Here is a 72,089-nt window from a genome sequence, read left to right on the forward strand (position 1 = left end):
TGGCTTTCACCTTCTGTCCGGGTCCCTCCTTTCCAGATCTGATCTCCTTCTAGCTTGACTTGGACCGCCGTTCAGGAAACTCTCAGGAGATACTCCAATTTGGCACATGATGGCCATCTGGGAATGTGGGAGCACGGCCAAAGACATGTTTCCATCTGCTGAATTCCTCAGTGAGTCAGAGCGGCTGGCTAAATGCACAGTGACAGAAAACGGGCATGTTTCTCTTAAAAGAGTGAAGTTAAGTGAGTTAAGACTTCCAAGAGTTCTCTGGTAGACAAGTAGGCTATCTCTGCCCTATTTGTTTATTTTATGGAGGTAGCCTAGTTGTTTACCAGTCTACCAACTAACTCCAAGCATAGGAGCTTTTACCGATCTTGTGAGAATTRTTTTATATTTAACCTTTATTTAACTAGGCAAGTCAGTTAAGAAAAAAATCGTATTTACAATGACGGCCTAAACTGTCCTAACTCGGACTGTCACACCCTGATCTGTTTCACCTGCCTTTGTGCTCGTCTCCACCCCCCTCCAAGTGTTGCCCATCTTCCCCATTATCCCCTGTATATTTATACCTGTTTTCTCTGTTTGTCTGTAGCCAGTTTGTTTCGTTCGTGAAACCTACCAGCGTTTGTTCCCCTGCTCCTGCCTGTTTATTGCTCTTGTTTTCTAGTCCTTCCCCATTTTGACCGTTCTGCCTGCCCTGACCCTCCCAAGGAGCCACCATTGGAAGGCACGAGGAGTTGCTTCGGGGTCTTATGGAAGGGTTCCAGACCTTGGCTGAACGTCACGACCAAGCATTAAACACATTGCTGGAGCAATTCCGTGGGTTGTCTACTATGCGACCTACCACGACGGTAACCTCCCAGCCCCTCAGTAACCTGGCTGTTAGCAGCGCCGTTACCCCGGGTTTCCTGGGAACCTCACTTACCTCCCCCGGAGCGCTTCGGCGAAGAGTCGGGCAGTGTTCACTCATTATCGAGCTGCAGCCCTCCTCCTTCCCCTCGGACCGCTCTAAGATAGCATACCTCATCAAGCTGATGTCTGAGAAGGCTCTGGCCTTGGCTATGGCAGTATGGGAGCAACAGTCGGCCGTATGCTCCAATCTGGAGGAGCTTGTGGTAAAGGTTTTTGATGCTCCATTGTCCAGGAGAGGCTGCCCGGAAGTTACTCCAGCTTCAGCAAGGCTCCCGCAGTGTGGCAGACTACGCAGTAGATTTGCGCATGTTGGCAGCGAGAGTGCCTGGAACCCGGGAGGGCACTGTTTGAAGTGTTATTGCACAGAGTTTTGGAGGAAGTAAAGGACGAGCTTGCTGCCCGGGAACTACCGACGGATCTCGACTTGCTCATCGCCTTGACCATTTGGATCGATGGGCGACTACCGGAATGATGGAAGGAGAGGAGAGGAGATTTCACTCGCCCGTTCAAGGATTCCACCTCGCCTCAAAAGTATCCCGGAAGTCCCCGACGGCTCCATTGCCAAGTGAACCTGAGGCTACCCGAGTTCCCCCGAGAGTCTCCGAAGGCTGCTGATTCTCCTCTTCCCGAGTCCATGCAACTAGGGAGAGCTAGGCTGTCCCAGACGAACCCTAGGGGGATCCAGATAACCAAATGTTTGTGCCTGACGTGGTACGTTCCGCGGTCCTGGAGTGGGCCCACTCCTTCAGGCTTGCCTGCCACCCGGGCTCCCGGCGGACCCTGGCTTTTGTGCGACAATGCTTTTGGTGGCCTACCATGGTTCCGGACGTCTCCGTATTTGTCACCGCTTGCACGGTCTGTGCACAGAACAAGACTCCTCAGCATGCTCTGGCTGGTCTCCTCCAACCTCTGTCTGTCTCTCACCATCCCTGATCTCTGAACTTTGTCACGGATCTCCCTCCGTCTGATGGCAACACTGCCATCCTGATTGTTGTGGATCGGTTTTCCAAAGCCGCCCACTACATTCCTCTCCCCAAGCTACCCTCTGCCAAGGAGACGGCCCAGCTCATGGTGCTGCACGTCTTCCGAATCCATGGACTGCCCATTGACATAGTATCTGCCAGGGGTCCTCAGTTCTCAGCCTGGTTCTGGAAGGTGTTCAGCACCCTCATTGGGTCGTCGCCCAGCCTGTCCTCTGGGTTCCACCCCCAGTCCAACAGCCAGCCAGCGAGCCAACCAGGACCTTGACACTACTCTGCGCTGCCTGGTCTCTGCAAACCCCACAACCTGGAGCCAGCAGCTTGTGTGGGTCGAATACGCCCGCAACACCCTTCCCTGCTCTGCCATGGGCCTATCACCGTTTGAGTGTTCTCTMGGGTATCAGCCCCCGCTCTTCCCTGAGCAGGAAGAAGAGGTCGGCATACCTTCTGGCCAGATGTTTGTCCGCTGCTGTCGTCGTACCTGGAGGAGAGCCCTGTCAGGTATCAACAACGAGCGGATCGCCACCGGACCCCGGCTCCCCGGTATCATCTTGGGCAGAAGGTATGGCTGTCCACCCGGGATCAGCCCCTCAGGGTGGAATCCCGCAAACTCTCCCCCCGGTTTATAGGCCCGTTTCCAATCTCCAAAATCCTTAGCCCCTCTGCTGTTCGTCTTCTGTTGCTCCAGACCCTTCCTATACATCCCACCTTTCATGTGTCCAGAGTTAAACCCATGTCTCACAGCCCTTTGTCTCATCGACAGCCAACCGGCATACACAGTGAGGCGTCTCCTGAGATTCAACCTCGGGGCAGGGGGTTCCAGTACCTGGTTGACTGGGAGGGTTATGGCCCGGAGGAGAGGTGCTGGGTCCCCACCAGGGACATATGCCTCATCACGGATTTCCAACGATGGCACCCTGGTATGCGCCCAGGTAAGACGCCAGGTGGCGCCACTAGAGGGAGAGGGGGGTACTGTCACACCCTGATCTGTTTCATATGCCTGCCCGTTTTCATTTCGTCGACACTGTCTGCATCTGGGTCATACCTGAAACGTGATACGGATGACGGTGGGTTAATTGAGCGCCGCCCTATGTTTACTCCCAATCACGGCTGGTTGCGAAACATCTTGGATTCGAACCAGGATGTCTGTAGTGCCTTAGACTGCTGCGCCACTCGGGAGCCTGACAATAATTGTCATAAACTATACCAATCAAAAAGCCACATCCTACAGATAAAAATGATATGTTCAGATACCTGGAGTGTTCCTTAGGTCGATAATTAAAAAATAGAGGTCAATAAAACCTCAAATAATTGATGGATTTATAAATAATCATTGGCATGTTGACACATGAGAGCTTTGGAAGTGGTTTCTGTAATGAGTTATTTAACCTCTTACAACTGACCCTTGTTATATTTAGGCCCGGTCTCCCCCATATTTGTGAATATTTTACATTTGGTTGAAACTTCTCTGTAAGGGTAAACTAATTAAGTAATTTAGAAAATACATATTGACTTGTATTTCCAAATCAAATCTTATTTGRRKCKTGCACCGGATACTACTGTGAAATGCTTACTGACATGATGACCACACCGCTCGTGTCGCATGCGCATTGCAAAATAAATTTACACATACATGTTATTCAATCATTGCACCCACACTGCTCATGCACGTCAAGGAGCCTCTATGTAGCTAGGCCCTAAATATCAGTTGGTAGTGGTAATGCACCTTAAAGTTGGCTGCCAACCGCCAAATAAGTCCAAAGAAGAAGAAGAAGCCTGAAGGAGGAGAGATTTCTAGAAACAAACTCGGTTTACTTTTTTATCTGTGGATTAATTGTCGGAGTAGAGGACCTTGTGCATTTCATGGAAAATAACAACCCAATGTCTATATCCCAGGACAAATTAGCTAGCAACGGCAAGCAAGCTAGCTAAATTCCCCAAAACAGTAAGCTAGCTAGCTACATTTTCATAAATTATTAATGCATTTCGACCTATCCCCAAATCAATATAGTTGGTTCAGAGTTTGTTTTGATATTTCAACATGCTTGTCCTGATCAGGTTCAACATGCGTGGGAGCGGGCTGGTCAGCATTACCAACAATGCAGTTTTAAGAAAACAGAGTTAAGAAAATATTTACTAAATAAACTGTGGTAAAATAAACAATAAAATAACAATAAGGAGGCTGTATACAGGTTAGTCGAGGTAATTTGTACATGTAGGTAGGGGTAAAGTGACTATGCATAGATAATAAACAGCGAGTAGCAGCAGTGTAAAAACAAAGGGGGGTCAATGCAAATAGTCCAGCGAAACCAGCGCAACCACTCTCTTTCTCCATAGGGCGCCAAACGCAATTTGAACAAATGTAGGCCAACAATTGCGCTTACATGAGTGCACCGTGGCGCACGCATATTTGTTTGTGCTACTAATGATTCTAATACATAAAGACTTCACGAACGACTTCTTATGAAATCATTGTGAGAATTTATTATATCTTCTGAACAAAGTTAGGACATACATTTCGTTTTCAGCCTGTGTTTGTGTTCACCTTTTGTTGTATAGGCGCTTTCATAGGCCTACCAAAGTAAATAGACAAACATTTACACAACAGAAAACATCAATAATGATGCTTCAGTCACCGGCGATAGCAGGTGTTAATATTTTTAGTAGCGTATTACAATAGCCTACTTATCCGAAACGAAATCAAAGTCACCAACACAATGTATTGAGGAAGTGAAGCGAGTGCACACCATAGAGATAGATAGACTACTCATCATGGATATATACAACTTAGCATGGGCATTGCCATTGAGGGCTTCCACCATTTTAAAGTAGTCAACTGGGTGGGGATTCCGATGATTTGGGAGCAATCATCAAATATAGGAAAGAAAATTGACTACTTTAAAATGGAGATGGGGCTGCCCATGCTGTCAACGAGGCTATAATGGCACAGATACACAGATGAGTCCTCTAGCTATATCTATGGTGCGCACTCGGTTCACTTCCTCAATACATTGTGTTGGTGACTCCGGGAATTGCTTTGATTTATTCCGTTTCGGATAAGTAGGCTATTGTAATAAGCTACTGAAAATATGAACACCTGCTATCGTCGGTGACTGAAGTATCAGTATTGATGTTTGGTAAGCCTTTGGTAAGCCTATGTGCATTTTACCTTTGAAATAACTACCCTTTAGGCCTATTAGGTGTCAAGTTCAGGTAGGCCTATTTAACCTATGCCTCATATTCATTGTTCAAGAGAACTGCTTATACAACGTGTGTTGCGAAGCTCTCTTGATAACTCAGCCTAGGGAGTATTGTTGAGCTGTCAAGCAACCTGTACACACTGTTGAACTTTTTGTTAAAGTTAACTGTAAATAAAACCTGAATTGTAAGGTTGTTATAATCTGATTTGCTCAAACCCTCCTACATAGACTGCCGGAACCAGTTATATCTTAACACATATGTCGTTTATGATACGCAATGTGCTATTCGACCTCTGAGACAAAGATATAAAATGAGATTCTTTGGTTGCAGAAACCATTGACAGAATGAATAGAGCGTGCATATATCTGTTGAAGCATTCATCTTTGACTTAAACAGTCTGATATTTGAGTGAACGTTAGTCAGTCAAGCCAAAAGCCCCCCCCCCCCCCCCCCCCCGCTCCCCACCAATGTCCTTGAGTTGCACCATTGGACCTTGAAAAGGACATTCCTCAGAGATTAGGTCAACATGACCCTCCACCCCGACACCAAAAAAAGCCCTGCAGTATCTAACCACAAGTGGACTAAAGGACTTCGCCTACGCATACGATCACAACCAACTAACCGGTGCCCCCGCACATTGACTCTGTGTGCCGGTACCCTCCTGTATATAGCCTCGCTATTGTTATTTTACTGCTGCTCTTAATTACTTGTTACTTTTATTTCTTATTTCTTATCCGTGTTTCTTGAAACTGCGTTGCTGGTTAGGGGCTCGTAAGTAAGCATTTCACTGTAAGTGGTTATTCGGCGCATGTGACTAAAACGTTTGATTTGACCCATTCCTTCACTCAGCCGCCGTCTCCTAAGCTAGTGACAATGAGCAAGTCACCCTACACCACCAACCACACCACCCCTCACACAGTCTCAACCCTCTGGAACACATCCATTACCACTGACCATCCACTATTCACTGACTGAACTGATTGTAACATCTTCTATTGCATGAAATACTGGAACTGAGGGAGCTGCTTCTTGACCCTGACTTTGTACCACAATAACATTTTCCCTCCCTCAGACTACAGATGCTGGGTGTCTCTCTGAGGCGTGTGCAGCTAGTTGCTGGTCATGAGAACTGTTGCTATGGAAAAAGATAGGGAGCCAATCCACAATGAGCGAATCCAACTTCACATACACAACTTCGTTCTTGGATTTGTATGTACTAGAAAAGGTGACACACTTAATAGCATCATATATATATATATATAATATATACACAACACTATATATATGTATATTATATATACACTATATAGTATATATACACTATAATATTACATACATCACATATATTACACTGCTCAAAAAAATAAAGGGAACACTAAACAACACAATGTAACTCCAAGTCAATCACACTTCTGTGAAATCAAACTGTCCACTTAGGAAGCACACACTGATTGACAATAAATTTCACATGCTGTTGTGCAAATGGAATAGACAAAAGGTGGAAATTATAGGCAATTAGCAAAACACCCCCAATAAAGGAGTGATTCTGCAGGTGGTGACCACAGACCATTCTCAGTTCCTATGCTTCCTGGCTGATGTTTTGGTCACTTTTGAATGCTGGCGGTGCTCTCACTCTAGTGTAGCATGAGACGGAGTCTACAACCCACACAAGTGGCTCAGGTAGTGCAGCTCATCCAGGATGGCACATCAATGCGAGCTGTGGCAAGAAGGTTTGCTGTGTCTGTCAGCGTAGTGTCCAGAGCATGGAGGCGCTACCAGGAGACAGGCCAGTACATCAGGAGACGTGGAGGAGGCCGTAGGAGGGCAACAACCCAGCAGCAGGACCGCTACCTCCGCCTTTGAGCAGGAGGAGCACTGCCAGAGCCCTGCAAAATGACCTCCAGCAGGCCACAAATGTGCATGTGTCTGCTCAACCGGTCAGAAACAGACTCCATGAGGGGTGGTATGAGGGCCCGACGTCCACAGGTGGGGGTTGTGCTTACAGCCCAACACCGTGCAGGACGTTTGGCATTTGCCAGAGAACACCAATATTGGCAAATTCGCCTTTGGCGCCCTGTGCTCTTCACAGATGAGAGCAGGTTCACACTGAGCACATGAGCACATGTAACAGACGTGACAGAGTCTGGAGACGCCGTGGAGAACGTTCTGCTGCCTGCACCATCCTCCAGCATGACCGGTTTGGCGGTGGGTCAGTCATGGTGTGGGTGGCATTTCTTTGTGGGCCACACAGCCCTCCATGTGCTCGCCAGAGGTAGCCTGACTGCCATTAGGTACCGAGATGAGATCCTCAGAGCCCTTGTGAGACCATATGCTGACACATGCACATTTGTGCGCTGCTGGAGGTCATTTGCAGGGCTCTGGTAGTGCTCCTCCTTGCACAAAGGCGGGGTAGCGGTCCTGCTGCTGGGTTGTTGCCCTCCTACGGCTCCTCACGCTCCTGATGTACTGGCCTGTCTCCGTAGCGCCTCCATGCTCTGGACACTACACTGACAGACACAGCAAACCTTCTTGCCACAGCTCGCATTGATGTGCCATCCTGGATGAGCTGCACTACCTGAGCCACTTGTGTGGGTTGTGGACTCCGTCTCATGCTACCACTAGAGTGAGAGCACGCCAGCATTCAAAAGTGACCAAAACATCAGCCAGGAAGCATAGGAACTGAGAAGTGGTCTGTGGTCACCACCTGCAGAATCACTCCTTTATTGGGGTGTCTGCTAATTGCCTATAATTTCCACCTTTTGTCTATTCCATTGCACAACAGCATGTGAAATTTATTGTCAATCAGTGTTGCTTCCTAAGTGAACAGTTTGATTTCACAGAAGTGTGATTGACTTGGAGTTACATTGTGTTTGTTTAAGTGTTTCCCTTTATTTTTTGAGCAGTGTTATATATAAATATATACAGTTGAAGTCGGAAGTTTACTTACCTTAGCCAAATACATTTAACCTCAGTTTTTTTACAATTCCTGACATTTAATCCTAGTAAAAATTCCCTGTCTTAAGTCAGTTAGGATCAACACTTTATTTTAAGAATGTGAAATGTCAGAATAATAGTAGAGAGAATTATTCTTTTCACACATTCCCAGTGGGTCAGAAGTTTACATACACTCAATTAGTATTTGGTAGCATTGCCTTTAAATTGTTTAACTTGGGTCAACATTTCAGGTTGCCTTCCATAAGCTTCCCACAATAATTTGGGTGAATTTTGGCCCATTCCTCCTGACAGAGCTGGTGTAACTGAGTCAGGTTTGTAGGCCTCCTTGCTAGCACACATTTTTTCAGTTCTGCGCCACAAATTTTCTATGGTATTGAGGTCAGGGCTTTGTGATGGCCACTCCAATACCTTGACTTTGTTGTCCTTAAGCCATTTTTCCACAACTTTGGAAGTATGCTTGGGGTCATTGTCCATTTGGAAGACCCATTTGCGACCAAGCTATAACTTCCTGACTGATGTCTTTAGATGTTGCTTCAATATATCCACATAATTTTCCTCCTCATGATGCCACCTATTTTGTGAAGTGCACCAGTCCCTCCTGCAGCAAAGCACCCCCACAACATGATGCTGCCACCCCCGTGCTTCACGATTGGGATGGTGTTCTTCGGCTTGCAACCTCCCCTTTTTCCTCCAACATAATGATGGTCATTATGGCCAAACAGTTCTATTTTTTGTTTCATCAGACCAAGAGACATTTCTCCAAAAGTATGATATTTTTCCCATGTGCAGTTGGAAACCATAGTCTGGCTTTTTTATGGCGGTTTTGGAGCAGTGGCTTCTTCCTTGCTGAGCGGCCTTTCAGGTTATGTCAACTCGTTTACTGTGGATATAGATACTTTTGTACCTGTTTCCTCCAGCATCTTCACAAGGTCCTTTCTGTTGTTCTGGGATTGATTTGCACTTTTCGCACCAAGGTACGTTCATCTCTAGGAGACAGAACGCATCTCTCCCTGTGAGGTATGATGGCTGCGTGGTCATGTGGTGTTTTTTACTTGCGTACTATTGTTTGTACAGATGAACATGGTACCTTCAGCATTTGGAAATTTCTCCCAAGGATGAACCAGACTTGTGGAGGTCTACAATTTTTTTTCTGAGGTCTTGGCTGATTTCTTTTGATTTTCCATGATGTCAAGCAAAGAGGCACTGATTGTGAAGGTAGGCCTTGAAATGCATCTACAGGTACACCTCCAATTGACTCAAATGATGTCAATTAGCCTATCAGAAGCTTCTAAGCCATAACATAATTTTGGGAATTTTCCAAGCTGTTTAATTAAAGGCACAGTCAACTTAGTGTATTTAAACTTCTGACCCACTGGAATGTGATAAGTGAATATTAAGTGAAATAATCTGTCTGTAAACAATTGTTGGAAAAATTACTTGTCATGCACAAAGTAGATGTCCTAACCGACTTGCCAAAACTATAGTTTGTTAACAAGAAATTTGTGGAGTGGTTGAAAAACAAGTTTTAATGACTCCAACTGTATATATATATGCTATAATTGCAGTGATAGGGAAGTGTATCTATTTACATTGACCCCCCCCCCCTGCCTGCCCTAACCTGTACCCCCGCACATTGACTCTCTACCATTACCCCCTCTACACAGCCTCGTTGTTGTTATGTCCATTTCTTGTGTTACTTTTTGATTCATTGTTTTTTTTTTTACTTTAGTTTATTTAGTAAACATTTTATGAACTCTATTTCTTGAACTGCATTGTTGGTTAAGGGCTTGTAATTAAGCATTTCACAGTAATGTCTACACCTATTGTATTTCGGCYCATGTGACAAATAAAATTTGATTTGAACATTAAACTAGAAATAGGATTGAATGGAATGAGTCACTAGTTAAAAGTTAAGTACAACTGTTGTCCAATAGATAGTGAGTTTGGTACTTTTATAAAGCTTTGGCAATGAAGACACGTATTCAATGGGAAATTATTTGCTTGTTGTATAGCCTATAGATCAATCTAGAAGAATAGGTTTAAGGGTGTGATGGTTATACTTTTGTTCTATATGAACATGCTGAGCAGGAAAGCAGGTTGACTTTCCAGTTTCTAAGACCCGCTGTCTGTCACACTGTGGTTGGTGCAGCCCCACAGGCATGAACAATGCATGTGTACATGCTTTCACAGCCTGCCCTACTTAGCACACTATATAACCATCACACTGCTCCTGATACAGTCATGTTCTCAGAAGTGATCATACAGATTTGCTCAACTAGTGCAAAGATGACTTGAACCATGTCATACTGACCCAAATGGTGCTTGCTAACTAGTCAAAGCCAGCCATTATGACACTAAAAAAGGGACCACCTTCACTTACTAAACTCAGGCCACTGCACATACTGGTATTACCATCAAAATAGAGTCAAACCCATGCTGCGCATAAGGACTTTTCTGTACTCATTAGACCGTGTTTGTGCGAGCAGTTAGCACTCCCACACGTCTTATTAACACGTCTAAAATCAGCAGCCGCCCCTCTGCACAGCTCCCTGAGAAGTTAACAGTCTGCATGGACAGGATGTTGTGGTTGTACTGGTAGCATGCACTTCACACCAAGAGGCGAGAATGGAGGCACCATGACGTAAAGGTAAGAAGAAAAGCAAAAGGCACCGCTATGAGGGTGTGCAGTTTCCACCCGGGCCCAGGCCAACTTTGACCAGTGCAGTGTAAATAGTGGCCGTGTCTAGATACTATGTAGCCACCATTAGTCTTGCTCAGTTCTTTAATCAACCTTCAGTTGAAGTTAAAGCAGGTACATTCATCTCGATTATGAATGAGAACTTCCAATTTTGAGATGGTCCCTGCGTCTAAGTTGATATAAAAGACGAACCGATCAACATTGAATTATTCCATTGTGCCATAAAAACGTTTTAGTGCCATTATAGTACAATACAATACAGGGTACCACAGGCTAACCGCAATGCAAGAATACAGAGGAAGTGTGCAGTTCCTCCTCTACACAGTCCAGAGGCTGTTTGCCTAACAGTATTCAGGCCAAGCACAGACACTGACGTCAGAGAGCATTTACAATATAGACGGCAGAGTGTACAGACCTAAAAGGTACATAAAGTGAGAAATTGAGTCCTACGTCCATTCGAATGAGGGCAGCTACAAAACATGAATCACTGTAGTTTCTTTGGATTTCAAAAGCAGATAGTGAACTGATAGAGGACAATAGTATGTGTGTCTAGTATATGAGGCAAGCTAAGCCACAAAGACACAGACCTGATGGTAGAAGTAGTAGTATCTTTATATTTACATATGCCTAGTTAAATAAAATAAATAAATATGGCAGATAAGCTTGGCTACACAARGACTGGCCTAGAACCACAGAGGTGTAAAACATTGTATTTTGATGAGCTGTCACTTGTCCCATAGGTTTATTGTTAACATTGGCCAGCTTACATCTCACCAACTGCACCTTGCCAAATCAGGTGAGCGTTAGAAATGCCAAAATTGATTGTCTCTGAATTACATCATTCTATAATTAATTAGTCAGGTGGAAACGCTTCAAGAACCATGTAGCCTTTTTGAGACAGAACTTTCTTCCAAGAAGTCTCTTTCCCTCAGTCTGTGGAAAAACATTACTCAGGTCCTATGATTGTTTCATGGTAAAGGTTAAAGTATGTCAAACTCCTTCACTGATTTGACCCATGAGCTAAAAATGACCGTTGATAAGGAGAAGTTGATCTTTAACCGAGTTAAGTCATTTTTTTCCTTTGTTTGCCCTTTGTTAATCTGTACCTCATCCTAACTAACACGCTTTCCCCTGTGATTCTATTGTGTGATTACAACAGGTACTTCATTGAGAACCTGCTCCCGTGTTATTCCTCTTTCTGCTATAGATCTACTCTACTATTGATTGTGTAATATGTATTTAGCATACAGTAACACAACATCCAGGGCTCTGACCCAAACTTACTAGTAAAAAAAAAAAAATCCCCCACCCCCATCCAACTCCCTCTGCCCACAGCTCTCCCCTTTCAGCCAGCTGTGATAATGGCCACATTTAGAAATCCAAGGGCTGTTATTACTCACAGGCAGAAACACAAACTCACTCTGCAAACACTTGGCCGAAGGCCTGGTAAACAGAGTCAGAAAAAAAATGCTGTGTTTGTCCCCAAAGGATGGCAAATAAGGGTTGTGAGGAGGTTCGGCTAGTGAATGGTGAACAACACCCTCCTAGCTCACAGCTGTGGGAGACAGTCACCACAAACCGCTCCTTGAACAACCTGCAGAGCCGCCCGCCTCTGCTCTTCCCTCACCTACATCGTGTTACACACTAACACTGCACACAGCAGGCTACATGAGGCAACAGCTCAACCTTTAAAGCTACGAAGTATGAACGTCCGTCTATGAGTATGTGTGGGGTTGTATGTGTGTGTATGGGTGAGAGGGAGAGTGAGAGAGACGAATACGTAGTTAAGACATGCGGCCTGCAGAGCGGGTGAATTAAAACGTTCTAATGGCGGTCAACATTGTAACCAAGCACCAGCTAGTGCACACTCAGATGTTTAGTATGTCCCCTTTTGTATTGTGGCTGACATACACTGAGTACACCAAACATTAAGAACACCTTCCTAATATTTAGTTGCACCCCCTTTTTCTCTCAGAGCAGCCTCTATTCGTCGGGGAATGGACTCTACAAGGTGTCGAAAGCATTCCACAGAGATGCTGGCTCATGTTGACTCCAATGCTTRCCACAGTTGTGTCAAGTTGGCTGTATGTCTTTTGGGTGGTGGACCATTCTTGATGCACACGGGAAACTGTTGAGCGTGAAAAACCCAGCAGGGTTGCAGTTCTTGACACAAACCGGTGCGCCTGGCACCTACTACCATACCCCGTTCAAAGGCACTTCAATCTTTTGTCTTGTCTCTTCACTCTCTGAATGACACACATACACAGTCCATGTCTCAATTGCCTCAAGGCTTAAAAATCCTTCTTTAAACTGTCCCCTCCTCTTCATTTAAACTGGTTGAAGTGGATTAAACATGTGACATCAATAAGCGATCGTAGCTTTCACCTGGATTCACCTAGTCAGTCTGTCACGGAAAGAGGTTGTTGATGTTTTGTATAATATTTTAGCATTATTTATACACACTGTTTTTCTGTCTAGGAATGCAAGATCTACGGTAAGCTAAGCTTGTCTTTCCAGTTTTCTAAATATCGGTAACTGGGTGGGACTATTTAAAATAGGGTGTGGGTTGTCTGAATAGACAACAGACAGAGACAGAACATGGAATAAACCACAGTCACCCAACAAAAAGACAGAACTTTAGTCATTATTTCACCTGCTCTTACTGTTCAACATTTCCATGCAATCATTTGTTGCCTTAAGTAAGGGGCCTTGAGACAAGAATCTATGTGAACAGGTCGGCTTCAAATTTCAAGTCACTGGAGTATTAGTACAGTAGTTCTTTCCAGTAATGCTGACAATTTTTTCATGGATCTTTTTTCACTGAGAGAAAACATTACCAGCGTAAAGGTCAGCGGTTTGTGCTTGTGCGTGTTTGTCTGTGTGTCTGTGTCTGTGTCTGTGTGTTATGACCTGTATGAAACCTCTGCTGCACCCCCACCATTCACTAAGTGGTTCAGTGGAGTATAGGTCCTTACAGCTATTTTAACTCAGTCATAGAGTTCACTATTTGCAATAGTATGACAAGGAATGCGATTGTGACACACGACATGAAGAAAATATTCTCTGTAAACTTGTGKACTTTTCCATTGGAATAATGTAGTAAACCTGCATGGTTTCATCATTGTTTTGGTTGAGTACTCTAGATCTTATATCACTGAGACATTATGACAGGTAATTCTTTGTTGTCCTGTGGATTTTGTGTCATGTGAGGCCTCGTCCTTACCTGTGCGCCACCCCGACTTCAAAGTGAAACTCTGTGATGGGTTCTGCCCCTAATGTGGGACAGTATAACCCGTTTCACCAGCTCAGAGACTTGCCTAATCAAAGACAGCTCCATAAGTCAGTCCCGTCTCTTGGCACAACGCACGCCTAGGGGTAAGGCTGTAAACCAGGGACTCACACTGGCCGTTATTCCACCAATCAGATGATATCGTATGATGTTTTATTTTTTTATTTATGACGCTACAGATAAATCTACCAATCAGGTGCCCTGTGTTGTATAACCAATTACTCCTCAAGTGTGTCCTATTTCATTGTGTTATGAAAATGTTCTCTATCAATTTTGAGGATGAAGAGGTGTGTCTTATTGTTAATAGCAAATGGAAAAAACAAGGCTTCATTTGTTACAAAAGAATTGTGATGACTACAGTAAAACTCTGTCACACTGACCCTTGTTCCACCAATCAGCTTTGTGACAACATGATTTGTGGTACACTCTTTTTTTGCTATGGTAGAACTTAAAAGGGTTCTTCGGTTGTTGCCATAGGAAAACCCTTTTGGAGAACACTTTTTGTTTCCCGGTGTAACCTTTTTGGGTTCTATGTAGAACCCTTTCCACATAGGAACCAAAAATGGTTCTCCTATGGGGACAGCCGAATAACTTTTCTTTCTAAAAGTGTACCATTGCTTAAGCTACCAAGCAGCAGAGCCAAGTTGTATTGCCAATTAACGGTCTGGGATGCTGTTAGATTTCCTCAGATTTGTCCAGTTTGCTGTTTTTTATTATGAAAGGTTATCTCTCAAATTTTACGATGTTATTGGGAAAAACGACTACATTTGCCACCAAAGAATTGTGATGACTACAGTAAACCACGCCAGGCAAATATTTGCGGTTCGGTTGACCACAAGTGCTATTTTTTCCCTTTAAGAGCTTAAAAAGGCCCAATATTGGCTCTGTACCAATACCTCATTCATGTTGTTCTCGCTCTTCACGTGTGGGAACGGGATAAACCTGTATCCTCATCAAAAACAAGATTCACTTTCTTCTGCTATACAACACGTGGCACTTTTGAGAAGCGGTAAAACCAAGTTCTCAGAATGTGCAGAAATAGTTGTGAGTATGGAGAATAATGAGTGTTTGTCTCAGAGCTAGCGGGTGGGTAAATTGGTGAGTGTGGAAGTAAGTGTGTCCTCTAAGTCTGAGTCATTGTGGCCTGTGACGAGGCCTCGATGTTCATTCCACCTCATGTGACTCTGTTTCACTGTGGTTTTGGCACAGCGTTAGGGACTTCAGATGGATTCATCTGTGAGGGAACAAAAGAAGACAAATGGCTTGTCTTAATGTTCGAGACAACATAACAGACAATCAAAACAAGAAAATAAATGCTTATTAGATGATCGCACGCTTTGCGTGTGTTATTCCTTCAAATAACTTCCTTATGTCTCAAATTCCCTAGGCATTTGTGTTAAAGGCAGAAAAAAACAACATTGCACATTTGACAAAGAAGCACTGTTGAAAGGCAGAATAAGCAATACGGTTACGACAAAGCCAAGGAATGGTGGACAACCTGATTTACAGCAGTGATTCATTAGAAAGTAACAAAAAGTAGTTATAGCGGAGATATTAAGATTTGTCACAAACACATGCAAGCTTTGGGTTCTTCTCCCAGGCGTAACTAAAAATAAAATATAAATATATTATGGTGTCACATGACCTATTAGAAAAAAATATGCCATTTTACAAAATAGACAATATGGACATAAAATAAAAGCAAGCCTCTCCACAGGCTAAACAGTTCACTAGAATGACGTAATTAATGGAAGAGATGTAAAGAGTTTCACATTTACCTGTTCAAATCAAACATTACAGTCACACCCATCAATGCCAAAACATTGGTAGACTGAGTCAACATTAGCAGTGGTATGTTTCTGGATGTTTTTGCCAATAAAGCTTCTAATGTACATCCAGTGACAACAAAGTGTAGAACTTGTGAAGAAACATTGTCAGGTTGAAAAGAGATCACCCACCCCCTTGATTTCATCATATGTTCAACTGCCAGTCATTTGTAGGCTTTGGGAACCTAAGAATCACAAAATGATTTCTGCCTAATTAGTGTGTGCTCTTACAGCAAGCGTGTTAATCTCTCTTCCTTGGGATTGTTGTCAGAATTCTTAGAAACCTGTGGATGTGCTCTTAGCCACACTGGCTGGCTTATAGTCTGGGCAGCTTGGATTGAGAAGAAAACCCACCAATCGAGCAGCAGATCTTTCCTCACATGGACCTCACCTCCACAGGGCAGGAATGCAGCTCTCGCCTTCCCTCCTCGCTGACCTAGGAAGACAGACGTTTTGCTTTAGTTCGAGGCTCTTCATAGTTCTTCATTATAAGTGCTGAGGATAGCGTGGGTGTGGCGCAGAATAGCATGGTTTGAACGGTACCTCCCTGGTGACATTTTCAACATATGGCCTGAGGTTTCAGCTGGAGGAAGGTCTCTGGGGAACGGAAAACTTTCAGGGTTTTTGACAGAGTTTCAGTGCTGTGGTAGATGGACGGAATCAGAATCCATACCCCCCAGAGTATGTACTTTGGCTAAATAGTGTAAATAGGTAATTATGCACATTTTTATATTAGAAAACCAATACTTATTAAAAAGGATGTGGGTGGTGTCAATATGTTGGCACGTGGCTTCTGAAAGCAAATGTATTTTGCTAAAGTAAATCCAAAAACTTGCGTCAGCGTTAAATGTTCTCTATCCTTTCAATTATCCGGTCCACCTTTTAATGATTCTAATGGAAAATAGAATAATGTATGAGAAGCATTCCAAACTTTATAGCGAGCATCACGTTACAGTTTCATCTTATTGTGCATTAGGCGTTGACAGGTGTTTTGTTTGCTTTGAGGTTTTGCTGATTGAGGAACTAGTAGTGAAGCATGTTATGACTTGGTCTCTAGTAACAACAAGTATACACCCTTCTCACCGTATCACCAAGACAACTCAAACAGACAATATGCTGACTTTACAAATACAACAGAAACCAGGAACCTTCTACTATGTGTGGCCGCTTTCAAATACAGCAAATGTCTAATGTATGTTTGACTAAACTTCATGATTGCCCCTTTGTTAAAATCAGCTAAGAATGGAATAATAAACACTTGTATTTCATTTCCGTACCCCTAATCACTAATGGCATAAATTGCAGAAGAGTAAGACTGAATCATTCCCTCCATTACTACCACACACCTCCATATAGTCAGCCCAAGCCAAGATATTTTGGCCCACCACCACACCCTCCATAGGCCCAGTCTTAAGCCTTTTGCTCACTATCATACACCTCCAGTAGGCCAAAGCCCAAGCCTTTAGCCCACTACCACACGCCTCCATGCGGTAGGCCCATGCCTTGGGTCTTGATCCGCCTCCTCTCCCAGCATCTGCCGATTGTTTGACAGGGCCCTCTTCGCGACGTCTCCTAGCATCTCCAGTTGCTCTAGCTCGGCCTGTGACTAACACCTCTCAGCTATATTTCACTAACAAATGAGAAGAGCTTCCAGATGACGGGCAGAGAAGAAAAACCAAGGAGGGAAATGAAAAACATGTGGGAAAGCCTGGACTGCATTTCATACAGAAAAGGATACTCCAAAAGAAATCGGAACATTCCCCAGACCCCTTCCTCCATTTAAGAGGGGCTTGAACCTCTCATAAAAGCTCTCTCAGTATGAATGGCTTGATGATCTTAACAGAAAGTGATACAATATTGTTATGCATTTGACTGATGAGTGAAGGTACATAACTATACCTAACATACACATCAATTTAATTAGTCCTGTATGTGTGACCTTGTTATTATTTTTCTTAGGAAATAAAACCCTTATTACACTATTGCTAATACTGTACGTAACACTAGCACTACTGTGTACATTTCTACAACATTTGCGGTACTTTACACTCTGGGCCAACAGATATAGGCTTACACATAAGGATTTACTGTCATAACATTAAGAGGTGAGTAAGTGAAAAAAGCTAAACATTTGTTCGTATGCAGGTTGTTATCAACCTCAAAACTATGTTGTTCTGAAGACATTAAATCAACCTGTTTAAAATGGTGTACCAAATCGGTATGACTGAAGGGGGATAAGGAGAAGGGCAGAAGGGGGAATTCTCTGGCAGTGAGGGAGTCAAACCTCTCTTTCAGCTGGAGTCCGTATGCCACCAGCCCAGAGGCAGCCATCTTGCAGCATTGCGGGAATTCCTGTGATTTAAAGCAGCAGAGTGAGTCACTGTGTTCGATGCAAATACGGCCTCTGATTCACACCCCGGTGACTAAGACCCCAAACGGACCCCACTGAGAGACGAGGAGCGAGGAAAGGAAAGGAAAAGCCTCTATCTATCTGTCATCTCCCCTGCCAGCCAAAACACAGGAAACCTGATAAGCGGACAAATTGCAATGCATTTATTTCCAAAGCTAATTGTCCATTGCCCAACAAATGGTTTTTGGTTGACCTCAAAGTATGCCATGAGTCACTTCCCTAGTTGGCCCAAGTCTTCAGTATTCAACTGTTTCTAGTGACATTTCATTGCTAAGATTGTTTAGTAGGCCTATATCCTTTCTCTCAATAATTCTCAATGAGTTTGTACCAGACCAGTATAAAGCCGAGAACATGTGTCAGAAATCATTTCTAACCTAAATTAGCCAACTTGGCACACATATCACTTTCAATGTATCATGATTTGAATTATCAGACCTTTTCACTTTTCTTACAGCTCATTAAAATGTACAAAATAAACAAACATGACATGTAACATGACGGCTCGACTGTTTTCTCTAAAACTGGTTCAAGAAGACTGAAGACAGCCAAACAACAAGAAACATCCATTCTCTCTGCAAACTGTCTGACTTCCTGCCTGCTACCAACAGAAACAGGTTGCACCTGCTATGTGACATCATAAAGTATCTTTCCTCCATCATATCCTTACATGGTCTCTCCTGTCATTGTTATGCGGATGACACTCAAATACTTTTCTCCTTTCCCACTTCTGACACCCAGGTCGCGACATACATCTCTGTGTGTGTAGCAAATATCTCAGCTTGGATGTCGGCCCACCACCTCAAGCTCAACCTCGACAAGACGGAGCTGCTCTTCCTCCCGGCGAAGGCCAGTCAGCTCCAAGACCTCGCCATCATGGTTGTCAACCTTCCCAGCATGCAAAGAACCTTGGCATGACCCTGGACAACACCCTGTCATTCTCTGAAAACATCAAAGCAGTGACTCGACCCTACTTCATCTCCAGTCTGGACTACAGCAATTTGCCGTTGGCTGGCCTCCCTGCTTGTGCCATCAAACCCCTTCAGTTTATCCAGAATGCTGCATCCCGCCTGGTGTTCCACATTCCCAAGTTCTCCCATGTCACCCCATCCCTCAGCACACTCCACTGGCTTCCAGCCGAAACACGCATCCACAACTTGCCTACGGAGCAGCAAGAGGAACTGCCCCTCCCTACCTTCAGGCTATGTTCAAACCCTACACCCCAACCCGAGAACTCCGTTCTGCCACCTCTGGTCTCTTGGCCTACCCCAATGGTGGAACCAACTTCCCCCTGATGATAAGACAGTCCCTGCCCATCTTCCAAAAACATGTGAAACCCTACCTCTTCGAAGAGTATCCCCCCCCAAAAAAGCCTTTCGTGAACTAACACTCGCACTTTACCTTTTCCCTTTACTAGCTTTGACTTTGCTGATAGCTACTTTGAGAAAAAATGTACTTACTATGACTGTGATGTGTGGTTGTCCCACCTAGCTATCTTAAGATGAAAAGCCCTAACTGTAAATCACTCTGGATAAGAGTGTTGGCTAAATTATGGTTCTTGCGCAATGGACGACACACCTCAATATCCCTTCTAGATGTTTTCATACTCCTGTTTCAACAACTGATACAAAGACATAAAACTTCACACACATGGTTAGAAAATCATTCTTAAATCGAATGTCAAGAAAGGTTTTGATCAAAAGATGACACACATTGCTAATCGAATAAAAATAAATACACTTTATTAAGTTGTCACTTGAAAAAGCGATTCCTTTGTATGTCAGATGGTACAATGCTATATGGTGTTAAGGGCGAGTTGAAAAAGTCCACGACCCACACACGTCAACCTGGGCATTTTGAAGCTCACCTTAGAAAGATATGAGACAATTCAGAAAATATCCGTAGGTGGAAGATAATTTACACCACATCAAAAGGGCCAAACAGACATTTTCCATTCCCCTTTTTGAAAATGTCAGATGTACCCACATTGAGAAGAACTGATGTGAACAGGTTATCAGAGCTCCTAAATTCTAGTACTGTTGTTTGCCATCCAAAACAACAGAGATTGGCCTGTGAAAACACAGGGATTAATTATGCAGATATCACCCATTTACACAACCGCAGCCTGCGTCACATCATTACTCTGATGCTCTTTGGCTTCTTGCTTATTACCCTTCCTGACCCTGATAACTCCCCTTTTAAATTCTCACAAACTTTAAGAGGAGCTCAAAACTAAATCCTCCCGAGCGGTCAGATGTATTTCTTCCTTGTGTGCCATGACATGAACTTCTCTGATAAGGTAGAACTGACTCAAGTGTCCATGAATCCACCCTTGTCCAAGATGAAGGTGATCATATGGCCCTTTCTCTAGCCTTCCATTCGGATGGCTTGGCAAGGTTCGGAATACAGGAGGTCGGAGTGTTGGTTCTGATTCAGAAGATTTCACTCTCACATAACCACGTACAACCCAAGCACGGCCAAAACAATTGGGCTGACTGTGGAGGTTTGCCTTCTTAAGGCGGATTTCATCAGAAATAATCCCAGGGTCTAGGGTCTCACGCACGTGGCCCGAGATGTTTGATGTGTGGATTATTGCTCAGATTAAGCCTCCCCTTTTAAAAAAAGAAGCACATTCAGTGAGAGGTTTGATGTTGTGATAAAAAGACACCAGTGACCTGCTTTGATGTGTAGGCCCCTGAATCTGAACACACACCAGGCTTGACACTCCCCACAGTGACCGTATGTACATACCCCAACCAGAAGCCATGGATTACAGGCAACATCTGCACTGAGCTAAAGGGTAGAGCAGCTGCTTTCAAGGAGCGGAACTCTAACCCGGATGCTTATAAGAAATCCTGCTGTGCCCTCCGATGAACCATCAAACAAGCAAAGCTTCAATACAGGACTAAGATTCAAACCTACTACACGAACTACAACGGGAAGCACAGCCGCGAGCTGCCCAGTGACACGAGCCTACCAGACGAGCTAAATGACTTCTATGCACGCTTTGAGGCAAGCAACACTGAAGCGTGCATCAGAGCACCAGCTGTTCTTGACGACTGTGTGATCACCCTCTCCGTAGCCGATGTGAGTAAGACCTTTAAACAGGTCGACATTCACAAGGCCGCAGGGCCAGACGAATAACCAGGACGTGTACTCCGAGCATGCGCTGACCAACTGGTAAGTATCTTCATCTGTCTGTAATACCAACATGTTTCAAGCAGACCACCATAGTCCCTACGCCCAAGAACACCAATGTAACCTGCCTAAATTACTACTGACCCGTAGCACTCACGTCTGTAGCCATGAAGTGCTGTGAAAGGCTGGTCATGGCTCACATCAACACTATTATCCCAGAAACCCTAGACCCACTCCAATTTGCATACCGCCCCAACAGATCCACAAATGACGCAATCTCTATTGCACTCCACACTGCCCTTTCCCAGAAGGACAAAAGGAACACTTAGGTGAGAATTCTATTAATTGACTACAACTCAGCGTTCAACACCATAGTGCCCTCAAAACTCCATGGGACTAAACACCCTCTGCAACTGTATCCTGGACATCCTGACGCCCCCCCCCCCCCCCTGATCCTCAACACGGGGGCCCCTCAGGGGTGTGTGCTCAGTCCCCTCATTACTCCCTGTTAACCCATGACCGCATGGCCAAGCACAACTCCATCACCATCATTAAGTTTGCAGACGGCATAACAGTTGTAGGCATGATCACCGACAACGATGAGACAGCCTATAGGGAGGAGGTCAGAGACCTGGCAGTGTGGTACCAGGATAACAACCTCTCCCTCAACGTGATCAAGACAAAGGAGACGGTCGTGGACTAAAGGAAAAGGAGGGCTGAGCATGCCCCCATTCTCATCGACAGGGCTGTAGTGGAGCAGGTTGAGAACTTCAAGTTCCTTGGTGTCCACATCACCAATGAACTATCATGGTCCAAACACACCAAGACAGTCGTAAAGGGCACAAAAACGTCTATTCCCCCTCGAGACACTGAAAAGATTTGGCGCATGTGACAAATACAATTGTATTTCATTTTATTTGACATAAACCCACAGCTATGCCCTTTGAGGGCAGAGTACATTGCACAGAGCAATATTTGAGCAATATTTGCACTTCACAATCATGGATAAACAGTCACGTCCATGGGCATGGGGAGTAGGAGTCACTGGTAGATGGATAAGAGGAGTGGACTGGAACCAGGTTTCGATGAAGGGAAATGTTTATGCATGGAATTAGATCGGGTTAGGTTCTAAATTAACCTGCTCTTAAATCGGGGTATTGCAATTGAGGGACAATGTCAGCTGAATGTAAATGCATCAGTTATAAAAGTAACTGTCAGATTTTAGTTTCTCTATCAGTACATACCAGTGCCGTTTAAGATGAGGGACGGCAATGTTTTTTAATGAGCATGGCCTTATTTCTATTACAGCATATTGGATGACTGTCATTCATATTCCATTCACTGAGGTGCCTCCACTGGTATATACAGAATATAGGCCTTGACAAGCAAACCATGAACATGACCCAGCGTTTATGACATCTACACAACAAACAGTAACCTCCTTCACACCTCTTCAATATTTTCACCCACTTCACAATGTTCCCTTTAAAAGCCTGAGGGACTGTGTATGTGTGTGTGTGTGTGTGTCCATGTGTGCGTGCGTGTGTATGTATTTGTGTCTATGTGCACACATTTGCTGTTATTGCTTAGCCTTTCACTTCTTTCTGCTGTGAGTGTCAATAGTGCCATGGTGGCAAATACAGAGCATACGTGAGAGCACGGCAGCAGGGAGAAGCTTCCTTCAGGAGACAGAGGAACTACACAGACTTTTAATAGGGGGGACACACATACGCACCTAGGACCTAGGAGACATACAAGGCGGCGTGTGAGATATCGGAAAGGTGTTGCACTGTACCTTTGGCCTAATTTTATGTGAGAGAAAATTCATAGGGAGATGCCACCTGACAAAGAAGCTTCAGATCTGATTGGTGAAAGGGATACACCAATGACGTGTGGAGTTTTCAAATCCACTATGCTTCAATTTGAATATCTAAAATATTTCCCGCTTTAAATGTGAATACAGCATACATGACCTTTACAAAAAGTAAGGTGAAGTTATGTTATGGAAGAATACAGCTCAACGTGTCCACACAACCATTGGTATTTACTACTGCTGTTCTGATTAATGCTATTATGATAATTTATGATATTTCCACATTTTTCCCATCAGACATGGCTGATGAATGGCCTGCGTCAGGCACCAGAGTGTCGGACATTATTCAACATAACATACAGAGAAGAACCAGCAGCACAAATCCCAGAAACGCTCTCCTCACACATCAAACTTTACCCTGCACATTTTGCCTCCCCTCCCCTACAGGGAAATACTTTTTTATTTTAAAAGAGCAGACTGTGAGTGAGTGAGTGAGTGAGTGAGTGAGTGAGTGAGTGAGTGAGTGAGTGAGTGAGTGAGTGAGTGAGTGAGTGAGTGAGTGAGTGAGTGAGTGAAAGAGTGAAAGAGTGAGAGAAGTAGGGCTGTTATCAGTGGAATGGGGAATGTTGACAGGCGGGATAGTGCTGAGATAGCGCCTGCACATCAGGCCTGTTGTGACGCATGGCAGACATCCACGCCCACTCCCTCCATCTCTATCCCCCTCTCCTTCTAACTATCTCTTTCCCTTTTCTTTACTTTCCTCCCCTTCCAGTATGACAAAATGTTTCTTTACCTCTTTCATAAAATAATGCTATCCTCCCATAGCAATGGAGGTTAATTGACAGATCAAAGGTTTTGGAACACACTCCGTTCTCCCTTATTTTATTGCCCATCTCAAATGAGTTCACATGCCTGTGTTTCCCTCCACCGGATTTACAAGCACTGCTGGTGTTATGAAACATTTAGGGGAAGCTGCCTCCCTTGGATTCCCAATAGCTCTCATCTGCTTTCCTTTTTCTCCACTAGACCAGAGAAAGAACAAAACATCTGGTGTTGCGGAACCACGGTGAGAGCGTTCAGGACGTTCGGTTTCATTTTCCTTCTTCTGCTTCCCGTCTCTCCCACCCCTCAACCTCCTGCTCGGCTGTGCTGGCCCCACTTCCTTGAGAGGGGAAAACATGTCGAAATATGATAAAGAGGCCAAAGAGGATGGGGAAGAAAGAAAAGTGAGAAAGCATATTACAACTTCAGATTCTCATATTACTGAAGAACCAGGGAGAGACTCGCAGAAGGTTTGAAAAGAGAGGGACAATGAGAGAGAGAATTAGAAAGAGGGAAAGAAATACAGCGACTGGAAGGGGTGTTGACATGGAGCTAAATTACAGAGGGGAGTTCAAATAAGCACGGCCCATAGGGATTAGTATATGTGCTAATACACAAAGTATTCATAACTTCAAGCCTGTCAAAGAACCACGTGAAAACCAACCCAACACTGAAACTCAATTGATATTACTGAAACTGAACATTACTGGTCATGACGTTTGAAACCTAATCTTGAGGAAATGTACTATTTTCAAGGATGACATAGGTATTACTATTTTTTGCATTCATTTTGTTCTTTGCTCTTGACAATGTATCAGTTTTACGGTATATAAAGAAATCGTCAGCAGCCAGACAGAAACAACTGAATAGTCCCTGACCTAATATTCTGTACAGTCTACTATAGTAATGATGAGTAGTTGTTATGTAATGATCAGTAATGATGAGTAGTTGCTCTCTGGCTTGTCATTACTGACAAGCCAGAGAGAGAGCTAAATCACATGACAGCCACTGCCAGGTCTCTCCTACTTATTTAACCTTTATTTAACTAGTTAAGTCAGTTAAGAACAAATTCTTAATTTCAATGGCAGCGTAGGAACAGTGGGTTAACTGCCTTGTTCAGGAGCAGAACGACAGGTTTGTACCTTGTCAGCTCGGGGATTTGAACTTGCAACCTTTCAGTTACTAGTCCAACGCTCTAAACACTGGGCTACGCTGCCGCTGCCGCCCCTCACACTATCAAGTGTGAGGTCACGAGGCTGATGGGAAAACACCTCAAAAAGGGGTGTAAGGCTGAGTCATAAGCTGTGTTCAAATACCCATACTAACGTACTGTATACTACATACTTAATGAGTATATACTACATACTATATACTGTTAGGTCGTTTAAGTATACTGTAAAGGGTCCTAGCGCTTCGCCTGTCTACAGGAAGTTGATGCTGTTGCTATGCAACCTCTTGCTAGCAAGTTAGCATAACAAATGACTAGCTAGACATTTTCCGGGTGTGTTCTTTATTTCAATTTGGAGTGTCAGAGTGCGCTCTGGGCGTTTGTAAATTCAGAGCATTGTCAGATTGTCTGTTTGTAAATTCAGAGCATTTCGCTCTTGGAGCGTTCAGAGCGCACACTGGATGCTCTGGCCGAGGAATAGGGTTGATTCTAGCGTTCTGATCTTACAATGGCAGTCAAGCACCCAAGCTAACTGGCTAACGTTGGCTAGCTTGCTAGCTACTTCCAGATACAAATAAGAAAACACCTAACTGACCATTTTACTTGCCCTAGAAGAGCTGGTTAGGCAGTTTTCATGTTATCCAGGGCATTGGTGACTGTAACAGTGCTGCTGGCAACAATATAATTACGCTTTTTGCCAAGGTTTACTGACATCGGCCATCTCTGAAATTGGAGGATAGCCAGAGCGAATTTATAAAAGCACCATAATGTCAATTGAGAACGCGCAACGACTACACCACTTAGCTAAGCTAAAAATTATGGGGATAATCAAGTCAATAAACATTGGGTAGTTAGTTATATAGCGTATAGTTAATATATTGACAAGTTTGATGTATTAGTAGCCAACTAACTTTAGGTAGCTAGCTAACATAACGGTAACGTTACATACTGCTGTAATGATATGCTATGTGGTGCGTAAGAATAGCATAGCTAACAAATTGTCAGCCAACATAGCATGTAAAGGTAACCTATTTGAAAAGTCATTACTTTATTACATTGCTCAACATTTTCTTAACATTTTTCCTAATTAGTTAAAGCAATGAATTGGATGAAGCTCTCGTTGGCTACATATTTTCCATAATTTTCTTCAAATCTGAAAACGATGTGAAGTCACGCCCATTTTCGTAAGAATTGCATTATGGGCCCTAAAAGTACGGAAATAGTGTCAACATCCGGGAACTTATAGCATACCAACTATATCCATACTATGACCAATAAGCATACTTTAGACTCAATTTACGTCACAAATAGTACGGTTAGTGCGTTTAGTATGAGTAATTCGAACACAGCTATCGTCTTACCGAACACTAAGTGGGTCCACATCCGCACAGTTATCATCCAGCAGCACTGCACCTGACCTTGAATACAGCTATGAGTGAAACATGGAAGAACTCAGAAAAGGGTGTTTGCGTGCTTGGCCATAGCCTAAAGAGCTCTCACAGAGGTTAGGTTTGAAAGCCTATTGCATGTTATGGACAGATACACTTAAAAATACACAACTTTGGAGAACATAACTATTTCACATGGACGAGAAAAAAACATTGCACCATAGGAACTGTCTTCTGGCAGTGTCTGACCCCTTTGTCACAAGGCGTCCCCACTCTGGACACAGCTACGTGGTTCACTGACAATAATGTTCCCTACTTTATACTGAGAGAGAGAGAGAGAGAGAGAGCATGAGAGAGAGGGGGACAGAGAGAGACTATGAGAGCTGTGCTGCTGCAGAGCGAGTGGGACTTCCGACCTATCTCAGGACTGGCAGATTCTGCACTCAGCTTTGACTGCCATACCACACTTGCCTGTGAGGGGATGGCTCAATCATTCCCACGGCGCCTGGCCATTAGGACCTAGGATCATCCAAGTTATTAAAAAGAACAGACTAGCACTGCCTTTAGTAACACCTATAACAAGACAAGTATTGAAATAATGATCAAAATACCCACTTCACAAGACAGTGCTTAACTTATTATTGGAATCTTAATAAATGCCTTTCTTGTATTTTTTTTAAATTATCCCTCCCACAAATGGTCAAATCTGAGATGATGTCACCATCCACCATTTGTGAATATTATCATAGAATGACACTGCCTTCCATGTGCGATGTCACACGTGTGGTCAAAATGTGGCTACATGTTGTGTGACGACGTCACAGCTGTAAAGCAGTGATATTTGTATCGACTGTATTGAGAAGGGAAGTGCCACATTGACAAGTCAAGCCTCAAATATCTGTAATTCAACCTGCTGGATTCTCCAAAGACTATCTCGTTTTCCACGCAATCTTGAACCTTGAGTGAACCTGAATTGTGGTACAATTCCTGGGACAATATTCTACAGCATTCTTTCCCCCGACAGGCTAATGATCCCATTTCCGATCTCTGCTCAGTGTGAAAATAGTGAGTCAGAAATTTGACCGAGATGGACAATAAAGCACAGCGTCATTGGCACTGCGGGGTGTAGTCATTGCACGCTGGACCACTATATTCAGTGACAGGTGCATATAAAAGTTAAGGAATACGGTTTTATGCTTGGATTGACAAACAAGCATCCACATATTAACTGGCACAAAGCTTGTGGGTTATGTGTCTCGGTTTTGATATTTTTCTATAACAGGGAGACAGAGCACAGTAGCCCTGTGTGTATTGACATTCATTCAGGTTTTCCAGGTGTGGTAGACAGTGCTGTGTTTAAGAGGGGTTGCGTAAATAGAAGGGAGGTAGCATCAACTCACAGAGCCAGCATGTGAAAGACGAGGGGTGGTATTCCATATATAAGGCCATGTTTGTTCGTCAGGGAATATTTCACACTGGCAAAAAGTGTTTCGAAGGGAAGTGTAAAAACTGCACCTCCCATAGAGAAAACAGAGTGGCACAAATGCAATCCCTCTGAGGACCGCTGGAGTAAGCTACCGCGTTGACTCGCTGAGGTAGTTCTAAAAAACAGACATACCTGGAAAACGTTATGTACCAAAGTATTACCCAATTGCAGTTATTTTTTTCTTCTAAAGCTAATCTTTTAAAAAGCATTTCAAACTGAACTTTTGAACTCACGGAGATTAACCTCACGGACAAGTTACCCAGTGAGTTTGTCAGAACAAATCAAATAGGCTAAGGGAAAACATACAAAGGCAATAGAGGAAAACGGTTATCATGCAAACATTATAATCAATGCAGAGCAATACGTAGCTACGGTAAAGAACGTAGGCCAACTATACAGCACAAGTCCTCATATACACCTATTTCACAAAGACACAGTGATTTTAAACAAAGGAATAGAACACGGAAACACCTCTTGAAGAAATAAGAGCCACTGTGTTTCTGAGGGGTGAGACTCACTGTTAGTAATGTAAGGCGAGCAGGAAAGGAAGGTACTTTCCCTTGTAAAAGGTCTGTAAATATGGACTCGTGACCAACTGCAGCAGCTGAGTCAGTCGATGCCCTCTGTCCTCCTCCTGTAAGGTCATCCCCAATGAGAAGAGTATGTGGTGCAACTGACTCATCTTCAAGTGCCCTGATGATACTGAAACGAAGCAGACAAGAGTATGAAAAATGGGGGGAAACAACCATGGAGAACTTGGAGGGTAATAAAAAGGGAATACTTTGGATTTCGATTCGATTTATTAGGATCCCCGTTAGCAACAGCTAGGCTTACTGGGGTCCGACATATAACGAAAAAGACATAACAGACAAATGACTTTACAATTTACATACAGTACCAGTCAGAAGCTTCCATTAACTAAGGTCGATGTCTGCACCCCCTCGGAAATCTAATTAGCAAAATATATATATATCCCCATACAACTCTGTCAGTTTAAGCTAGAGATACACTACCAGTCAAAAGTTTTAGAACACCTACTCATTCAAGGGTTTTTCTTCATTTTGACTATTGTCTACATGGTAGAATAATAGTGAAGACATCTTTTTTTTTTTAAGTAGCCATCCTTTACCTTGATGACAGCTTTGCAATCTCTTGGCATTCTCTCAACCAGCTTCACCTGGAATGCTTTTCCAACAATCTTGAAGGAGTTCCCACATATGCAGAGCACCTGTTGGCTGCTTTTCCGTAACTCTGCGGTCCGACTCATCCCAAACCATCTCCATTGGGTTGAGGTCGGGTGATTGTGGAGGCCAGGTCATCTGATGCACCACACCATCACTCTGCTTCTAGGTCAAATAGCCCTTTCAGAGCCTGGAGGTGTGTTGGGTCATTGTCCTGCTGAAAAACAAATGATAGTCCCACTAAACACAAACCAGATGGGATGGCGTATCGCTGCAGAATTCTGTGGTAGCTATGCTGGTTAAGTATGCCTTGAATTCTAAATAAATCACTGACAGTGTCACCAGCAAAGCACCCCCAACCCATCACACCTCCTCCTCCATGCTTCACGGTGGGAACCACACATGCGGAGAACATCCGTTCACCTACTCTGCATCTCACAAAGACACGGTGGTTGGAACCAAAAATCTCAAATTGCACTCATCAGACTAAAGGACAGATTTCCACCGGTCTAATGTCCATTGCTCGTGTTTCTTGGACCAAGCAAGTCTCTTCTTCTTATTGGTACCCTTTAGTATTGACTGATCTTCATGTCTTAAAGTAATGATGGCCTGTCGTTTCACTTTGCCATAATATGGACTTGGTCGTTTACCAAATAACCTTATCACAAGACAACTGATTCACTCGAACCCATTAAGAAGGAAAGAAATTCCACAAATGAACTTTAAACAAGGCACACCGGTTAATTGAAATGCATTCCAGGTGAATACCTCATGAAGCTGTCTGAGAGAATGCCAAGAGTGTGCAAAGCTGTCATCAAGGCAAAGGGTGGCTATTTTGAAGAATCTCAAATATATAACATATTTTCATTTAACACTTTTTTTGGTTGCTATATGTGTTATTTCATCGTTTTTATGTCTTCACTATTATTTTACAATGTAGAAAATAGCACAACTAAAGAAAAACCCTGGAATGAGTAGATGTGTCCAAACTTCTGACTGGTACTGTACTGTATGCTTAAAAACATTAACATGTAGTGTGTGTGTGCATCTATCAGTTACACATTAAGGTCAGTACATACACACAACAAGTAAGGAGTACATTTCCATTTGAGTGGAAATTATTGTCCACAATCATTTAGGTAAAACTTAAATATGTAATTTGGGGTAATGGGGGGGTGGGGGTGGGGGGATTCTGTTATGTGTACTGTGCCTTCGGAAAGTATTCATACCCCTTGACTTATTCCACATTTTGTGTTACAGGCTGAATTCAAATTGATTAAATGTATTTATTTTCACACAATAACATATAATGACAAAGTTATTTTTTTTGTTGTTGATATTTTAGCAAATTTCTTAAACTAAATTCATAAATATCTAATTCATATAAGTATTCACACCGAGTCAATACATGCTACAATCACCTTTGGCAGCGATTCCAGCAGTGAGCATTTCTGGGTAAGTCTCTAAGAGCTTTTCACACCTGGATTGTACAATATTTGCACGTTATTCTTTTAAAAATGATTTAAACTCTGACAAGTTGGTTGTTGATCATTGCTAGAAAGCCATTTTCAAGTCTTGCCATAGATTTTCAAGCAGATTTAAGTCAAAACTATAACTAGGCCACTCAGGAACATTCAATGTTCTCTTGGTAAGCGACTACAGAATATATTTGGCCTTGTGTTTTAGGTTATTGTCCTGCTGAAAGGTGAATTTGTCTCCCAGTGTTTATTGGAAAGCAGACTGAACCAGGTTTTCTTGAACCAGGTTTAGCCTGTGCTTAGCTCTATTCCGTTTCTTTTTGATGCAGTCACCACCATGCTTGAAAATATAAAGAGTGGTACTCAGTGATGTGTTGTGTTGGATATTGCTTTATTACAAACAGGATGCATGTTATGGAATATTTGTATTCTGTACAGGCTTCATTATTTTCACTGTCATTTAGGTTAGTATGTTAGTAGGTTAGTATGATCCATCCTCAGTTTTCACCTATCACAGCCACTGAACTCTAACTGTTTTAAAGTCACCATTGGCCTCGTGGTTTCCTTCCTCTCCAGCAACTGAATTAGGAAGGACACCTGTATCTTTGTAGTATTGATACACCATCTAAAGTGTCATTAATAACTTCACCATGCTCAAAGGGATATTCAATGTCTGCTTTTTTTTTATACCCATCTACCAATAGGTGCCCTACTTTGCGAGGCATTGGAAAACATCCCTGGTCTTTGTGGTTGAATCTGTGTTTGAAATTCACTGCTTGACTGAGGGACCTTATAGGTAATTGTATGTGTGGGGTACAGAGATGAGGTAGTCATTCAAAAATCATGTTAAACACTATTATTGTACACAGAGTGAGTCCATGCAACTTATTATGTGACTTGTTAAGCACATTTTTACTCCTGAACTTATGTAGGCTTGCCATAACAAAGACTATGAATATTTGTTGACTCAAGACATTTCAGATTTTCATTTTTAATGAATTTGTAAATATTTCTAAAAACATAATTCCACTTTGACATTATGAGGTTTTGTGTGTAGGCCAGTGACACAAAATCTCAATTTAATACATTTTAAATTCAGGCTGTAACACAACAACATGTTGAAAAAGTCAAGGGGTACGAATACTTTCTGAAGGCACTGTAAATACTGACTACTGTACAAGAAAACTATATTTGGATTTAGGTGTTGAGTCTATTGACAGTGCTGAACACAGATGTATCTGGAAACAACCCTTCACTTATTTATGTCTTGACGAGCATTGAGAAGAGTTGTAATAAGAGCAGCTCACTATGAGCTGACAATTTTGTCAACCATAAGATAACTACAGCATAAAAACAGAGTTTCGCTGAGACATTTGATAACTAGGCCATTTGAGTCACTCCCAGGTCACTTAGCATAAGTGGTATCGGTGAATGATTGTGTGGGTTAATGATTTGTGGAAATTGGGACAAAGGACATGGCATACGTGATTTTCAGTAACAATCCGCAACGCACAAAACGTGATTTCTGTACGCATTACATGGAGTTACATTTACAGTTTTGCTTTGACTCATCTATTTTCACACGTTGTTGGGCTGCTAATACAAGCTATAAAAGGTGCTTTATAAAATGTATCAATTTCAATTCTGTCAGATTTTTTTTGCATACGTTTTTGTAATAATTTCCCTAATTCATACCACAGCCATCCCACCCCATGCACATGTCACCATGAGTGTTCATAAGGGGGTTCCTGCCTAAACATGCCTATTGGGATATCTATAGTGTATAAACTATACCTTTGCTAAGACTGGAAAGCCCCACTGGAAAGCTTGGCGTATTGCACATTGTTGCGCACTATAGAATGTCCCTTGGGGCTTAGCTAGCATGTATATTTGTGTGTGCACGTGTGTATGAGCAAGTGTGCCGCGCCCCTCCCAACTCACTAGGAGCAACTTTCCATACTCTTGGGACCGGGGAAGAAAATAAACTTGGAGAAAGATGCACACCACTTCACAGTTTGAGAAACCAAAGAAGTGGATTGGGAAACAAAATAGAAAAAAAGGGAAAGAGAAGGCAAGGAATAAAACATTTTCAGATTCTCATTATCCATTTTTAAATATAATTTCCAACCAAATTTGACAAGGTAGTGGAAGCTTGTAGTTATTTTTAACTGGACATGAGTAGGCATGCCTGCCCTACCTGCTTCTGTGGCCGGGAGTTATGCTGCCTGCAATTGATGAAACTTGAGCTTTTCAGGGACCCTGATGGACATGTAACACTGCTGTTGGGATAATGACATAATGTAAAGGAAAGGTACACTGTGACCACTAAGGTGGGAAACTGACATATTATGTCTTGGGAGGGAGGGACATAGTGTTTCTGCGTCAAGTTTGTGTTTCAGTTCCACATCCACCCCTTGGCTATATAGGCAATGAGTAGTTGGCTTACAGGAATATGTATACAGGAGTTACTACACATTAGGCCAGTCTCTGCACCCATTTCCCCTCACATTGTCTCCATAATACAACCATAATACTGAGTTAAATATAGGCTTTAAAGTTTAGGACACAACCAGATTATACAAAAACACTCCAGCAACAACGATGCTGAAGTCAATGTATAAGCATTTTGAGGGAGTGATAGGGTCTAAGTAAAATGAGCAGTTTCCTCAAACATTGAATAGTTGAAACAGTGTCCCTTCTGCCATTAGGTAGTTTGGCAATCAAATGACTCAATTGAAAGAGCTCAACACACATCCAAGTGTAAGCATTTCAAAGTAAATATATGACTTTCTATCGCACTTCCTCGTTAGACTTATGAACTGTGTGACAACAAACCCACATGACAAATAGAGATACAGTCACGTCTAAGAACTGTAGGTCAACTCAACATGGGCCAGTTGGTCCATGGGACACTGTCACTGGATATATTTTTGACTGGATATGTTTTTAAACCCTCTCAACTTTTTCAACTTGACACTATTTACACGAGCAAGTGTAGCACAACTAATGTACAAAATACTCTCAGAATGTAGTATACTAATCAAGAAAGAGTGGGTTATTCCACACTTTAAAATCGGGCCATTCTTGCACCTACTTTATTGGTGTTGGAAAGTAGCAGCTGAGTTAATGCCAAAACTCCTTATTTAGCCACACAAATTCAGATGCGTTTCTCACGCGTGTGAACAGTACTATGTCAGGCAAGGGATAGACCCAAGGTTTCATTGATGGTTAAATAGCAGAAACAGAAGCATATTGTCATTATCCAAGAGTTTCCTGCTATCGAGGGATTAGTAATCACATTGTCTGTTTACCATTAGGCTACCAGTAACACAGATGGAAGAAAATACTTACATAACCTTATTCAGCCTTATCATGGTACCACACACATGACTTAGCAAACCCTACATGATATCACAAACAGAAACTAAACCATATCCCGATAAACCCTGTGTTTCAAGTCCAGACTGATTACTGGATCATGTTATTTGTTACAGTAAGATCATACTAAAGTCATTGCCTAAATGGATTCAGATCACCTGTCTTTACATTGTCATGAAAATGGACATACAGATGGACATACAGATACATTTTAGGCCACCTTGTTAGAACCTTAGTCTACATGACCACCATCCGGTCTCCAACTAAATGTAATCTACATGAAATTGACCATGTCTGTTTTGTGCCAAAATGTGAGTGTAATTGTCTGAAGATGTGCTTGAAAACATTGAGTTTAAATAATGCACATTGGCATATATATTTCTATAGCCTAAGGGTATATAAATAACTACATTTTCCTCCTTTGAGGGCTAGCCTATAACTGTTGGAAAATGAAAGTAAAGAAAATAGATTATTAAAGACAGAATAAAAACAGAGAGCAGGTCTCACGCATAGAAACCAATGAGGAAAAAGTCTGGGGTGATTCTGGTAACAGCCTTGGGGGAAATGTGTCCAGCAACGAAGTAGTTAATCATAGCCTACTATCTCAAAACTAGTCGTCATCGTAACTTAAAATCGAATGAACATAGGAAAATAATGAACAAGTGGGTCACTATTTGTGGGCGTATTATGTAGCCGAGTCTATTTGATGCGTTTATGTTTGAATGTTGGTGAAACTGAAACATTTCACAGCTATCTAAAAATACAAAAACAGGGCTTTACGACAACCCTGGTTGCTGTATATGAAACTTTACGGGAGTGGTGTCCGGGAAGATAACACAGGAAACCCCGCCTGCCGCCCGAAATAAACTATAAAAAGGGCTAGTCCTGCAGTAACAGCGCAGCGCAATCGCCCGTGTCTTGCAGCTGAAAGTGACAGGCGAACTAAAACTTTTCAACGGACAAGAACACATAGAAGCATGTCAGATATGATCGACGATATTATCACGAGGGTAAGTTTTATTCACTGGGTTTATATTTATGTTCAGATCAGTAATATAAGCTATGGTTATGCATTTGGTGCGTAAAAAAAAACACAATTAGACTTTTTTATTAGTTGTTGGCTACTTTCAACTTTGATTACATGTTGAAATATTCACAAAACATATTTAACGATTAAGCTTCTGAGGAGCAGAGCATATGCTATAAGTCTGCATCGTGAGTAGGCTATTATGTGGTTATAACGTGATCATTTATTGACTGTTATATTTCTCTCCACAGAATCTGATCAATCTGGGTTTAGATGAACCATTCACCCAGAAACAAATTCAATCGATGGTACCTCGTCTCAAGTGTTCAACTTCGTTCTTCTCACCAAAGAGCCATAGTCTAAGCTCTGAGCAATTGAACGATGATACCCCCTGGCCACTTGACATTTGGAGTAAGATGGCTCCAAGTCAACCACAGGTTTCCTTCAGACCTGACCGCTCCATGAGTCTGACCGAATCCAGTGTCCTCTCCTTCGGTAAAATGAAGACCCTGGATGAAGTGCCTCCACCGCCTGGATTTCCTCCACTGAACAACCCTACACCTCTCCCTTCCAACCGTTACAAGACCGAACTGTGCCGTAGTTTCCAGGAGAACGGCAGCTGTAAATATGGGAGCAAGTGTCAGTTTGCACACGGAGAGCCTGAGCTGCGCGGTTTGTACAGGCACCCAAAATACAAAACGGAGGCCTGCCGCACCTTTTACAACTTTGGCTACTGCCCATATGGAGCCCGCTGTCACTTCATTCACGAAGAGAAGCTCACCCCCTTGACCCAAAAGTTCCACAACCAAGCACTTGCTGATCAGAGCCCACGTCAGCTCCGTCAGAGCGTCAGTTTCGCAGGTTTCCTGGGACCACGCAGCTCACCCCCCCCTGCGCTCCACGACCCCCTTGGCTTCACCCGTGCGCCCTCGGCGTCACCACCCCCTGCGGACATTCTCTCCCCAGTGTTCAATGACACCCAACGCGACACATTTCAGTTTTGTCAGAGCCGACCCAGTGTTGGTGACATCCACAACATCCCTATGATAGTTGAGCCACAGAAGCCCTCACGCTGCGTTTGTGGCCACGGAAATAACTTCCCAGACACTCTGAACAAATCGTACGCTATGGAGGACCGCAACAACGTCTACATCACCCAGCAAAACCTCCACCGCTTCTCTTCTGAAGATTCCCTCTCAGATCGGGATAGTTATACCAGCACAGGCAGCACCAGCGGTTCAGAGTCCCCCACATTTGATGGGGCTGGCAACAAGCGCCTCACCGTCTTTGCGCGTCTGTCACTCTCTGACTAGGAAACCCAAACACCATAGAGACAATCCAACACACGAACCTTGATCAATTGTGAAGGTTCTGCTTAAACAAATCAGAAATCCTATCAATATGATGCGCATCAACACTTTATACTGTTTATTTATATTAGTAAATTACTTGCTCAGTGACATTTATTTGGTACTCAAACTTCTATCAAAATCTGTATATTTTTTTAATAATTCTGTATATTTTCATTTCACTTTTCATCTTGTCTTCCATTAATTGCTTTCTTTAAAAATGACCTTGATGGTTATGATAGTAACAAATGTTTTAAGTAGCTTTACCTGTCTCAATCAATATGAGAAGGGCCTAGTAGCCTTATTTCGATTAGTCCTTTAAATATATGATCGTTTGAAACAAAAGACTCCCCTCCATTTAGTAAGCTGACAGAARTGTTTGTCAGGTCTGTTTATACTGTTGGTATTCGTGTGTATACCAATAACTATTCAAACCATCAATGTGACTTGGAAAATGACAACAATACATTCTCTCACTGTGATATGCACTTTAAACTAGGTATTGGGAGACTAGTCTCTCTATGTAGCATTTAACCAAAGCTTTACACTTCTTTTTTTTAAACTTTTGCCAAATTCTTTGTGTAAGAACAGTTTTTCATATTATTTTTGGACTTTCATCATATTTTAACACATCTGTGACAAAAGTGAGAAGTTGCTAGTACACCCTCTGTGCATGTCACAGATCTAGGAGGGGGTATTTGTGTAACCTTGCCATTTATTTAGAGACCTGTTTTGTTGCATAATGTTTTGACAACCCTGGTTGGGTCCTACTCAGTAGTAGGTGACTTCTATTTCATCAGGGACTGTAACATCACAGTATTTCCATAGACTATATGTTGACTTATCTGCATTTCTTTGCTTTTTGTAATTGTATAGACTTAACTAATATATTTATTATGATATTTATTGTGGTAATACCAATGTCTTTTGTACTTATTTATCAAGAAATTGTCAGGGTCTGTAAAAACGATGTGTGAATTATTGAGAAGAAAATATGAATTTATTTTTGATCGCCTAAACAAGAGAAATAAATGAAAATGATAAAGAGATGTCATTCCTTGCATTTAATTGTCTTTTTGACAGTTTGACAGTTTGTCTCAAGTTTGATTCAATAAGGAAAACATTTCTTACTACTTGATGACAACACAAACAGAAACTATATGAGGGCAGAATACATGGTTTAATAATAGAAAAAGAAGAAGCTCTCAATTCCTCAGTGTAAGCTGTGAGCAACCAGTCTATATCTTTCTGGAGATTTGTGTTATTTGTGTTATGTCAACACAAATGGGTGATAGGTCCTGTATTTGGCCAAAATACTGTGTCAGTCACTGAAGGCATTTGACCCAAAACAACAACTTACTCCTTATCCTGCATGCATAGAGCTCAGTTTCATAACTAGCCATGCGTATATGCTGGAGCTAATGTGTTGATAGGGAGCTGAGCTGTAACCTAGCTGTGTGGTCAAGTGCATGTCATATATGACATTCCTCTCCTAGGACACCATTTCCTCAAGGGTGCTCACCCTTGTGTTTACTCACTGGCAAGGTTGTCATGGTTAACAGTCTTTCCTTCTGCTCTGTATACACTTGAGTGTAAACCAATACTTGCAATTTTTATCCCCAAAAGGGGTATCAATGTTTATGATGTCAGATATGACTAGATTGCTTCAGAAAGGCCTTCTATTAAAAATGAACTCCGGAAATCTCCTTTTGCGATGTGTCCCGTCAAATAAGGATAGCTGACAGGGTTTTATTGAGGAGTTTTTAATATGGGCACAGGATGAACACAAAGAGCAATGCAAGCACTTCCTTATACCTTGTATTTGAAATGTGAGGTTTATAGTGTTAAATCAACCTCCCTGCGTCAATAGTCTACTCTTACTCAACCCAGTAAGGTCTTCAAAAGTCTATACGCTGCACATTTCTGATGGGATCATCAGAAATTCCTTCTCCAAGAATAAAGTAGGGGTCAAAAAACAACCCTGAACACATAACTAGGGTTACAAAGGGAGGGTATATTACTGGAAACTTTAGATGTTTACCAGTAAATTACCAGAATTTTGTTATCTTTCAAGGATTTTATGTAATCTATCAAAATACATCGAGTGGCTCTTTTGGGTACCTCAGATTATCATAGGTGTCTGTAATTATCTCTGGCCCTCTGTGCGGCCTTATCACATGTAAAATACAGTTTTATGAAATAATTGAAAAATATGATTTTAAATAATAGAATGACACAGCTGGAAAACATTATGCTAAATATAAACGATCAACTATCAACCATTGGTGATTAATATGAGAGTTTCAGCATGAAATATACAGTACCAGTCAAAAGTTTGGACACCTGCTCATTCAAGGGTTTTTCTTTATTTTTTACTATTTTCTACATTGTAGAATAATAGTGGAGACATCAAAACTATGAAATAACACATATGGAATCATGTATCATCATGGGCTCCCGAGTGACGCAGCAGTCTAAGGCACTGCATCTCAGTGCTAGAGGCGTCACTACAGACACCCTGGTTCGAATCCAGGCTGTATCACAAGCGGCCGTGATTGGAGTCCCATATTGCGGCTAAAAATTGGCCTAGCAGGGTCCGGGTTTGCCCGGTGTAGGCCGGCATTGTAAATACGAATTTTTTCTTAACTGACTTGCCTAGTTAAATAAAGGTTAAATTAATTAATTAATGTAGTAAGAAAAAAAGTGTTAAACAAATCAAAATATATTTTAGATTTTAGATTCTTCAAAGTAGCCACCCTTTGCCTTGATGACAGGTTTGCACACTCTTGGCATTCTCTCAACCAGCTTCATGAGGAATGCTTTTCCAACAGTCTTGAAGGAGTTCCCACATATGCTGAGCACTTGTTGGCTGCTTCTCTGTCACTCTGCGGTCCAACTCACCCCAAACCATCTCAATTGGGTTGAGGTTGGGTGATTGTGGAGGCCAGATCATCTGATGCAGCACTCCATCACCCTCCTTCTTGGTCAAATAGCCCTTACACAGCCTGGAGGTGTGTTGGGTCATTGTTCTGTTGAAAAACAAATGATAGTCCCACTAAGCACAAACCAGATGGGATGTCGTATCGTTGATGAATGCTGTGGTAGCCATGCTGGTTAAGTGTGCCTTGAATTTTAAATAAATTACTGGCAGTGTCACCAGAAAGCACCCCAACACCATCACACATCCTCCTCCATAATCTACAGTAGGAACCACCCATGCAGAGGTCACCCGTCAACCTACTCCGCATCTCACAAAGACTCGGCGGTGGGAACCAAAAATCTCAAATTGCTACGTCCGTTGTTAGATGAAGACCAAGGTGCAGCGTCGTAGGCGTACATTTTTCTTTATTTTCAAATGACAACAAAAAACAACAAAACACGAAATGAACGTAAAGCTCTGTAGCGCTAAATAGCAACTATACTAAGACAAGATCCTATAAACTAGGGTGGAAAACAGGCTGCCTAAGTATGATTCCCAATCAGAGACAATGATAGTCAGCTGCCTCTGATTGGGAACCATACCCGGCCAACAAAGAAACTAGATAGAAAACTAGAATGCCCACCCAAATTACACCCTGACCTAACCAAATAGAGAAATAAAAAGGCTCTCTAAGGTCAGGGCGTGACAGTACCCAAAGGTGCGGACTCCGGCCGCAAAACCTGACTCTATGACGGAAGGGTCCGGGTGGGCATCTATCCTCGGTGGCGGCTCCGGTTCGGGGCGTAGACCCCGCTCTGCTTGCTGATCCCTCCGCTTCCGTGGAACCGAACCGTGGATTGTCGCCGGAGACTCCGGATCGTAGATCGTTCCTGGAGGAACCGGACAGTAGATCATCGCCGAAGGAACCAGACTGTAGATAGTCGCCGGGTACCCCGGAATGTGGATCGTAGCCGGAGGAACCGGACCATAGATCGTTGTCGGAGGAACCGGACCATAGATCATCGCCGAAGGAACCAGACTGTAGATTGTCGCCGGGGACTCTGGACCGTGGATTGTCGCCGGAGGCTCCGGACCGTGGATCGTCGCCGGAGGCTCTGGACTGCCGACCGTTGCCGGTGGCTCTGGACTGCAGACCGTCGCTGGAGACTCTGGACTGCAGACCATCTCTGGAGACTCCGGACTGTGGACCGTCTCAGGAGGTTCCGGACTGTGGGCCGTCTCAGGAGGTTCCGGACTGTGAAACGTCGCCGGAAGCTCTGGACTGCAAACTGTCGCCGGAAGCTCTGGACTGGAAACTGTCGCCGGAAGCTCTGGACTGTGGAGGCGCACTGGAGGCCTGATGCGTGGGACCGGTACAGGTGGCACCGGGCTGAGGACACGCACCTCAGGGCGAGTGCGGGGAGGAGGCACAGGACGTACTGGACTGTGGAGGCGCACTGGAGATACAGTACGTATGGCCGGTGCAGAATATACTGGGCCGTGGAGGCGCACTGAAGGTCTGGAGCGTAGAGCTGGCACAACGCGTCCTGGCTGGATGCTCATTTTAGCCCGGCAAGTGCGGGGCACTGGCACAGGACGCACTGGGTTGTGAAGGCGCACTGGCGACACAGTGCGTAGAGCCGGCACAGGATATCCTGGACCGAGGAGGCGTACTGGAGACCAGGAGCGCTGAGCCGGCACAACCCGTCCTGGCTGGGTGCTCACTTTCGCATGGCAAGTGCGAGGAGCTAAAACAGAACGTACCGGGCTGTGGATGCGCACTGGAGACACATTGCGTATCTCCGTAAAACATGTTGCCTGACTGGTCCCACGCTCCTCACGGCGACTGTCTTGCTCCAGACACCAAACCATCCACTATACCTCATTACTCCCCTCAGCTATCTCACAATACTCCTCGCTCAGTGTATCCCAATACTCCTCTTCGCTCTCAAACTTGCCCCTCGGCTTCGCTGACCAWCCCGGGCTTCCTTCGTGGTTGTGAACTTCGGAGTCGCCGTTGGTCCTCCTTCGCTGCCTCCGCCTGCTTCCATGGCAGGGTCTCTAAGGTCAGGGCGTGACACAAATTTGGACTCATCAGACCAAAAGGACAGATTTCCGTCGGTCTTATGTCCATTGCTCGTGTTTCTTGGTCCAAGCAAGTCTCTTCTTCTTATTGGTGTCCTTTAGTAGTGGTTTCTTTGCAGCAATTCGACCATGAAGGGCTGATTTACGCAGTATCCTTTGAACAGTTGATGTTGAGATGTGTCTGTTATTTGAACTGTGTGAAGCATTTATTTGGGCTGCAATTTCTGAGTCTGGTAACTCTAATGAACTTATCCTCTGCAGCAGAGGTAAATCTGGGTCTTCCTTTCCTGTGGCAGTCCTCATGAGAGCCAGTTTCATCATAGCGCCTGATATTTTTTTTGACTGAAAGTTCATGTCTTAAAGTAATGATGGACTGTCATGTCTCTTTGCATATTTCAAATCAAATCAAAGTTCATTTGTCACGTGTGCCGAATACAACAGGTGTAGACCTTACAGTGAAATGCTAACTTACAAGCCCTAACAAACAGTGCAATTGTCAAGTAAAAAATAGGTATTAGGTAAATGATAGATAAGTACAGAAATACAAAATAAAAATAACAGTAAAATGACAGTGAAAATAACAGTAGCGAGGCTGTATGCAGGTGGTACCGGTACAGAGTCAATGTGTGGGGGCACCGGTTAGTCGGGCTAATTGAAGTAATATGTAAACTCAGCAAAAAAGAAACGTCCCTTTTTCAGGACCCTGTCTTTCAAAGATAATTCATAAAAATCCAAATAACTTCACAGATCTTCATTGTAAAGGGTTTAAACACTGTTTCCCATGCTTGTTCAATGAACCATAAACAATTAATGAACATGCACCTGTGGAACGGTCGCTAAGACACTAACAGCTTACAGACGGTAGGCAATTAAGGTCACAGTTATGAAAACTTAGGACACTAAAGAGGCCTTTCTACTGACTCTGAAAAACACCAAAAGAAAGATGCCCAGGGTCCCTGCTCATCTCAGTGAACGTGCCTTAGGCATGCTGCAAGGAGGCATGAGGACTGCCGATGTGGCCAGGGCAATAAATTGCAATGTCCGAACTGTGAGACACCTAAGACAGCGCTACAGGGAGACAGGACGGACAGCTGATCGTCCTGGCAGTGGCAGACCACGTGTAACAACACCTGCACAGGATCGGTACATCCGAACATCACACCTGCTGGACAGGTACAGGATGGCAACAACAACTGCCCGAGATACATCAGGAATTCACAATCCCTCCATCAGTGCTCAGACTGTCGCTGAGAGAGGCTGGACTGATGGCTTGTAAGCCTGTTGTAAGGCAGGTCCTCACCAGACATCACCGGCAACAACGTCGCCTATGGGCACAAACCCACCATCGCTAGACCAGACAGGACTGGCAAAAAGTGCTCTTCACTGACGAGTCGCGGTTTTGTCTCACCAGGGGTGATGGTCGGATTTGCGTTTATCGTCCAAGGAATGAGCGTTACACCGATCCCTGTACTCTGGAGCGGGTTCGATTTGGAGGTGGAGGGTCCGTCATGGTCTGGGGCGGTGTGTCACAGCATCATCGGACTGAGCTGGTTGTCATTGCAGGCAATCTCAACACTGTGCGTTACAGGGAAGACATTCTCCTCCCTCATGTGGTACCCTTCCTGCGGGCTCATCCTGACATGACCCTCCAGCATGACAATGCCACCAGCCATACTGCTCGTTCTGTGCATGATTTCCTGCAAGATGAGGAATATCAGTGTTCTGCCATGGCCAGCGAAGAGCCAGGATCTCAATCCCATTGAGCACGTCTGGGACCTGTTGGATCGGAGGGTGAGGGCTAGGGCCAAACCCCCCAGAAGTGTCCGGGAACTTGCAGGTGCCTTGTTGGAAGAGTGGTGTAACATCTCACAGCAAGAACTGGCAAATCTGGTGCAGTCCATGAGGAGGAGACGCACTGCAGTACTTAATGCAGCTGGTGGCCACACCAGATACTGACTGTTACTTTTGATTTTGACCCCCCCTTTGTTCAGGGACACCAATAATGAGCCTATATAGCGGGGTCACCGGTACCGAGTCAGTGTGCAGGGGTACAGGTTAGTTGAGGTTATGTAAATTGTCCGGTGGCGATTTTATTAATTGTTCAGCAGTCTTATGGCTTGGGGGTAGAAGACTTGGCGCTCCGGTACAGCTTGTCATGCGGTAGCAGAGAAAACAGTCTAACTTGGGTGACTGGAATCTCTGACAATTTTATGGGCTTTCCTCTGACACTGCCTATTGTATAGGTCCTGGATGGCAGGAAGCTTGGCCCCAGTGATGTACTGGGCCGTTCGCACTACCCTCTGTAGCTCCTTACAGGTGGATGTCGAGCAGTTGCCATACCAGGCGGTGATGCAAACGGTCAGGATGCTCTCGATGGTGCAGGTGAAGAACCTTTTGAGGATCTGGGGACCCATGCCAAATCATTTCAGTCTCCTGAAGGGGAAAAGGTTTTGTTGTGCCCTCTTCACGACTGTCTTGATATGTTTGGACCATGATAGTTCGTTGGTGATGTGGACACAAAGGGACTTGAAACTCTCGTCCCGCTCCACTACAGCCCCGTCGATGTTAATGGGGGCGTGCTAGGTCCTCCTGTAGTCCACAATCAGCTCCTTTGTCTTGCTCACATTGAGGGAGAGGTTGTTGTCCTGGCACCACACTGACAGTTCTCTGACATCCTCCCTATAGGCTGTCACAGCGTTATCGGTGATCAGGCCTACCACTGTTGTGTCGTCAGTAAACTTAATGTTGGTGTTAATAATCAATGAACAGCATTCTCACATAGGTGTTCCTTTTGTCCAGGTGAGAAAGGGCAGTGTGGAGTGCGATTGAGATTGCGTCATCTGTGGATCTGTTGTGGCGGTATGCGAATTGGAGTGGGTCTAGGGTGTCTGGGAGGATGCTGTTGATGTGAGTCATAACCAGCCTTTCAAAGCACTTCATGGCTATCGACCTGAGTGCCACAGAGCGATAATCATTTAGGCAGGTTACCTTCGCTTGCCTGGGCACAGGAACTATGGTGTTCTGCTTGAAACATGTAGGTATTACAGACTAAGTCAGGGAGAGGTTGAAAATGTCAGAAGACACTTGACAGTTTGTCCGCTCATGCTTTAAGTACATGTCCTGTTTACCTGTTTAAAGGTTTTATTCACATCGGCTACCGAGAGTATTATAACATAGTCATCCAGAACAGCTGGTGCTCCCGTTCATGCATCAGTGTTGCTTGCCTTGAAGCGAGTATAAAAGGCTTTTAGCTCGTATGGTAGGTTCGCGTCACTGGGCAGCTCACGTCTGGGTTTCCCTTTGTAATCCGTAATAGTTTTCAGGCCCTGCCACATCCGACGAGCATCAGAGCCGGTGTAGTAGGATTCAATATTAATCCTGTATTGACGCTTTGCTTGTTTGATGGTTCGTCTGAGGGCATAGCGAGATTTTTATAAGCGTACGGATTAGTCTCCCGCTCCTTGAGAGTAGCAGCTCTAACCTTTAGCTCACTGCGGATGTTGCCTGTAATCCATGGCTTCTGGTTGGGATATGTACCGTGGGGATGACGTCGTTGATGCACTTACTGATGAAGCCGATGACTGAGGTGGTGTACTCCTCAATACCATTGGATGAATCCTGGAACATAATCCAGTCTGTGCTAGCAAAACAGTCCTCTAGTGTAGCATCCGCGTCATCTGACTACTTCCATATTGTGCGAGTCACTGGTACTTCCTGCTTTAGWTTTTGCTTGAAAGCAGGCATCAGGAGGATAGAATTATGGTCAGATTTTCCAAATGGAGGGCGGGGGAGAAATTTGTATGCATCTCTGTGTGTGGAGTAAAGGTGGTCTAGTATTTTTTTTCTGTGGTTGCACGTGACATGCTGGTAAAAATTTGGTTAAACTGATTAAAATTTGTCTGCATTAAAGTCCCCGGCCACTAGGAGCGCCACTTCTGGGTGAGCATTTTCTTCTTTGCTTATGGCCTTATAGAGCTGGTTGAGAGCGGTCTTATTGCCAGCAGTGTTCGGTGGTGGCAAATAGACAGCTATGAAATAATGTAAATGAGAACTGTCTTGGTTGATAGAGTGGTCTATAGCTTATCATAAGGTACTCTACCTCAAGCGAGCAATACCTTGAGACTTTTTAAATATTAGACATCGTGCACAAGCTGTTATTGACAAATAGACACACACCCCCACCTCTCGTCTTACCAGAGGTAGCGTCTCTGTTCTGCCGGTACATGGAAAATCCCGCTAGCTCTATATTGTCCATATCGTCGTTCAGCCACGTCTCGGTGAAACATAAGATGTTACAGTTTTCGATGTCCCATTGGTAGGATAATCTTAATCGTAGGTCATCAATTTTATTTTCCAATGATTGCACGTTAGCAAGAAGAATGGATTGCAATGGGAGGTTACTTGCTCGCCTACGGATTCTCAGAAGGTTGCCCGATCTGCGGCCCCTTTTCCTGCGTCTTTTCTTCACACAAAAGGCGTGGATCTCAAATCAAATCAAATTTGATTGGTCACATACACATGGTTAGCAGATGTTAATGCGAGTGTAGCGAAATGCTTGTGCTTCTAGTTCTGACCGTGGAGTAATATCTAACAATTTCACAACAACTACCTTATACACACAAGTGTAAAGGAATGAATAAGAATATGTACATATAAATATATGGATGAGCGATGGCCGAACGGCATAGGCAAGATGCAGTTGATGGTATAGAGTGGAGTATATACATATGAGATGAGTAATGTAGGGTATGTAATCATTATATAAAGTGGCATTGTTTAAAGTGACTAGTGATACATTTATTACATCCAATTTTTTAATATTAAAGTGGTTAAAGATTTGAGTCAGTATGTTGGCAGCAGCCACTCAATGTTAGTGATGGCTGATTAACAGTGTGATGGCCTTGAGATAGAAGCTGTATTTCAGTCTCTTGGTCTCAGCTTTGATGCACCTGTACTAACCTCGCCTTCTGGATGATAGCGGGGTAAACAGGCAGTGGCTCAGGTGGTTGTTGTCCTTGATGATCTTTTTGGCCTTCCTGTGACATCGGGTGGTGTAGGTGTCCTGGAGGGCAGGTAGTTTGCCAACGGTGATGCATTGTGCAGACCTCACTACCCTCTGGAGAGCCTTACGGTTGTGGTCGGAGCAGTTGCCGTACCAGGCGGTGATACAGCCCGACAGGATGCTCTCGATTGTGGATCTGTAAAAGTTTGTGAGTGTTTTTGGTGACAAGCCCAATTTTTTCAGCCTTATTCACCACGCTGTCTGTGTGGGTGGACCATTTCAGTTTGTCCGTGATGTGTACGCGGAGGAACTTAAAACTTTCCACCTTCTCCACTACTGCCCCGTCGATGTGGATAGGGGGGTGCTCCCTCTGCTGTTTCCTCAAGTCCACGATCATCTCCTTTTGTTTTGTTGACATTGAGTGTGAGGTGCTTTTCCTGACACCACACTCCGAGGGCCCTCACCTCCTCCCTGTAGGCTGTCTCGTCGTTGTTGGTAATCAAGCCTACCACTGTAGTGTCATCTGCAAACTTGATGATTGAGTTGGAGGCGTGCATGGCCATGCAGTCATGGGTGAACAGGGAGTACAGGAGAGGGCTGAGAACGCACCCTTGTGGGGCCCCAGTGTTGAGGATAAGTGGGGTGGAGATGTTGTTTCCTTCGCTCACCACCTAGGGGCGGCCCGTCAGAAAGTCCAGGACCCAGTTGCACAGGGAGGGGTCGAGACCCAGGGTCTCAAGCTTAATGACGAGTTTGGAGGGTACTATGGTGTTAAATGCTGAGCTGTAATCGATGAACAGCATTCTTACATAGTTATTCCTCTTGTCCAGATGGGTTAGGGCAGTGTGACTGCGATTGCGTCGTCTGTGGACCTATTGGGATGGTAAGCAAATTGGAGTGGGTCTAGGGTGTCAGGTAGGGTGGAGGTGATATGATCCGTAATTAGTCTCTCAAAGCACTTCATGATGACGGAAGTGAGTGCTATGGGGCGATAGTCATTTAGCTCAGTTACCTTAGCTTTCTTGGGAACACGAACAATGGTGTCCCTCCCTTGAAGCATGTGGGAACAACAGACTGGGATAGAGATTGATTGAATATGTCCGTAAACACACCAGCCTGCTGGTCTGCGCATGCTCTGAGGAGGGATGCCGTTTAGGCCGGCAGCCTTGCGAGGGTTAACACGTTTAAATGTTATACTCACATTGGCTGTGGAGAAGGAGAGCCCGCAGATTTTGGTAGCAGGCCGTGTCAGTGGGACTGTATTGTCCTCAAAGCGAGCAAAGAAGTTCTTTAGTTTGTCTGGGAGCAAGACGTCGGTGTCCGCGACAAGGCTGGTTTTCTTTTTGTAATGCATGATTGACTGTATACCCTGTCACATATGTCTCGTGTTTGAGCTGTTGAATTGCGACTCTGCTTTGTCTCTATACTGACGCTTAGCGTGTTTGATTGCCTTGTGGAGGGAATAACTACACTGTTTGATTGCCTTGGAGGGAATAGCAACACTGGGTCTGTTCCAGTGAAAGCAGGATATCCTTCTCGTCGGACTCGTTAATTAAAAAAGTTTCTTCCAGTCCCTGGTGAGTAATCGCTGTTCTCATGTTCAGAAGTTATTTTCGGTCAGAAGAGACGGTAGCAGCAACATTATATAAACAATAAGTAAAAAAATAAGATGCTAAAAATGCTAAAAAACTAACAAAATAGCACAATTGGTTGGGAGAATGTAAAACGTCAGCCATGTTTTCGGCGCCATCAGAGCTGTTCTTGCCATAATATGGACTTGGTATTTTATCAAATTGGGCTATCTTCTGTATACCACCCCTACCCTGTCACAACACAACTTACCTTTTAACAAGGCACACCTGGTAATTGAAATACATTCCAGGTGACTACCTCACGAAGCTGGTTGAGAGAATGCCAAGAGTGTGCAAAGCTGTCATCAAGGCAAAGTGGCTACTTTGAATCTCAAACATAAAATATATTTTGATTTGTTTAACACATTTTTGGTTACTGTGATTCCACATGTGTTATTTAATAGTTTTGATGTCTTCATTATTATTCAACAATGTAGAAAACAGTAAAAATAAATAAAAACCCTTGAATGAGTAGGTGTGTCCAAACTATTGACTGGTACTGTATGTATTTGTTTTACATATTTATTTTACTATGTCAATATGTACAGTTCGGAAGTTTACATACATTTAGGTTGGAGTCATTAAAACAAATTTTTCAACCACTCTACACATTTCTTGTTAACAAACTATAGTTTTGGCAAGTCGGTTAGGACATCTACTTTGTGCATGACACAAGTAATTTTTCCAACAATTGTTTACAGACAGATTATTTCACTTATAATTCACTGTATCACAATTCCAGTGGGTCAGAAGTTTACATACACTAAGTTGACTGTGCCTTTAAACAGCTTGGAAAATTCCAGAAAATTATGTCATGGCTTTAGAAGCTTCTGATAGGCTAATTAACATAATTTGAGTCAAGGCGTACGTAAACTTCCGACTTCAACTATAGTTGTAGTCAATGCTTTGGCATCAAAGTGGTGGCAGTTGTGAAGAATTGCAGAGTTAATTAAAAATAAAGCCATTGTTAATTAGATGCCTTTTTCATTAATTAGTATATTTTCTCTAGAACTATACGGTCTATCTACTAGAAACTCATGGACAATATGATGACACAGATATAAGAAATAAATACGACATATGGATAACCAAAGTTACGATAGATTGCCTTAATTACAAAAACTACTGAATATTCCGGTAACTTTAGTAAATTACCAGTATCTTTGTAACTGTCACGTATACTCCCTCTCCAACCTCTAGGTCATCAGGCTGCTGATTATCCCGCCCACCTGTCTCCATCGTCTCGCGCACCTGTGCCTCATGATACTCACCTGGACTCAATCACCTCCTTGATTATCTTCCCTAAATCTGTCACTCACCTTGGTTCTTTCCTCAGGTGTTATTGACTCTGTATTTATGTCGGTGTGTTGTGTGTGTTTTGTGTTCATTGTTGCTTTTATTTATTAAAACACTCACTCCCTGAACTTGCTTCCCGACTCTCAGCGCACTTGTTACAGTAACCCTATATGCTGCTAAAGCTCATATTCTTTTCAGTTTGCCATTTACTCTAAATGAGAGGTTTCTGGGAATAGCCTACTAGTAGATTTCAGGCTAAGCCAATGGATTGGATATGCTATCTTCTCACTGCCAATGCAATCAGCAGTGAAGAGACAGTGCTAAATGCTAATGCCTCCAGATAAACCTGTCCTGAGATCAGTTATCTGTGCATGTACGTACATAGTCCTAATCCATATGTAGGGAAAACACAACCTTTGAACAGGTCACCGATAGACAGATCAATAGTTGCAAAAATAATGTCTATGTACACCTACATTGCCCATATACTATAAAGTGGGAGCACAAGCTATTATTTGTTTAGATAATGTAATCTTGCATGGTGCTGCTAGTGTGATTTTCACTTCTAGATGAAGGAAAGAGACCACCCACTCAGTGGTTGACACAAGAGATAGACAACATTGTTGAAACCACAGTAAACCGAATTGTGACAGCTACAAGTGAGGTCAAGGATATGACAAATTCACGCCATCAATTTGTTGCCTTGCCCTCTTCGGACCAAGATAGGGTAGTAGAGGTGTCAGTCGACAAAGAGGAAGTTAAAGTTTGATCTGAAGAACAGAATGTTTTTTTGTCAATCAGATGATTTTGCCATTATATTTTCTCTGTATTTCACCCAAGAACTTAGAATGTAGAACCAGAGGACCCCTCACAGCACCCCTAGGAAGACCATGTTGTTACACAAAAACACCTACTATAGGGATACTACGATTGCAGGCCATCAGTCACATCAATAAAGAGTTAAATTCACAGTCCGTTTAGTTTCTCTTGTCCTTTACGTCAGTACAGACACAGGATGTGTTGCCATAACAACAGAGGCGTTCAGTAAAAGCAAATAACCAACACAGAGCACAAATGGGAAGTGTGTTTTCTCTTGGTTTGGCCTAGCCTCACACTGCAAACATAGACAGCTGGTGGACCATCCATTGCAGTTTGGACCGCAACAGTGTAATGCCACATATAGTGTTTTTCTTTATTCTATTTTTGCCTTTTATCTTTTGTAATGGTTAGTGAAATCCTTATCTTTAGTTGACATTTTGAAAGATCGTTACTCTGAGTATTATGCTGGTTTATATACTATGTGTAGATTCCTGCCAAGGAGGATATATTTACAGTCCAAACTTCATTTACAATTGTGCACCTTGTGTAACGGACCCAGTTATATATAAATGGTCACATGGTGAGTCACAAATCAATCCCAAGTATTACACTCTACTCTGATCTGATTCCAAGACTCAACAATGATACTCTACAACTGATTTAAATCCAGCATCACTGGTAAAGAAATATTACAGCGAGTAATAGTAATGGCATATTTTGTTGGCACTAACTCTGCCATGGCTCATTGGCCAAAGTCTATGGGGAAATTAATGGGTTTTCTAGAGTTTTTGGATAAATGCCAAAAATAAGGTGTTTTACCCCATATGAATGGCTGAACGAACCAGAGGTAACTCATTTCTGTTTTTTAGGACTTATACGTTTTGCTCTATGAGAATCTTTATCAGCGAACATCACTTTCTGTGAATTTTGGAGCATTTATGTCAATACAAACAAGCACATAAAGGCTTCATAATTTACAAAGGTCATGTTAACTGACTGATATTATCTCACAGAACAAAACGTATAACATCTCCTAAGCCTGTGTTAACCTTAGACCTTATTTTCTGTTTATCCCAAAACCCAAATCAAATCAAATTTTATTGGTCATATACACATGGTTACCAGATGCTAATGCGAGTGTAGCGAAATGCTTGTGCTTCTAGTTCCGACAATGCAGTAATATCTAACAAATAATGTAACAAATTCACAAGAACTACCTTATACACACAAATGTAAGGGATGAATAAGAATATTTACATATAAATATATGGATGAGCGATGGCCGTGCGGCATAAGCAAGATGCAGTAGATGGTATAGAACAGTATATACATATGAGATGAGTAATGTAGCATATGTAAACATTATTAAAGTGACTAGTGATACCTTTATTAAGTCAATTTATTACAGTGGCCAGAGATTTGAGTCTGTAAGTTGGTAGCCGCCTCTCTATGTTAGTGATGGCTGTTTAACAGTCTGATGGCCTTGAGATAGAAACTGTTTTTCAGTCTCTCGGTTCCAGCTTTGATGCACCTGTACTGACCTCGCCGTCTGGATGATAGCGGGGTGAACAGGCAGTGGCTCGGGTGGTTGCTGTCCACGATGATCTTGTTGGCCTTCCTGTGACATCGGGTGCTGTAGGTGTCCTGGAGGGCAGGTAGTTTGCCCCCGGTGATGCATTGTGCAGACCGCACTACCCTCTGGAGAGCCTTGCGGTTGAGGGTAGTGCAGTTGCCGTACCAGGCGGTGAAACAGCCCGACAGGATGCTCTCGATTGTGGATCTGGAAAGTGTGTGAGTGTTTTAGGTGACCAGCCACATTTCTTCAGCCTCCTCCATTTCAGTTAGTCCGTGATGTGTAAGCCGAGGAACATAAAACTTTCCACCTTCTCCACAACTGTCCCGTCGACGTGGATGGGAGGGTACTCCCTCTGCTGTTTCCTGAAGTCCATGATCATCTCCTTTGTTTTGATGACATTGAGTGAGAGGTTGTTTTCCTGACACCACACTCCGAGGGCCCTCACCTCCTCCCTGTATGCCGTCTCGTTGTTGTTGGTAATCAAACCTACCACTGTAGTGTCGTCTGCAAACCTGAGGATTGAGTTGGAAGCGTGCATGGCCATGCAGTCATGGGTGAACAGGGAGTACAGGAGAGGGCTGAGAACGCACCCTTGTGGGGCCCTAGTGTTGAGGTTCAGCGGGATGGAAATGTTGTTTCCTACCTTCACCACCTGGGGTCGGGGTCTCGGGGGTCTCGAGCTTAATGACGAGTTTGGAGGGTACTATGGTGTTAAATGTTGAGCTGTAGTCAATGAACAACATTCTTACATCGGAATTCCTCTTGTCCAGTTGTGACACTGCAGTGTGCAGTGTGATGGCGATTGCATCATCAGTGGACCTATTGGGGCGGTAAGCAAATTGGAGATTGTCTAGGGTATCAGGTAGGGTGGAGGTGATATGATCCTTGACTAGTCTCTCAAAGCACTTCATGATGACAGAAGTGAGTGGAACGGGGCGGTAGTCATTTAGTTCAGTTACCTTAGCTTTCTTTGGAACAGGAACAATGGTGGCCATCTTGAAGCATGTGGGGACAACAGACTGGGATAGGGATTGATTGAATATGTCCGTAAACACACCAGCCTGCTGGTCTGCGCATGCTCTGAGGACGCGGCTAGGGATGCTGTTTGGGCCGGCAGCCTTGAGAGGGTTACCACGTTTAAATGTTTTACTCGTGTTGGCCACAGAGAAGGAGAGCACACAGGCTTTGGTAGCGGGCTGTGTCAGTGGCACTGTATTGTCCTCAAAGCGAGCAAAGAAATTGTTTAATTTGTCTGGGAGCAAGACGTTGATGTCCGTGACGGGGTTGGTTTTCTTTTTGTAATCCATGATTGACTGTAGACCCTGCCACATACGTCTCTTGTTTGAGCCGTTGAATTGCGACTCTACTTTGTCTCTATACTGATGCTTTGCTTGTTTGATTGCCTTGCGGAGGGAATAACTGCACTGTTTGTATTCGGTGATGTTTCCAGTCACCTTGCCATGATTAAAAGTGGGGGTACGCGCTTTCAGTTTTGCACGAATGCTGCCATAAATCCGCGGTTTCTGGAAAGGTTTAATAGTCACAGTGGTTACGACATCTTCGATGCATTTGCTAATAAACTCGCTCAACGAGTCAGCGTATATATCAATGTTGTTGTCTGAGGCTATCCGGAACATATCCACGTGATGGAAGCAAACTTGAAGCGTGGAATCCGATTGGTCAGACCAGCGTTGGACAGACCTGAACACGGGCGTTTCCTGTTTTAGTTTCTGTCTATAGGCTGGGAGCAACAAAATGGAGTCATGGCCAGATTTGCCGAAGGCAGGGCGGGGGAGGGCTTTGTATGCATCACGGAAGTTAGACAAGCAATGATCCAGAATGCTACCAGCCCGTGTCACGCATTCAATATGCTGATAGAATTTAGGAAGTCTTCTTCTCAGGTTAGCTTTGTTAAAATCCCCAGCTACAATAAATGCAGCCTCAGGATGTATGGTTTCCAGTTTACATAGAGTCCAGTGAACTTCTTTCAGGGCCGATGAGGTATCTGCTTGGGGGGGATATACACGGTTGTGACTATAATCGAAGAGAATTCTCTTGGAAGATAATGTGGTCGGCATTTGATCGTAAGGAATTCTAGGTCAGGTGAACAAAAGGACTTGATGTTATTGTTGTTATTGTTATTACACCATGAGTCGTTAATCATAAGGCATACACCCCCACCCTTCTTACCAGAGAGATGTTTGTTTGTTTCCCTATTAATTTACGCCATATGAATAGCCGCACGAACCAGAGGTAACTCATTTCCATTCTTTAGGACTACAAGCTGGCGAACTCTATGGCTATCTATTGTGGACTGACAGTACAATCATTTATTAGCATGGCAAACTGATCCTAATCCCCATTCCCTCTTACAATGCCTTTAGAAACATTTAGGGGTCTGCAATAACTCACTTGGGGGCACTGGCCTTGTGGCCTAAACCCAAAAGAATAACTGTTTTTAAAGAACCTCATAATGGGGACAGAGGAAGAACATGATGAGATCGGAAAAGTCATATTTTATACATAAGGTTCACTAAGCCTCTTGACAGAGTGAGGTTGTGGCACAGCGGTCTAAAGCATTGTAACTCAGTGCGAGTTGCGTAACTACAGGCCCTGAATCGATTCCAAGCTGTATCAACATCTGGCCGTGATTGAGCATCCCATAGGGCGGCGCACAATTGGCCCAGCGTCGTCCGAGTTAGGCCGTCATTGTAAATCAGAATTTGTTCTTAACTGACTTGCCCTGGCAAGGTTGTCTTAGTGCAAACAAGCAAATCCATAATCAGAGACCAAACCTCTCGCAACACCAATGTTTAACCACTAGTAAGAGATAAAATATAAACAAAATCCATTACTCCATGAGCTACATTGTGGACCGTCAAGACCCACCCTCCCAAGCAAAGAGGAGATAGTAGACCTACTAGACAGTCTACTATTATGAAACACTGAAGCCATACAAAAGTATAATTTGAATAATAAATATTCTAGTCAGGACAATGTTTTGTTGGGCAGACAGGCGGTCGAAAAACATGTATGACTAAAAGCAGTGTTTTGACCAAGGTAGTTATTTCCATTCAAAAGTACATGTCTCTAAAACACATCCTTCTGCCTACAGTAACAAACACGAACAGGCAAACTTTTTTTTACAAACATGAGTCACAGTAGGAAAGTTAATTTAGGAGCACCATAATATGAACAGTTAGAAAGCAGTCAATTTGAACCGCTCTCTATCAACATTTGCTGAGAGGTGATTGCTCGAGCAGCAGTTCAAAGGTAGAAGTGGTCTATTTGCACAAGTTACTGAGGCGACACAAGATGAATTGCAAAAGCCTCTTGAAACAGGCATGTTCAGCGTCATGGAAACAAGTCTGGTTTCTATTCTGCCAGTGCAAGTCAGTGTCAAATCCTATCAAGACTCCTCCGGCCAAGAACAACACAGAGGGAGAATTCCTACCTATCTAATGTGGAGCATGTGTGCACAGCAATATGAGCGATGGAGAAGTTATCGCAACAGTCACATTTAAGCACTGCTACAGTTTTGTATTTTGAGTCAGACACATTCAAGGTTGGATGGTGCACTCCCTGTGCTATTATAATCATTCAGGGCTAGCTATAAAACTTCACTCAAGTCAAATCAAAATGCACTGTATATGAATGTGTATTTTAGCAGGTGTGTGTGTGGGCAGTTGGCACATCTTTGAGCTGAGCGTCTAAGCTAAACAAATAACTAAACAATGTGGCAAATTGGCTAAAGAATCAGAGAGTTAGGAAGTAGGCTTTAAATGTGTTTGGCTTTATTGATCAAGTTGATCTGAGAGAGGCTGCATTGAAGACTTTGTGGTGTGTTGACTTTATTCATTTGGTGTTATGGGGAGTCACGCCATGGGATATAGTCTATAGTGAGGGACAGATCGACATTTGTTGTGGGGGGGAGGGGGTGTCATAAAAAAAAAAAAATGCACGTTACAAATATTTTCACATGGCCCTCCCCTTGTACTGTAAAATAAATGTAACCACCTTATAAATGAACTCAACAAATTGTTTACAACCACAAATAACAATAACTATAGCCCTGTAGGCCCTGTGTAAATAAATATGGATATTGACATTGCAATTTCAGAATGCTTTTGTGCACAGTTGATGCCATGCAGGGCTATGGGCCAGATGGTTCGCCGACCACCACAGATGAGCTCACTCTCCCTGCCTGTTTCATTACACTATGATCAGATCTGGCTGCAGACAATGATCAGCTAGGGGGAAATCAGATTTTCAAGATTTTGATGCCATATTTATAATTATATAAAATATATGCAACGAATTTTCCACCAACAGGCTTCTGTGCCAATGTACCACACAACCAATAAACAAAGCATACTGACTTCAGGCACTTCAATATCATGGTTTGCATTTTCAACACCACAATATATAGACAATGACAATTTCGACAAACAGAAAATGCATCTCTCCCTACCTTGAAGGCTTCAGTATTGAAGGCTTGGCATGACATTCTCYGAATGTCATTAAACTCTTTGGTGTTTGTAACAGATGTRTCTTCCCATTCATCAATTGGCAGCTGCACAGTTTGAATTAATTTATTGATTTTATTTGTCAGTAAAAAAATATATACGGACATCCATCTGCATTCAGATCCGACCTGGCGCGCACAGCGCCATCAATAAAAGAGGGATGTTGGCCAAATGAGCCACATTTACGTYTCTTTAAAAACAGGCCTTTAACCAATSACAAAAAKACTATTCCTTGTGTTTTGATGTGTAGCGTAGGCAAAACTTTATAGCCCAATGGATTATTTTMGGGGGATTTTTAGCTACTCTCCTAAAATAATTATTGTCTACCACATAGTTCATCTGTCAGAGATTTGAGCACTAAATGTATCAGGGCATTGCATGCATAGGCCTATAGGTTTACGTGTCCACTGTATGAATAATAATATTTTAATAAATACATATATAGAGCCTATTTAAAAAGAAAGAAAAGCTTAGGCCTAACCCCAYAGATCGAGAGAGCTAGATATGCCGGTGGCATGCTACGACACCGACATGTATTTATTTATGTCAGATGGCTACTGCATCTGCTATGCAGATATAAATGTACTGAAGGAGGCTAATTCGTACCTTTTTTATCCAAATATTTTGTATAAAGATATTGTATAAAGATAAAGATAATTATATTGTTTGATTATAGGAGTAACTCTGCTAGGCCTGAAACAGCCTTCCTCACCTCAATTTCAACTGTTGGAGTCAGTTGGAGCGCCGGGACACACTGCCTTCATATCATAGGCCTGTAATAGCTACATCTTAATAATAGCCACACCATACCAAACCTTGACAAATGCTTCTAAATGTATTAGGGTTATATCAAAAGCAAGTCAAGCCATTGTTTATAGGGATAACACAAGCAGAAGAGCGAAAGTAAACCAGGGAAAAAACGCACTACCCTCCCGTGACCAATAAATTAAAAAACACACACAACCGTCCCAAAAGCAATTTTTTTTAAAGTTTGACAACCCTCCGCTGTTTTGGACCACCCTCCCCCCTCAGTACATTTCAATCTGTCCCTAACAATATAATGCTGGGGCATGTAATTTGGTGCCATTCTGTTCCAAGGTGGGAAGGGAAGAAAATGTTTKATCAGAAGTAAAAGTACATGTATCATTCTGTGCTTTCTACTAAATAACAGCAATCTTCTTCACAGTGTAATTGTAGTCCATCATGTTTTGACAATGCAGAGCAGATTCAGTAGTAGTCCAAAGGTGCCTGTAAAGGCACATTTCTGCATCTCATCAAACTTCATTGCCAAGTCTCTGTGTGACCTCAGTCCATTCTAAAGTAAAATTGTTCTTACATTTCCTCAAACATAAGGAGCTTTGAGATCACTGAGCCTGTCGATTGAAAGTAAAAGCTTTGGGAGGGGGAATTCTTCTTCCCTTTCCTCATGGCCGGCATGTGCAAACTTCTCTATTTCTCCCTGCGTGTGCGTCACSGCTCTCTCCAGGGTGCTGGGACGCAGTGCTCTTCTAAGGAATGCACCAGAGAAAGAGAATGTGGCTATAAAAGGAGAGCACTTCCACTCATGGGCGTTGACGTCAGTGGACAGCTATTTCCCTCCTCTCTACTCATTTTTGTACAAGCACAGCTAAAGCAGCTCATTCTCTGCCTTGCAGCTGCATTCAATGAGATGGCTCTAAACCAGTTTAGAAGTTTGCCATTTTTATCCTCACAGTCTCCAGCATGCCTTTCAATAAAAACTACTTTATCTTTCCAGGGTGGGGATAAATAGTGCTCTTTGGAGGATGCACAGAGTCACCTGGAATCAAGTGATGGGCAACCCATCTTGTAAATAAAAATATATATCTTACAGGAGTACAAATATATTTTAATAATTCACCACTGCGACATACCATCTCCCGAGCTATTTTTCATTGTCTTATGCTTTTACTATTGAGCATGTACAAGGAAGTGATAAAAGGGGTATAAATGGACTCAAAAAAGGGAAACAGACACCCACACCAAAGCAATACTCTCCCATAGTGAGGCCATCTCCTTTTGAACCCTGCTATTGGCTGATGATCTGTACACGGCATACTTTGCGTCACTCTCTTCTGCAAAAGAAATACCCTGTCAGCCTGTTTCACATCTCCTTGTTTTCTAAAAAAGAKATCTTTAACAACCCATGTGTTGATAACCTGCAGAAGTTCAGACCAACGTTCCTGTTTGATGTTTCCTTTGTGAAACCCTAGCCCTGGGTGGTCATTACGAGGTGCATATAAAAAGGCAAACACAATAAAATCACATTTCTGGCTCCAATTTCAACTTGACCTCAGAAATCTTGCACCGGGAACTCTTCAAGTATTGTCCCAGAGTACTTTCCACTCACACAATAAGCAACCACTTACAGAACATGTACACAATGGTGTCCTGATGGAATTTGATTCCACACAYTTGAGAAATGCCTTGGCAAAGCCATGCATATTTGCAGGTGTTGGTTGCACAATGATAGTCATTCGTAACAACAACAAATAGGTTTACCCTATAACGGAGCATGGGAATCCTGTGGGTGGGAATGGACCTCTGATGAAGCACGACAATCAGATGGGATAGACTCATTAGTAATGTGCTTCTGAAGCTTTCATTACAGCTTTATGAAGTTGCTATTGTCATGTGAATGTGACTAAAATGAATTGCAATACATTTAGGTATCTGCATTTGAACTAAACTGGCAACCACTCCTTCTTGTTCATGTCAATTCCCCCCCAAAATACATATAGCCCAGAAAAAGAAGGAAAATATAGCATTACATTGAGATCCCAAAGCAGCGGTGATAGTCATGGATTTTCTTTATGAGTCTAGCTGACAATGCAGTAATTTTGCACACAAGAGGTAAACTGTCTTAGCATAGCACAGATGGTCATACTTCAAATAGGTAATTACAATTCTGTGTTTTTTAAGGTCTAAAATAAGCACTGGCGAGTGTTTGGAAATACAGCACATGACATTGCAAATACATGGTAGCGGACAATTCCCCTTTGTGGACAGGCTGTCCACGCTGGGTATTTGAACAGGTGTGTGAATTCTGTAAGGAGGTATGTATAGTGTGGTTTGAATGGTATATTACTAGCAGACCTCCCCAGGCATACTGTGGTAACTCGACTGCCGAGGACAGCAAAATGATTCCCTCTCTCAGTGAAAATAATCCGTCATGGAAAAATGAAGCTAGCAAGAAATGGCGGAAGAACAATGGAAACAAACCGGGAATGCCACAACGATTCAAAACTTAACGTAAGACATCTGTTTCCAGTAAACATTCTCTCCATCCACCATTTCTTAACATCTCTCTGGACTTGAAGAATGTATCAAATMACATTTCTCTGGTTGATTAAACAGCTTGTCAAGGACCCAGTGAAACATTATTACTGTTCTGTGGAAGAATAACTGCCCTTGTGTGTTTTGAAAGTGGCTGAGACTAAATTGCTATCTTCAAGGCCTCATTATTTGGCTAGCCTAGTCTCAGAATAGCGGAGGCCACTTCAAAAGGTGAGACCAAACCCCCACCAACTCTTATCCTCCTGGGGAATGGGACACCTGTGCACTCACAATGCAACCCCCCACTTTTCTGTCTCAATTGGGCTTTATGATAGAGTCTACTGAAAGGCCTATTAGGACCATTCATAGTCTCTGAAATACGTTCTACTCTTAAGGTCTACCAATTACCCCATTGGTAGAACTGCTGATCAGACTGGGCTAGGGTCCAAGAAATGCAGCACTCAGAGCTACCTACTCTGGTAAATGATCAACAAACATTGATGACGACAGAGGCAGACGGCTGGAAGTTAGTGACGACCATAAAAGGGGAACTGATACTSATGCTGACGTCCTGTTTCTGAAGTAGCAGTGTTTTTTTGTCGTAAATGTTGAACTAGGARATCTGTGGGGGTATAGCTTATTCTCATCATAATGTAGTAATCAGGTATGGGCTCTTTACTTACCACATACAAGTGGTGCTGGCCTATGTGAAAAGATGGCTAATCCTTATAGAGAGTCATAAGAAGTTACTTGAATGTTGATTTGAACAAAAAAAAATGTGAAGAGAGTCTCAGATTATAGGTGCATGATACGGACTATTTTTTGGATGATAGTTTTACTCAAGGGCAGTGTAAGGAGAAAAATGTTCATTCCTTACCAAATACTTCACATGAAGCCGACAGCAGGAACTGAGCTGTCTTTTTAACTTGTAATATAATATAATTGCTTCAGCTACGCCATAAAGCTTTATTTGTCTGCAATTATGATAGCTATGATATGTTCGAGAAAATATTTATTTTTATAATGTTATAAAACATTTTTTTTTTTTTTTGAGTAAGCGCTTTTTGGCCTTGAGCTTCTCGGTTCAAGGCATTAAATCTTGGGTTTCATGCAATAATTGTTTTTATTGCCTGTCATCCAGACAAAAGCTGTGTGTGCAAAGAAACAATTTCAATGTTTCAACCTGGTGCATAAAAATAACAGAAAGACAACTGTAACACATTTTGGAATGCTCATTGCCCTGCAGCCATTCACACAGACAGATCAAATCTTCCACATTAGCCTTAGGAAAGTGAAACAAGTTTAAATGGAGACAGTGAGGGTTGCCAAATGGTTTTTTTCTCCCTTACAGTCTTGATACATTCAAGATACACTTTTAGGGTCAACATTGGTTCTGGCAGTAAGCCAACCTCTTCCAGACATGACAAGTTGAAATGCCACGACCCGTTGTGTGCTCCACGGTAATGATCTACTCGTCTACTCATTTCTTTATTTAGACATTTGGTTACTCTGCTAATGTTCTAGCTACAACCAAACTGAGTACCTGAGAAAACGATTGAGCTGTTTTTGTGAAATAGTTTCATTTTCTATGGTAATACTGGAGGCCATGACAGGGCAACACATAAGACAACAGATATTAGAAACATCTGGTATTYCAAGCGAGAAGACTGACATGGCCAATAATGCTAGTTTGTGAAGAGAGTTGATGAAAATATTTTTGCCATTTTGTATTTGTATATATTATGGATTCCCATTAGCTGCTGCTAAAGCAGCAGCTACTCTTCCTGGGGTCCAGCAAAATTAAGGCAGTGATACAATTTTAAAAACATTACAATACATTCACAACACATTAAGTGTGTGCCCTCAGGCACTACTCTACTACCACATACAGTATCTACAACAAAAAATCCATGTTTAAGTGTTTGTATAGTGGTATGTTATCGTGTGTGTGTATGCATGTGTCTGTGCCTAAGTCTCTTCTGTTGTTCTGCTGTTCCATAAGGTGCATTTTTATCTATTTTTAACTCTAATTTGACTTCTTGCATGAGTTACTTGATTTGGAATAGAGTTCCATGTAGTCATCATGGCTCTATGTAGTACTGTGCACCTCCCATAGTCTGTTCTGGACTTCGGGACTGTGAAGAGACCTCTGGTGGCATGTCTTGTGGGGTATGCACGGGTCTGAGCTGTGTGCCAGTAGTTCAAACAGACAACATGTCAATGCCTGTCACAAATACAAGTAGTGATGAAGTCAATCTTTCTTCCACTTTGAGCCAGGAGAGATTGACATGCATATTATTAATATTAGCTCTGTGTACATCCAAGAACCAGCTATGCTGCCCTGTTGTGAGCCTGTTGTGAGCCCAAGTTCCTCTTTGTGGCACCTGACCACATGACTGAACAGTAGTCTAGGTGCGACAAAACTATGGCCTGTAGGACCTGCACTGTAGGGCCACAGTGTCTCCTGACCCCTCCTGTCTCAGCCTCCAGTATTTATGCTGCAGTAGTTTGTGTCGGGGGGCTAGGGCCAGTTGGTTATATCTGGAGTACTTCTCCTGTCTTATCCAGTGTCCTGTGTGAATTTAAGTATGCTCTCTCTAATTCTCTCCTTCTCTCTTTCTTTCTCTCTCTCAGAGGACCTGAGCCCTAGGACCATACGTCAGGACTACTGGGCATGATGACTCCTTGCTGTCCCCAGTCCACCTGGCCTTGCTGCTGTTCCAGTTTCAACTGTTCTGCCTGGCAGTGATGGAACCCCTACCTGTCCCAGACCTGCTGTTTTTCAACTCTTAATGATCGGCTATGAAAAGCCAACTGACATTTATTCCTGATATTATTGACCATGCTTGTCATTTATGAACATTTTGAACATCTTGGCCTCTCTAATTCTCTCCTTCTCTCTTTCTTCTCTTCTCGAGGAACTGAGCCTAGGACCATACGTCAGGACTACCGGGCATGATGACTCCTTGCTGTCCCCAGTCCACCTGGCCTTGCTGCTGTCCCAGTTTCAAATGTTCTGCCTGCGGTTATGGAACCCTACCTGTCCCAGACCGCTGTTTTCAAACTATTAATTATCGGCTATGAAAAGCCAACTGACATTTATTCCTGATTATTATTTGACCATGCTTGTCATTTAGAAACATTTTGAACATCTTGGCCATGTTCTGTTATAATCTCCACCGGCACAGCCAGAAGAGGACGCCCACCCCTCATAGCCTGGTTCCTCTCTAGGTTTCTTCCTAGGTTTTGGCCTTTCTAGGGAGTTTTTCCTAGCCACCGTGGCTTCTACACCTGCATTGGCTTGCTGTTTGGGGTTTTAGGCTGGGTTTCTGTACAGCACTTCGAGATATTAGCTGATGTACGAAGGTATATAAATAAACTTGATTGATTGATTGTTGATAGTGCTGTTAAGAAGCAGAGAGCAACAATTTATTATGGATTTTATGGACAGACTTCTCCCAATCTTAGCTAATGTTGTATCAATATACACTGCTCAAAAAAAATAAAGGGAACACTTAAACAACACAATGTAACTCCAAGTCAATCACACTTCTGTGAAATCAAACTGTCCACTTAGGAAGCAACACTGATTACAATACATTCACATGCTGTTGTGCAAATGGAATAGACAAAAGTGGAATTATAGGCAATTAGCAAGACACCCCAATAAAGGAGTGGTTCTGCAGGTGGTGACCACAGACCACTTCTCAGTTCCTATGCTTCCTGGCTGATGTTTTGGTCACTTTTGAATGCTGGCGTGCTTTCACTCTAGTGGTAGCATGAGACGGAGCTACAAACCCACACAGTGGCTCAGGTAGTGGCAGCTCATCCAGGATGGCACATCAGTGCGAGCTGTGGCAAGAAGGTTTGCTGTGTCTGCCAGCGTAGTGTCCAGAGCATGGAGGCGCTACCAGGAGACAGGCCAGTACATCAGAGACGTGGAGGAGGGCAACAACCCAGCAGCAGGACCGCTACCTCCGCCTTTGTGCAAGGAGGAGCACTGCCAGAGCCCTGCAAAATGACCTCCAGCAGGCCACAAATGTGCATGTGTCAGCATATGGTCTCACAAGGGCTAAGGATCTCATCTCGGTACCTAATGGCAGTCAGGTTACCTCGGCGAGCACATGGAGGCTGTGCGGCCCCACAAAGAAATGCCACCACCACCATGACTGACCCACCGCCAAACCGGTCATGCTGGAGGATGTTGCAGGCAGCAGAACGTTCTCCACGGCGTCTCCAGATCTGTCACGTCTGTCACATGGGCTCAGTGTGAACCTGATTTCATCTGTGAAGAGCACAGGCGCGCCAGTGGCTAATTTGCCAATCTTTGGTGTTCTCTGGCAAATGCCAAACGTCGCTGCACGGTGTTGGGCTGTAAGCACAACCCCCACCTGTGGACGTCGGGCCCTCATACCACCCTCATGGAGTCTGTTCTGACCGTTTGAGCAGACACATGACATTTGTGGCCTGCTGGAGGTCATTTTGCCAGGGCTCTGGCAGTGCTCCTCCTTGCACAAAGGCGGAGGTAGCGGTCCTGCTGCTGGGTTGTGTGCCCTCCTACGGCCTCCTCCACGTCTCCTGATGTACTGGCCTGTCTCCTGTAGCGCCTCCATGCTGTGGACACTACACTGGCAGACACAGCAAACCTTCTGCCACAGCTCGCATTGATGTGCCATCCTGGATGAGCTGCACTACCTGAGCCACTTGTGTGGGTGTAGACTCCGTCCTCATGCTACCACTAGAGTGAAAGCACCGCCAGCATTCAAAGTGACCAAAACATCAGCCAGGAAGCATAGGAACTGAGAAGTGGCTGTTGTTCACCATTCTGCAGAACCACTTCCTTTATTGGGGTGTCTTGCTAATTGCCTATTAATTTCACCTTTTGTCTATCCATTTGCACAACAGCATGTGAAGGTATTGTCAATCAGTGTTGCTTCCTAAGTGGACAGTTTGATTTCACAGAAGTGTGATTGACTTGGAGTTACATTGTGTTGTTTAAGTGTTCCCTTTATTTTTATGAGCAGTGTATTTGGAGCATGACAATTTACAATCCAGGGTTACTCAAAGCAGTTTAGTCACCTCAACTTGCTAGATTTCCACATTATTCATTACGAGGTGTAGTTTAGGTTTAAGGTTTAGTGAATGATTTGTCCGAAATACAATGCTTTTAGTTTTTGAAATATTTTGGACTAACTTATTTCTTTCCACCCATTCTGAAACTAACTGCAACTCTTTGTTAAGTGTTGGAGTCATTTCAGTAGCTGTAGTAGCTGACATGTATAGTGTTGAGTCATCCACATACATAGACATACTGGCTTTACTCAAAACCATGTCGTTAGTAAAGATTGAAAAAAGTATGGGGCCTAGACATCTGCCCTGGGGAATTCCTGATTCCTCCTGTTACGATAGAGAAAGAAACAAACTACTTATGTACATACACAGAGTGTACAACCTTCCTAATATTGAGTTGCACCCCCTTTTGCCCTCAGAACAGTCTCAATTTGTCAGTGCATGGACTCATCAAGGTGTCAAAAGCGTTCCACAGGGATGCTGGCCCATGTTGACTCCAGTGCTTCCCACAGTTGTGTCAAGTTGGCTGGATATGGGTGGTGGATCATTCCTGATACACAATTGAAACTGTTGAGTGTGAAAAAAACAGCAGGGTTGCAGTTCTTGACACAAACCGGTGCACCTGGCACCTGCTACCATACCCCGTTCAAAGGCACTTCTGTCTTTTGTCTTGCCCATTTACCCTCTGAATGGCACACATACACAATCCATGTCTCAATTGTCTCAAGGCTTAAACATCCTTATTTAACCTGTCTCCTCCCCTTCATATTCACTGATTGAGGTGGATTTAACAAGTGACATCAATAAGGGATCATTGCTTTCACTGGATTCACCTGGTCAGTCTATAATATGGAAAGAGCATGTGTTCCTAATGTTTTGTACACTCAGTGATAACACTGTGACAAGGCAATACATGTTTTTTTTGTATTTCCTATACTCAGTCTCAGACCAATTCTGGGAATCAAGTGCAGTCTATAGTAGAGCTGGCAGAGGGACAGGATGGTAGTTTTGTTGGGTGTGAAGCTGAATGACGTGTTCCACACCCCGTGGGTGACAGAGGGATAGCTGTATGGTGGAGCAGGGGAACGGACATGCTTTGGTCTGCTGGGGAGACAAGGTTCCTGTGAACCAGCAGGAATAAGGAAAATAATCAGAGGAAGGAGTGGGAGAGAGGGTGGAGGATGGGCTTGCCTCAATGGATGGTTTACCTATTTCGTAATATGGTTTGTAACTCTGTAGAACTGAAAGAAAAAGCTGTGCCTCGCACTTTTCACAAATGAGGGGAACCATTTCAAGGAAGTGATTACAGGAAACAGTGTAGCCCCAAAACATAATGTTCCCGACACACACACACACACACACACACACACACACACACACACACACACACACACACACACACACACACACACACACACACCACGACACACACACACAGGGGTTGGAGAGTTAGGGGGATTTAATTGACATTTGTTTTGAATTGGGTATCTCGGGTTCTCAATACAGAAATAACCAGGACAAAACCAATGTTAGTGTAGACTGTACACATCGTAAACTATTAAAGATAATCACTGGTTGTTTTGTGTATTGTAGGCTATGGTTCAAAATGTGTAACAATCAAGTGACGCTTCCAGTTCGTTATTCAACCCTCCTGTTTTGTACCTCTTACACTGTGATTATGTGCTATTTATAAAATGTATCTATCTTTAGTGAACACATAATTACTCACAGTTAAGTCTTGGCCTACTTTGGGTCACACGGCAAATTTGCAATAACTCGAAGATATCACTCAGTAATAATTGAATGGACTAATGGCTCCCTTTCTCAAGAGTCGCTACAGATCTTGTTAAGGTGTTTGTCCCATGGGGCAGACAGTCCTATATGAGGTATGGGGAGCCAATGAACACATGTCTGAAGGCTGTTTTCTCTATGGAGATGTTCCATTGTAATTTTCCATTCTGGTTCAATAATACATGGGAATACATGGTGAATGGCAATACTTAGCAAGGGGCTCGAGACAAAGATAGTATATCCTCTTTGGAAAGAAATGAAGAGAAAGATGTCAACTAAAATGATAGAATATCATCAATATCCATGATCACGCTCAATATTTTGTACAGTTGTCTGGATACCGAGCGTTGCGTACAACCATTAAAAATACAGAAAATGCATTTTAGGATCACAACACATTGCAACGCAAACACCAGACCAGTTGTGCCCGCACAAGTCCTGTCACAACCTGCGATGTATTTCTATGATTTTAAAGGTGAATTAGCTAAAATCATGATTTGCTGTCAGGTTTGCCCCGGCAGCAGCAGACACTGAGCTTGACTCATAGTGCCCCTGTAATTCCCACTAAACATAATGACCTAGTTCGCTACTAAGGAGTTGGACCAGCAGTAGCTCTCAGTGCTAAATGACTATTTGACATGTTTCAGTTTACAAAGTGACACACTCCTGTCCAAACAACACATCTGCCCAGCCAAGCATTATTGCCTTTGCTAGGCAGTGCTAGACTTACATCACTAGCTTACACAACCCAGGCCAGCTTCGCAATGAACTAGGTGGTTTCCCTGTGCTGGAGACGTCTCTAAGATACCATTGTTTTGACACAATACATCATCACATACTGTCATGACTATGAAGAGTTGCTGCCAAACGGAGATACATTTGGTATCTATTAGTTCATAAATGTATGATCGTCCAAGTCATTCCGATCACCATGTAAGGACTGTAAGTCCAGGAGCCCAAGAAAGTTAAAGGCCTGGGAGAGTCTGACATCTCTAAATAAGGGCTTCATTCGGAAATATTAAAGCCACGTAGGGTCTTTTAGTGTGTTTGTCAACCCACACACATCTGAAAACACACTCCCCATTCCACATATCCAACCCCTGACACTTTATTTCTCCAAGGTAACAAACATTACCACATAAAGGAGTTCGGTCGATTCATAAAAATATTTGCTACAGTGCGTAAACGAGGCTGAAACATACAAAACGAGTTGAAGCACACGTCTAATAGCTGGGCAACGTCTTCAAGGTTTCACGAACGTTCTCAGGCTTGACACACCCTACCTTTTGTTATCAATGGAGTGGGCCTTGTTTTGTTTTTTAAACACCCACATTTCAACCAAACAACCCACTGGGCAAAACCTGGTTGAATCAATGTTGTTTCCACGTCCTTTCAACCCAAAAAAWTCATTGTGATGACGCTGAATCAACYTGGAAAACTGATTGGATTTGCAAAAAAAAGTCATCGACATAAGGTAATGACAATTTTTTTTTTTACCTAACCTTTAACCTAAATCCAATGACAGGGTGAAATGTTTGGTTGATTTTGCATTAAGTTGACAACTCAACCAAATGTAAATCATAACTAGATGTTGAACTGACGTCTGTGCCCTGTGGAAACTTCATTGTTTGTGCTATCAGCAACTTGCTTTACAAAATACATTGGCCACCTCTGTAGTAAACTCTAACAAATTACACTAGAGGGTAAGGTTCAGAAAACTGTTTATCCTCTGTTCATTTTTACAGTGTGGCATAAAATGAACCATCCTCCCAAATCTGAAATTCACCCCTTTAAAAAAGGGCATGTTGACAAAAAGCTCGCATTTACCCAGGTTACCGTGTACAGACATATCTTGCACAACTGGGAAAAAGCAGTGTGGGAGCGTTCTAACTGACTCGGGGTAAATCTAACTGACAACAAGGTGCGTTGCAAAACCCACACATGTTTTTATAAGCATTTAGGGAACAGAATTGTGCAATTTATTCTCTTGTCAGAGTGCCTGCAGCAATGGGACAAATCCACACATGCAGTAAGAAGACTCAGAGCCACAAAAACAGAAAGAAAAGCTGAGCTTTCCCCACTCCTCCCGCTCCAACCCCACCGTCACCAGAGAGACGTAAACTCTAAGAGACCTGTGGGAAATGGAGCTAGCATGAGAGAACCACAAAGGTGGCCATTCAGAACAGAGCTGCCCTGTGAGCCCCCGCTCTCGTAATCGCCTCACACACACACTTTCATGCAAGAATACACACACACACAACACACACACACCCCACCACAACACACACACACACACACCCAACACACACACACACACACACAACACACACACACACACACACACACACACACACACACACACCTTAGCCTAGCCCTAGCTGCATCTCTTTGTGCAAACTATGTGGGCAAGGTCAAAGTCAACTCCTGTAAATTCAGGAAATGTTTTCAAGTACGGTACAGGTCATGGATGGAAAGTTACCCATAATATGAGGATATTTCAAATCATGAATTTGTTACCCAAGATGAATGGTTCACACACCATTTCTAGTTCTGTTGGGTGGATCTGAGGGTTCTGGTTCACCTAATCTGAATCTTACAGTAAACACTCTCCTCTACCCCCTTAGGCTAAACACATCATTCAAAAATAGAATGGTACGCTGAGTGTACAAAACATTAGGAACACCTACTCTTTCCTTGACATAGACTGACCAGGTGAATCCAGGTGAAAGCTATAATCCGTTATTGATGTCGCTTGTTAAATCCACTTCAATCAGTGTAGATGAAGTGGAGGAGACAAGTTAAAGAAGGATTTTTAAACCTTGACACAATTGAGACGTGTGCCACTCAGAGGGTGAATGTACAAGACCAAAGATGTAAGCACCTTTGAACGGGGTATGGTAGCAGGTGCCAGGCACACCGGTTTGTGTTTTCATGTTCAACAGTTTCCCGTGTATATCAAGAACGGTCCACCACCCAAAGGACATCCAGCCAACTTGACACAACTGTGGGAAGCATTGGAGTCAACATGTATCCCTGTGGAACACTTGACATCTTGCAGAGTCCATGCCCCACCGAATTGAATCTGTTCTGAGGGCAAAAGGGGGTGCAACTCAATATTAGGAAGGTTTTTCTAATGTTTTGTACACAGTGTATATACTGTATGTAGGCTACTGTACGTGTACCTCTGATGTGAGGAAACCATGAATAGCTAAATATTTGTGGTTTCCAAAGTATAAAGTAGGTACACTGTACTATGAACGTGTGAATGAACTTCAGCCGGGTTGCAAAATAAGTCAATATTATTCACTAGCTGTGAGTTTTCTGCCGTGCGCTTGCAAACACTGGCTAAAGTGGCTGTATAGAATAATTGGGGGGTGACATGAGTGACTAACACCACAAGGTCAAGTTAACTCAAACAAACATTCTTTGGTTCATCTCAATTCACCATGACTTAATTTATCCCTGATTGTTTACAACCAACGTGCGCCCCCCCCCCCCCCCCTTCTTCCCATGAAATTCTCATAACTGCAAATGTTTGCAAAAAAAGGATTGCGTCGTCCAGGAAACGTCACTCACTTATCTATTCAGGCGGAACGTCGTAGAGTTCTGTGGAAAAGAGGCTTTCCATTTTCTCTCTGTCTCAACAGGCCCGTTTCCCTAACAATACCCACCAGATCATTTAGCTGATATTTATAAATTACCAGGTCAACCGGATGTGCATAATACTGACAAGATTTTTCTTGGAAGTTATACTCCATGGAAATTAAGTAGTTGTTCTCTTTCTACTTGGTTAAAGTGAAAGCACTCATTGTAATAATATTAGTCTTGGGAATCATTCAGCTGTCGGATTTGCTATGAAAGATTCAACATAACATTTTGTCAGGCCTCTGGACATTACAAAAGTTTTATGCACACCTATACTTCCTTGAGGAAATATTCACATTATTGTACTTTCACTGCATAGAACTGACACCTAAAGTGGTAGAGGGCTTTCACACGACTAGAAATGGTTGATGAACGAGTTACAAACAATTGACCAAAAGCGTACTTACTTAATCCTCTTTGTTCCTACATAGAACATAAGGCTTTCACGAGAAAGCGCCACTGCTGCCCATCTTTTGACTTTTTTTTGGATGGTTTTCCATAACAGGCCACTGTCCTTCATCTCCTTGTCCACGGTTCTTCACCAGGTCTCCTTTGGGTTGCCAAAAACAGTGAGAAACAAAAGTTCTGATGAAAGAAGAGAGATAGCCACTCCATTTTAAACATAAACAGTAAATAATAGTGTAATAACAATATAAATACACAACATGATGATGTGGCCATTGACACTTTACTTCTTGAAAGTCCAATATCGTGAAAACTTGACAGCAAAACATCTTAGGACTGCATCAAGAGTGGGACTAATGAAAAAAAAAAGTTAAATATAGAGTGGAGTTTGTCTTTAAAGGCCCAGCACAGTCAAATCAAGGGATGGAGTTTTGGCCTGCATGGGGAAATCACCAGACTAAATTAGTTAAATTAGTTATGTTTCACTATATTGGATCACTCCAATATATTGGTATAACTCCGCGGCGAGTTACAGTTTTACTCCTTTGTACACCTGTGTCACGGCTGGGGTCCGCCCCTATATATAGACCCCATGGCTGCGACACACGTTCTCTTTCATTTTCTCGCCGGACGTCCGTATGGTTTGAGGTACAAACTTCTAAAGTTCACTTGGTAAGTCACATGTAAGTGTAATATCTTGCGTGGAAGTATGCTCACTTGCTGTTTGCAGCCTGGAGCAGCTGGCCACACAGCCAGCACCTCCTCTTGAGTGCTCCACTCGCTGCGTGGTTGATCTGTATCTTCTGCCCGTGGTTTGTCGTACTTGTGTTTTGTTACTGGGTAATTTATCCCTCACCGGGTTCCTACTCCTCCAAGCGGGTCACGACATAAGCTCTCCCAGGGCGTTGGACCCCTGCCCCGTGGCCTTCTTGGCTTGGCTGAGCTTTTGGCTTCCCTGTTTGACAGGTGTGATGGTGGCATCCCCCCTGGGGATCCGCATACCTCGTGTATGCGCTGCCTGGGTTTGAGCCACACGGAGAAGGTAGTGGAGCGCCCTACTGGATGCCTGTTTTGTGTGGTGTTCTCAGGACGCCTGCGCCTGGCGCGATTGAAGGCCATGCGAGAGTGGGTCGGCCAGGCTCGGGCTGAAGGCGGTGTGGAGTCCCCTTGGGTGTCGTCTACAATGCTCAAGGGGTACCGACCCCAATTCCGGTGCCAGCCCCCGTCCTTCAGGGGCCTTCGTGTCACCGTGGTGGCCGACCCCCTGAAGAAAACCCAGTGGCTGGATCAAGACATCAGAACGGCTTGGTGGGTTCTACTCCACTTATTTAGTGGTCCCAAAAAGAGTCMGAGGGTTTCGACCGATTCTGGACCTCCGCAACGGGTTCTTGAAGGTACTGAGGTTCCACATGCTGTCCCCAGCCCGCGTGTTGCAGGCTGTGTCRAAGGACCAGGGCTTAGTGACGCTGGACCTGAAGAATGCATACTTCCATGTTTCTGTTCACCCAGCTCATTGGCAGGACCTCCGATTCG

General features: G+C 43.3%; 1 protein-coding gene and 1 long non-coding RNA gene across 2 annotated transcripts; one reads left to right on the forward strand and one right to left on the reverse strand.

The window, feature by feature from the left end:
* Positions 1–14,181: 14,181 nt before the first annotated feature.
* Positions 14,182–28,775, reverse strand: LOC111982624 (uncharacterized). The gene is made up of 3 exons (XR_011473830.1): positions 28,598–28,775; positions 16,216–16,292; positions 14,182–15,269 (listed from the first exon to the last, which is right to left on the reverse strand). It is a non-coding gene; the product is annotated as an uncharacterized lncRNA (long non-coding RNA).
* A 6,231-nt stretch (positions 28,776–35,006) lies between these two features.
* LOC111949489 (mRNA decay activator protein ZFP36) lies at positions 35,007–37,116 on the forward strand. The gene is made up of 2 exons (XM_023966722.2): positions 35,007–35,130; positions 35,399–37,116. Exons 1-2 carry the CDS (start codon positions 35,098–35,100, stop codon positions 36,458–36,460), a joined length of 1,095 nt encoding a protein of 364 aa, XP_023822490.1. The 5' UTR covers positions 35,007–35,097; the 3' UTR covers positions 36,461–37,116.
* Positions 37,117–72,089: the final 34,973 nt, after the last annotated feature.

Source organism: Salvelinus sp. IW2-2015, linkage group LG22 (assembly GCF_002910315.2).
Source record: "Salvelinus sp. IW2-2015 linkage group LG22, ASM291031v2, whole genome shotgun sequence".
Classification (NCBI taxonomy): Eukaryota; Metazoa; Chordata; class Actinopteri; order Salmoniformes; family Salmonidae; genus Salvelinus; species Salvelinus sp. IW2-2015.

Bases quoted from the DNA above. Each gene is read 5' to 3' on its own strand.
- LOC111949489 (XM_023966722.2), top strand. From the start codon at position 35,098: ATGTCAGATATGATCGACGATATTATCACGAGG. The intron at 35,131-35,398 runs GTAAGTTTTATT...TTCTCTCCACAG, and splicing joins TCGACGATATTATCACGAGG to AATCTGATCAATCTGGGTTT.